The following is a 72,089-nucleotide window of genomic DNA, read 5'->3' as shown; positions in this document are numbered from 1 at the left end:
GTCAAATGTCCTATTGGTCATTAGCGAGCCGTCCGTCATTGCGACGAGCTGCGGACTAAATTTGAGCACTCGGCTGTGGTAAGGCCCTGCTCGATGCCATCTTGTGGATTGCTGACAAACCATCTGTTGGGACCACGTCATAGGTGCAGACCCGCTTGGAGGAGCGAATCCGGCACCAGTCGGTGGTGCAGCGTACGGTGACTCGACATCATCACCAGCTAACGTCGACCGTGGGCATCCGCTTACAGCACGTGCTGGATTGCCTGCGGTCACCGAACGAAATGTCGAGGGTTAGTAGTGTTTTTAGTTGTCATTTGTCTGAATGTGGGAACCCTGCTTGATTGATGACCTACTATGGACTGGAAAAATGACGCCATCTGACGTTCTCAGGTTCGCAGGATGGTGTTGATGTTGAAGCGCAGGTTTACTGCTGTCCACTCCAGGCAGGAGATGGAGCTCCGGTCATTGTTTGAGGAACAATAACCTAAAATCCGAACTGGCGCACACGGACCGAGGAGGAGGTATGTCATCGAGCGTTAGAATTCGAATCCACTGGCTTAGACCTTCATTTCAAATTCAAGTTGCGAAACCACTTCACAGCTCTGCATCAAACCAATGGAGCCTGGAGTGGAGTGGAGTGGAGTGGGGTGAGGTGGGGTGAGGTGGGGTGAGGTGGGGTGAGGTGGGGTGTTGTGTGGTGTTGTGTTGAAATAAACTACACATTTGTGAACCCTGGCTCTGCCGTCTATTGCTGTTAGGGTAATATTAACAGTTATATAAAGTGCAAAGTTATCACAAGCATGATATATAAACAAGAACGATAGTACAGACAGACGCTCCCCTACTTACGAACGCAATTGGTTCCGAGCGATTGTTCATAAGTTGAATTTGTTTGTAAGTTGATTCAGTGCTATATTTTGTATTATAATTTATGTTTAAGGCCTATAGAAGTATATTGAAGGTTTATATAAGTGCATTTGTATGTTTAAGGCTTGTATAAGTAACACCCATTGGTTTGTACTGAAAAAAACATTTAATAAAATGGAGAGAATATGTACAGTACGGTATATAGAGAGAGAGCGAGAGATTTATGTATTAGAAAGTGGCCGAAAGAAGCGATCTAACGACAATTGCACAGGTTTTTTCTTTTTTTTTTCATCATAAATGATGCGGTAGCACTGTATGGCATCATTCCATTGATTTGCAAACTTTGTGCAAGGTTCAATATTTGGGTCTTGCTGCTCCATCTTTCTGTTTATAAATGGTACTGACGGTCGAACGCTTCAATGCCCGTGAAACGCTCACCACTCTCACGCGCATCAAGCTTCGTTATTATTGCCACTCGTTTCAAATGAAATGGCTTGCCTCTTCCTTGCAACTCCCTCAATAGAAGCCTTTAGCTTTTCACCAGTCGGCCCATCTCCCCTCATATGAGACAAAAATTCAGGTTAAATGGACCAACCAGAACCACCCAAGACCAGTTCCAATGCAACCACTATTTTTAACGCAATTTACCCCAATTTGGACACTATTTATGGCTTAACATCCCCCCAGAACATCCCTGGAAGACTAATTTTACACAAAATGGTGAATTATACATCTACCCACAAATAAGACACCATTCCTGGGTAAATAGACCAGCCAGAACCACTCAGGACCAGTTCCAATACAAGCACTCGTTGTCATAAAAGTGCCCATATTAGGCACATTGTTTGTGGCATAACTTTACATCACAACTACCCTGGAAGATTATTTTATACAGAATGGTCAATATACATCTACCCTCATATGAGACAAAAATTCAGGGAAAATGGACCAACCAGAACCACCCAAGACCAGTTCCAATGCAACCACTATTTTTAACGAAAATTACCCCAATTTGGGCACTTATTCTTGCCTAACATCCACCCAGAACCTCCCTGGAAGATTATTTTATACAGAATTGTCAATATACATCTCCCCTCATATGAGACAAAAATTCAGGTTAAATGGACCAACCAGAACCGCTCAGGACCAGTTCCAACACAAGCACTCGTTGTCATAAAAGTGCCCATATTAGGCACATTGTTTGTGGCATAACTTTACTTCACAACTACCCTGGAAGATTATTTTATACAGAATGGTCAATATACATCTACCCTCATATGAGACAAAAATTCAGGGAAAATGGACCAACCAGAACCACCCAAGACCAGTTCCAATGCAACCACTATTTTTAACGAAAATTACCCCAATTTGGGCACTTATTCTTGCCTAACATCCACCCAGAACCTCCCTGGAAGATTATTTTATACAGAATTGTCAATATACATCTCCCCTCATATGAGACAAAAATTCAGGTTAAATGGACCAACCAGAACCGCTCAGGACCAGTTCCAACACAAGCACTCGTTGTCATAAAAGTGCCCATATTAGGCACATTGTTTGTGGCATAACTTTACTTCACAACTACCCTGGAAGATTGTTTTATACAGAATGGTCAATATACATCTACCCTCATATGAGACAAAAATTCAGGGAAAATTGACCAACCAGAACCACCCAAGACCAGTTCCAATGCAACCACTATTTTTAACGAAAATTACCCCAATTCGGACACTATTTCTTGCCTAACATCCCCCCAGAACCTCCCTGGAAGACTAATTTTATACAAAATGGTCAATAAACATCTACCCTCATATGAGACACAATTTCAGGCTAAATGGACCAACCAGAACCGCTCAGGACCAGTTCCAACACAAGCACTCGTTGTCATAAAAGTGCCCAAATTAGGCACACTCTTTGTGGCATAACTTTACTTCACAACTACCCTGGAAGATTATTTTATACAGAATGGTCAATATACATCTCCCCTCATATGAGACAAAAATTCAGGTTAAATGGACCAACCAGAACCACCCAAGACCAGTTCCAATGCAACCACTATTTTTAACGCAATTTACCCCAATTTGGACACTATTTATGGCTTAACATCCCCCCAGAACATCCCTGGAAGACTAATTTTACACAAAATGGTGAATTATACATCTACCCACAAATAAGACACCATTCCTGGGTAAATAGACCAGCCAGAACCACTCAGGACCAGTTCCAATACAAGCACTCGTTGTCATAAAAGTGCCCATATTAGGCACATTGTTTGTGGCATAACTTTACTTCACAACTACCCTGGAAGATTATTTTATACAGAATGGTCAATATACATCTACCCTCATATGAGACAAAAATTCAGGGAAAATGGACCAACCAGAACCACCCAAGACCAGTTCCAATGCAACCACTATTTTTAACGAAAATTACCCCAATTTGGGCACTTATTCTTGCCTAACATCCACCCAGAACCTCCCTGGAAGACTAATTTTACACAAAATGGTGAATTATACATCTACCCACAAATAGGACACCATTCCTGGGTAAATGGACCAACCAGAACCACTCAGGACCAGTTCCAATACAAGCACTCGTTGTCATAAAAGTGCCCATATTAGGCACATTGTTTGTGGCATAACTTTACTTCACAACTACCCTGGAAGATTATTTTATACAGAATGGTCAATATACATCTACCCTCATATGAGACAAAAATTCAGGGAAAATGGACCAACCAGAACCACCCAAGACCAGTTCCAATGCAACCACTATTTTTAACGAAAATTACCCCAATTTGGGCACTTATTCTTGCCTAACATCCACCCAGAACCTCCCTGGAAGACTAATTTTACACAAAATGGTGAATTATACATCTACCCACAAATAGGACACCTTTCCTGGGTAAATGGACCAACCAGAACCACTCAGGACCAGTTCCAATACAAGCACTCGTTGTCATAAAAGTGCCCATATTAGGCACATTGTTTGTGGCATAACTTTACTTCACAACTACCCTGGAAGATTATTTTATACAGAATGGTCAATATACATCTACCCTCATATGAGACAAAAATTCAGGGAAAATGGACCAACCAGAACCACCCAAGACCAGTTCCAATGCAACCACTATTTTTAACGAAAATTACCCCAATTTGGACACTATTTCTTGCCTAACATCCCCCCAGAACCTCCCTGGAAGACTAATTTTATACAAAATGGTCAATAAACATCTACCCTCATATGAGACAAAAATTCAGGCTAAATGGACCAACCAGAACCGCTCAGGACCAGTTCCAACACAAGCACTCGTTGTCATAAAAGTGCCCAAATTAGGCACACTCTTTGTGGCATAACTTTACTTCACAACTACCCTGGAAGATTATTTTATACAGAATGGTCAATATACATCTCCCCTCATATGAGACGAAAATTCAGGGAAAATGGACCAACCAGAACCACCCAAGACCAGTTCCAATGCAACCACTATTTTTAACGAAAATTACCCCAATTCGGACACTATTTCTTGCCTAACATCCCCCCAGAACCTCCCTGGAAGACTAATTTTATACAAAATGGTCAATAAACATCTACCCTCATATGAGACACAATTTCAGGCTAAATGGACCAACCAGAACCGCTCAGGACCAGTTCCAACACAAGCACTCGTTGTCATAAAAGTGCCCAAATTAGGCACACTCTTTGTGGCATAACTTTACTTCACAACTACCCTGGAAGATTATTTTATACAGAATGGTCAATATACATCTCCCCTCATATGAGACAAAAATTCAGGTTAAATGGACCAACCAGAACCACCCAAGACCAGTTCCAATGCAACCACTATTTTTAACGCAATTTACCCCAATTTGGACACTATTTATGGCTTAACATCCCCCCAGAACATCCCTGGAAGACTAATTTTACACAAAATGGTGAATTATACATCTACCCACAAATAAGACACCATTCCTGGGTAAATAGACCAGCCAGAACCACTCAGGACCAGTTCCAATACAAGCACTCGTTGTCATAAAAGTGCCCATATTAGGCACATTGTTTGTGGCATAACTTTACTTCACAACTACCCTGGAAGATTATTTTATACAGAATGGTCAATATACATCTACCCTCATATGAGACAAAAATTCAGGGAAAATGGACCAACCAGAACCACCCAAGACCAGTTCCAATGCAACCACTATTTTTAACGAAAATTACCCCAATTTGGGCACTTATTCTTGCCTAACATCCACCCAGAACCTCCCTGGAAGATTATTTTATACAGAATTGTCAATATACATCTCCCCTCATATGAGACAAAAATTCAGGTTAAATGGACCAACCAGAACCGCTCAGGACCAGTTCCAACACAAGCACTCGTTGTCATAAAAGTGCCCATATTAGGCACATTGTTTGTGGCATAACTTTACTTCACAACTACCCTGGAAGATTATTTTATACAGAATGGTCAATATACATCTACCCTCATATGAGACAAAAATTCAGGGAAAATGGACCAACCAGAACCACCCAAGACCAGTTCCAATGCAACCACTATTTTTAACGAAAATTACCCCAATTTGGGCACTTATTCTTGCCTAACATCCACCCAGAACCTCCCTGGAAGATTATTTTATACAGAATTGTCAATATACATCTCCCCTCATATGAGACAAAAATTCAGGTTAAATGGACCAACCAGAACCGCTCAGGACCAGTTCCAACACAAGCACTCGTTGTCATAAAAGTGCCCATATTAGGCACATTGTTTGTGGCATAACTTTACTTCACAACTACCCTGGAAGATTATTTTATACAGAATGGTCAATATACATCTACCCTCATATGAGACAAAAATTCAGGGAAAATGGACCAACCAGAACCACCCAAGACCAGTTCCAATGCAACCACTATTTTTAACGAAAATTAGCCCAATTTGGACACTATTTCTTGCCTAACATCCCCCCAGAACCTCCCTGGAAGACTAATTTTATACAAAATGGTCAATAAACATCTACCCTCATATGAGACAAAAATTCAGGCTAAATGGACCAACCAGAACCGCTCAGGACAGGTTCCAACACAAGCACTCGTTGTCATAAAAGTGCCCAAATTAGGCACACTGTTTGTGGCATAACTTTACTTCACAACTACCCTGGAAGATTATTTTATACAGAATGGTCAATATACATCTCCCCTCATATGAGACAAAAATTCAGGGAAAATGGACCAACCAGAACCACCCAAGACCAGTTCCAATGCAACCACTATTTTTAACGAAAATTACCCCAATTCAACACTATTTCTTGCCTAACATCCCCCCAGAACCTCCCTGGAAGACTAATTTTATACAAAATGGTCAATAAACATCTACCCTCATATGAGACACAATTTCAGGCTAAATGGACCAACCAGAACCGCTCAGGACCAGTTCCAACACAAGCACTCGTTGTCATAAAAGTGCCCAAATTAGGCACACTCTTTGTGGCATAACTTTACTTCACAACTACCCTGGAAGATTATTTTATACAGAATGGTCAATATACATCTCCCCTCATATGAGACAAAAATTCAGGTTAAATGGACCAACAAGAACCACCCAAGACCAGTTCCAATGCAACCACTATTTTTAACGCAATTTACCCCAATTTGGACACTATTTATGGCTTAACATCCCCCCAGAACATCCCTGGAAGACTAATTTTACACAAAATGGTGAATTATACATCTACCCACAAATAAGACACCATTCCTGGGTAAATAGACCAGCCAGAACCACTCAGGACCAGTTCCAATACAAGCACTCGTTGTCATAAAAGTGCCCATATTAGGCACATTGTTTGTGGCATAACTTTACTTCACAACTACCCTGGAAGATTATTGTATACAGAATGGTCAATATACATCTACCCTCATATGAGACAAAAATTCAGGGAAAATGGACCAACCAGAACCACCCAAGACCAGTTCCAATGCAACCACTATTTTTAACGAAAATTACCCCAATTTGGGCACTTATTCTTGCCTAACATCCACCCAGAACCTCCCTGGAAGATTATTTTATACAGATATTTCAATATACATCTCCCCTCATATGAGACAAAAATTCAGGTTAAATGGACCAACCAGAACCGCTCAGGACCAGTTCCAACACAAGCACTCGTTGTCATAAAAGTGCCCATATTAGGCACATTGTTTTTGGCATAACTTTACTTCACAACTACCCTGGAAGATTATTTTATAAAGAATGGTCAATATACATCTACCCTCATATGAGACAAAAATTCAGGGAAAATGGACCAACCAGAACCACCCAAGACCAGTTCCAATGCAACCACTATTTTTAACGAAAATTACCCCAATTTGGGCACTTATTCTTGCCTAACATCCACCCAGAACCTCCCTGGAAGACTAATTTTACACAAAATGGTGAATTATACATCTACCCACAAATAGGACACCATTCCTGGGTAAATGGACCAACCAGAACCACTCAGGACCAGTTCCAATACAAGCACTCGTTGTCATAAAAGTGCCCATATTAGGCACATTGTTTGTGGCATAACTTTACTTCACAACTACCCTGGAAGATTATTTTATACAGAATGGTCAATATACATCTACCCTCATATGAGACAAAAATTCAGGGAAAATGGACCAACCAGAACCACCCAAGACCAGTTCCAATGCAACCACTATTTTTAACGAAAATTACCCCAATTTGGACACTATTTCTTGCCTAACATCCCCCCAGAACCTCCCTGGAAGACTAATTTTATACAAAATGGTCAATAAACATCTACCCTCATATGAGACAAAAATTCAGGCTAAATGGACCAACCAGAACCGCTCAGGACAGGTTCCAACACAAGCACTCGTTGTCATAAAAGTGCCCAAATTAGGCACACTGTTTGTGGCATAACTTTACTTCACAACTACCCTGGAAGATTATTTTATACAGAATGGTCAATATACATCTCCCCTCATATGAGACTAAAATTCAGGGAAAATGGACAAACCAGAACCACCCAAGACCAGTTCCAATGCAACCACTATTTTTAACGAAAATTACCCCAATTCGGACACTATTTCTTGCCTAACATCCCCCCAGAACCTCCCTGGAAGACTAATTTTATACAAAATGGTCAATAAACATCTACCCTCATATGAGACACAATTTCAGGCTAAATGGACCAACCAGAACCGCTCAGGACCAGTTCCAACACAAGCACTCGTTGTCATAAAAGTGCCCAAATTAGGCACACTCTTTGTGGCATAACTTTACTTCACAACTACCCTGGAAGATTATTTTATACAGAATGGTCAATATACATCTCCCCTCATATGAGACAAAAATTCAGGTTAAATGGACCAACCAGAACCACCCAAGACCAGTTCCAATGCAACCACTATTTTTAACGCAATTTACCCCAATTTGGACACTATTTATGGCTTAACATCCCCCCAGAACATCCCTGGAAGACTAATTTTACACAAAATGGTGAATTATACATCTACCCACAAATAAGACACCATTCCTGGGTAAATAGACCAGCCAGAACCACTCAGGACCAGTTCCAATACAAGCACTCGTTGTCATAAAAGTGCCCATATTAGGTACATTGATTGTGGCATAACTTTACTTCACAATTACCCTGGAAGATTATTTTATACAGAATGGTCAATATACATCTACCCTCATATGAGACAAAAATTCAGGTTAAATGGACCAACCAGAACCACCCAAGACCAGTTCCAATGCAACCACTAATTTTTCACGAAAATTACCCCAATTTGGACACTATTTCTTGCCTAACATCCCCCCAGAACATCCCTGGAAGACTAATTTTATACAAAATTGTCAATTATACATGCACCCACATTTTAGGCACTTTTTCCGGGGAAAATACCCCCCCAGAACCGAACTGGGCTACTTTTTATACAAACCAGTACGCACTGGGACGCTATGGAATCCGCAGAACTCTGCCACACTGTGGACAACCTGTGGTACTGCGACCGTTCAAGCTCCCGTAAGCCTATGCACTTTTAGCGTTTAAAATTACCTTTCTGGCTGAAAAGAAAAGCTTTTTACACACCCACTCTACTCTAATAAAGGTCCCCTTATTTTAGAAACTATTCCCGAGTGAAAATAAGCCCCCAGAAAGAAGTCGACATGCTTTTTATACATGCACGTTGGTCTATTACAGTCAACCAGCATTTGGGACACTCTTCCTGGGTAAACTTTTGCACCAGAACCTCCCTGGAGCATTTATTTTGATACCAAATCGTCAATAATACATGCACCCAGAATTTATGTGTTACACCCTGCATTTGATCTTGAGACACAGGGGGAAATAATCAGAACAGTGAGATGTTGTTGTTAGTTCAATCCAACTTTTACTGTAATGATTCAGCACACCTCCCGTGCCTCAAGCTACTTGCTAAGACATCAATAATCGAATACCGATCTTCTTTAACATGCCCCACACTTGCCATGTGGATCCAAGGATCACCAATCGAACACCGATACACACATTCAATCCAAACTCGTTGTGCATTCTCAACATTCAATCATTAATAAATCAAACACTTTAGTATGTCACACTAATAAATCAAACACTCTAGTATGTCACACTAATAGATCAAACACTCTAGTATGTCACATATGCACTTTTTCCGGTGAAAATAACCCACCAGAACCGAAATATCCTCCTTTTTTTATACAGACTTTGACGCACTGGGCCTCTATGTAACCCGAAAAACTCTGCCACACTGTGGACAAACTTTATTACTGCGACCGTTCAAAATCCCGTAAGCTTATGCACTTTTCCCGGTTAAAAACACCTTTTGGTCTGAAAAGAAACGCTTTTTACACACCCACTCTACTCTAATAAAGGTCCCCTTATTTTAGAAACTATTCCTGAGTGAAAATAAGCCCCCAGAACGAAGTCGACATGCTTTTTATACATGCACGTTGGTCTATTACAGTCAACCCGCATTTGGGACACTCTTCCTGGGTAAACTGGAGCGTTTATTTTGACACCAAATCGTGTATAATACATGCACCCAGAATTTATGCACTTTTTTCCGGGGAAAATAACCCCCCAGAACCGAAATATCCTGCTTTTTATACAGAATTTGACGCACTGGGCCGCCGCTATGGAACCCGCAGAACTCTGCCACACTGTGGACAAATTTTTTTACTGCAATTAGGGTCAAATTGCCGGGTCAAAAGTGTCATTTCTTCGGGTAAATCACCCTCCTGGGCCCGGTTTTAATGTTTAAAAAGGTCAAGTATTTGTATTAAATATATAATATTTGTATTTGATCGATGAGTGCTGATTTAAAACCAAATTTAATGCATTTTTGGCACTTTTGAGAATGGTCGTATGTCGTCGTATTTGGTCGCGCCGACGTTTATGGCTGTCTTTTACCCAGGAAAATCACCCCCAGTGCCCGGTAGTCATGTCTGATCAGCTCCAGTAAGCTCCAGTAATTGTATTTCACCCATAAGTGCTGATTTTAACCCATTTTAGTGAAATTTTGGCCCTTTGGCGAATGGTCGTCGTCGTCGCGCCGACCTTTATAGCTGTCTCCCCCCCCGGGAAAATCACCCCCAGTGCCCGATATTAATGTGTGAAAAGCTCCAGTATTTGTATTTCATCGTTTAAAAACGATCACTCCGCTTTTGGAACACCATTTTCCACACCTTAAGAGAGTCAGATCTACTCCTCCCGACCTTTATAGCTGTCTCCCCCACCGGAGAAAATCACCCCCAGAGCCCGGTAGTCATGTCTGAAAAGCCCCAGTAACTTCCAGTAATTGTAATTAATCATTAAATGCTGTTTTAAAAAAATATTACTCCGCTTTTGGAACACTTTTTCTGGGCATTACCTTGCTCCTTTTCGCCGTCTTGCGGACAAACTTCGGTACTGCAATCGGGCTCAAATTGCCGGGTCAAAAGTGTCATTTCTTCGGGGAAATAACCCTCCTGGGCCCGGTTTTAATGTTTAAAAAGGTGTAGTATTTTTTATTAAAGATATAATATTTGTATTTGATCGATGAGTGCTGATTTAAAACCCATTTTAGTTCATTTGGGGCACTTTTGAGAATGGTCGTATGTCGTCGTATTTGGTCGTTCCGACGTTTATGGCTGTCTTTCCCCCAGGAAAATCACCCCCAGAGCCCGGTAGTCATGTCTGATAAGGTCCAGTAAGCTCCAGTATTTGTATTTCATCAATAAATGCTGATTTTAACCAATTTTAGTGAAATTTTGGCACTTTCGCGAATGGTCGTCGTCGTCGCGCCGACCTTTATAGCTGTCTCCCCCCGGGAAAATCACCCTCAGTGCCCGATATTAATATGTGGAAAAGCTCCAGTATTTGTATTTCATGGTTTAAAAACCATCACTACGCTTTTGGAAACACTTTTCTGCACATTTTAACCATTTTCCGTAAGAGAGTCATAGTTACTCCCGCCGTTTACCCGGCCTGGTTGATGGACCTTGCTCCTTTTCGCCGTCTGGCGGACAAACTTCGGTACTGCATTCGGGTCAGGTGCGGTCCTGAAAAGGGCACCTTTTTCCTGGGTAAAATTTAAACTTTTTCATCGGTCTTTTTCGACATTTCTTGCTGGCTTTTCAAGCACTTTCACTGGGTTGATTTTTTTTTTTTTAACATTTTGGCCTTTTTTTATTTTTAACAAGTTTACCCACGTTTTACAAAACTTTGTGCGGGCTTTAGATGCACTATTCCTGGGTTGATTTTAAACATGTTGCCCTTTATTTTTAACAAGTTTACCCACGTTTTACAAATCTTTTGCGGGCTTTAGATGCACTATTCCTGGGTTGATTTAAAACATTTTGCCCTTTTTATTTTAACAAGTTTACCCACGTTTTTCAAAACTTTGTGCAAGCTTTAGATGCACTATTCCTGGGTTGATTTAAAACATTTTGCCCTTTTTATTTTAACAAGTTTACCCACGTTTTACAAATCTTTTGCGGGTTTTAGATGCACTATTCCTGGGTTGATTTAAAACATTTTGCCCTTTTTATTTTAACAAGTTTACCCACGTTTTTCAAAACTTTGTGCGGGCTTTAGATGCACTATTCCTGGGTTGATTTTAAACATGTTGCCCTTTATTTTTAACAAGTTTACCCACGTTTTACAAATCTTTTGCGGGTTTTAGATGCACTATTCCTGGGTTGATTTAAAACATTTTGCCCCGGTTCGGGGGTCAATTTCACCCCGGAAAAGCTTCCCAAAAAACGGTCACTTGTATAACAAACGAGGATATAACTGATAAGTTACACTTTACCCTTTAGTTTGAGCTCAACTACCCGTGAAATGACTCTCTTGTGCTGGAACGGTATTTTGACGTAATACCTCCGTTTGTCCGCGAGACGGCAGAAATGAGTCCGGCCAACCGGGACTATTTTTTCAAAGTAATCAAGCGGGTACTAGGAGTTTCCCTCTCCGAGAAAAGCCACTCTCCATCGGGCAAGTTTCTAGTCGTAATACCAAAGTTCTACAAAAGTGGGTAAAACCTGTCACAATGCCCAGATAAGTGTTCCAAAAGCCGGGGAAAGATATTTAGAGTCATCGGGGGGTACAGTTGGGAAAAAAGTTGAACGTGGCTAAAAACGGTCTTCGTGCCCAGAATGGTGTTCCAAATGCTGGGTAATTGCATGGGGTGTCATCTGTGAAAAAGTTGGAAAAATGTTAAAAATGGTCGAAAATGGTTAAAATGTGCACAAAACTGTTCAAAATGATGTTTAAATTTACCAGGAGTCATTTGTTAAAAAGTTGAAAAAATGTCAAAAATGGTCGAAAATGCTTAAAATGTGCACAAAACTGTTCAAAATGATTTTTAAAACTACCAGGAGTCATTTGTTAAAAAGTTGGAAAAATGTCAAAAATGGTCGAAAATGGTTAAAATGTGCATAAAACTGTTAGAAATGAAGTTTAAAACTACCAGAAGTCATTTTTTAAAAAGTTGGAAAAATGTCAAAAATGGTCGAAAATTGTTAAAATGTGCATAAAACTGTTAGAAATGAAGTTTAAAAGTACCACGAGTCATTTTTTAAAAAGTTGGAAAAATGTCAAAAATGGTCGAAAATGTTTAAAATGCCCCCAAAACAGGTCCAAATCATGGGGGAAATTTCCAGGAATCATCGGTGGAAAAACCTGGAAGTCTGTCCAAAGGGGTTGAACATGGTTAAAATGCCCAGAGAAAGTGTCCAAATCTCGGATAAAAATTCCAGCAATCATCGGTGGAAAAACCTGGAAGTCTGTCCAAAGGGGTTGAACATGGTTAAAATGCCCAGAGAAAGTGTCCAAATCTCGGATAAAAATTCCAGCAATCATCGGTGGAAAAACCTGGAAGTCAGTCCAAAGGGGTTGAACATGGTTAAAATGCCCAGAGAAAGTGTCCAAATCTCGGATAAAAATTCCAGCAATCATCGGTGGAAAAACCACCGGAACCACCCCTCCCAACTGTCTTCTGTTTTGCTGAAAAAAATGACAAAGTCTTTATTTGAATGAAAAAAGGATTACCCATTTACTGAACGACTAGTGTAGTGATTAGTCAAACGAGAGCGGGATTCGAACCCCATCTCCCACATGGCAGTCACATCCACTAATTTGAGGTCTGTCTGACCCATTGTCTTTGCCACTGGACCACAGTGACTTCTGAAATGAGATGATTGGAAGTTATATTTATCATTTTCATCACCTCAATAAACAATTTGAGATTTGCAAAGAGTGGACTTGAACTCACTCCAGATTTGAACTTGTGTCCAACTTCAATTTCAACGCATTGTTCTTGCCACTGGACCACAGTGTCTTCTGAAATGATGTGATTGGAAGTTATACAGACGCTCCCCTACTTACGAACATTCAACTTACGAACAACGGTACATACGAACATGTCTGCAAATTGCGTTTAAGTCCAAAAATGTTCGCAAGTCCAATTTTGTATTTCGCGTCTTTTTCGGAGTAGTACTCCTTTCCGCCGCTAATACCGACGCCTGGCGCTGTGAGAGCTCAGCTCACCCAGCATCTACCTTCTTCGTTGCAATGCGGAAGTGCGTGAATGTATCTCCAGTGTGCAAAGAACCTTTTTCATTTGTATCATTAAATATCTCATGCATCCAATATTGAATATGGTTGGTAAAAAGCTAAAGGCTTCTATTGAGGGAGTTGCAAGGAAGAGGCAAGCCATTTCATTTGAAACGAGTGGCAATAATAACGAAGCTTGATGCGCGTCAGAAAGTGGTGAGCGTTGCACATTCAGTACCATTTCTAAACAGAAAGATCGAGCAGCAGGACCCAAATATTGAACGTTGCACAAAGTTTGCAAATCAATTGAATGATGCCATACAGTGCTACTGCATCATTTATGATGAAAAAAAGAAGAAAACTGTGCAATCGTCATTAGGTCGCTTCTTTTGGCCAGTTTCTAATACATATATCTATCTCTCTCTCTACAGTACTGTACATATTCTCTCCATTTTATTAATTTTTTTTTTTTTTCAGTACAAACCAATGCGTGTTACTTATACAAGCCTTAAACATACAAATGCACTTATATAAACCTTCAATATACTTATATAGGCCTTAAACATAAATTATAATACAAAATATAGCACTAAATCAACTTACAAACAAATTCAACTTATGAACAATCGCTCGGAACCAATTGCGTTCGTAAGTTGAGGAGTGTCTGTATTTATCCTTTTAATTACCTCAATAAACAATTTGAGAATTGCAAAGAGTGGAATCAAACTCACTTCTGATTTGAACTTGAGTCCACCTGAAGTTCTGACCCATTGTCTTTGCCACTGCACCACTGTAAAGTTGGAAGTTGTATTTATCCTTTTCATTACTGTAATAACTTTGCAGTTTATATAACTGTTAATATATCCATAACAGCAATAGACGGCGGAGCCAGGGTAAAACACGTGTAGCTCTTTATTGCCACTGTCCAACAACAACCACACACACACACAAACAAACCGGACACACAACACTACTACGTCCGGGTTACGCTGTGCTACCCCACGGCTCCAGGTGGCGTGGTTAAACACACTTCCATAACCCGAGGCAACTATCATTATCAATATATTACACTCCTCCCCCTTTAACTATGAAGTTCCTATTTAGACTTAGCACTCAAGTCCAACAATTATCTTTGCCTCATTAACTTTTTATAATTTTACTTCTCAACTTGTAACTAAATTATTACTGCTAACACAACCATTAGACTCAATATTCCAGTCTTTGACATTTCAATCTCAGGAACTCTTTTCACATTTTTGTATGAACAGGAACTCTTTTATTTTAGGAACGACGTTCCTCACAACTGACCGATCACAAATTCAGTTGCTTCGGAGGTGCTCTATCTCTCACTGGGTACCTGCGCCCACACACCTCTGGGGAACTGACTGCTCGGTTGTCAGGTGTAACTGTCTTGTCACAGGCCACTGAGCCTGGCGAAGATGTTACACGTGTCTCTTCAGGTGAGTACGGGCTACCACCTACTGCTCCAGGTGTGCCTTTCCCCCCCACATCTGCGTGAACCACCACAGGGTACTTGTTTGTGATGTCCAGCTGCTCATCCGGAAGCTCCAATGTCTCTGGTCTGGACGGTTGGTTGTACAGCAGATGATCAATGTGGATCGAGCGTCGGCTCACACCATTCCACACCAGGTAGGTGACTGGTCCGAGTCTCTTTTCCACTGTTCCTTTTGTCCACCTCTCCTTCCCTCCACGGAAATTCCGGATCAGAACTGAGTCACCCTCAGACAGATGTCTCAGCTTGGAGGTGGTTCTATCATGATAGTGTTTCTGCTTCTCTTGTTTTGCTTCCACCACTCGAGCGAGATCTGGTTTCAGTAAACTGAACCTGGTCCTGATTTGACGTTTTAAAAACAGTTCCGCTGGTGCACATCCTGTAACAGTGTGCGGTGTACTCCTGTATGCTATCAGGAAGTTAGCTAGCCTGTGCTGCATAGTTATTGTGACCTTTTGTTTCTTCTCCTCGAGTACTTGTTTCAGCAGTGATGCTTTCACTGTCTGAACTGCTCGCTCTGCCGCTCCATTGGAAGCGGGATGGTAAGCTGGTACCAAAGTTTGTTTTATTCCGTTGCTCAGCAGGAATGTCTTGTACTCCTGCGAAGTGAATTGAGGTCCGTTGTCAGAAACAATCTCCTCAGGAAGCCCGTAGGAAGCAAAAATATTCCGCAACGCCTCAATCATTTTGGTTGCTGTGGTTGTTGCCATGGCGATGACCTCCAGCCATTTTGAATGACTGTCCACTAGTACTAAAAAGTGGTGTTGGTCTTTCTCTGCAAAGTCAATATGTATTCTCTGCCAAACTCTAGTCGGCCATTTCCAGACGTGTAGAGGTGCGGTTGCAGGTAGTTTCCTCACACTCTGACAGGCGTCACATTGTTGTACTGTATGTTCTATGTCACTGTCCAACTGCGGCCACCACAAATAGCTCCTGGCCAAGGCCTTCATCCTGCACCCTCCCGGGTGTCCTAGGTGAAGATCATGCAGTAGTCGCTCTCGGTGTGCTGGTGGAATGATAACTCGAATTCCCCACAATATGCAACCTTGTTCCACCGACAGTTCATTTTTCCTGAAAAAGTATGGTTTCAGTCTCTCGTCCTTGTTTTGACTTGGCCATCCAGACCGAGTCAGCTCCAGTACTTTGCATAGGACTGGGTCCCTGAGAGTCCTCTGTGCAATCTCTGTAGCTTGCACGGGAAGCTCATCTACTACTGAGAAATAGAAGATGCCGTTTTCCTCCGCTGTGTTATCCTTTTCCTTCCCCGGCAGTCTAGATAACGCATCTGCATTGGCATTTTCTGCTGACGTTCTGTACTCTATACTGTAGTCATAAGCCATCAGTCTCAGCGCCCAGCGCTGCATTCGCAGAGCAGCTAAAGTGGGAATTTCAGACTTGGGTCCCAAAATAGCAAGAAGGGGCTTGTGGTCAGTTATTAAACTGAACTTTCGGCCATATAAATATTTATGAAATTTAGTCACGCCAAAAATTATGGCCAAAGCCTCTTTCTCTATCTGACTATATTTGTTTTCTGCCTCTGTCAATGTACGCGATGCAAATGCGATCGGTTTCTCATCTCCATTTTCCATTATGTGAGATATGACAGCCCCGATTCCATAAGGGGATGCATCGGAAGCTAATCTCAGGGGTTTCTTGGTGTCATAGTGCACTACTACTGAGCTTTTTACTAACTGTTCTTTTGCATCTTTGAATGCTGCTGCACATTTAGTAGTCCATTGCCAATCAACTTCCTTCTTCAGTAGTTGATGTAGCGGCTGCAGCACCGTCGACAGGTCTTTCATGAACCGACCATAATAGTTTAATAGTCCTAGAAAAGACCGTAGCTCTGTGACGTTTGTAGGCTGGGGTGCATTAACGATGGCTGCCACTTTTGTCGCAGTGGGGTGCAGTCCCTCCTTATCTATCAGATGCCCCAGGTATTCTACTTTCTCCTTCATGAAATCACATTTTGCTCTTTTCACTCTTACCCCGTAGCTCTCCAGGCGGCTCAGTACCTCCTCCAGATTCCTCAGGTGTTCAGCTCTTGTCTTTCCTGTGACCAAAATGTCGTCTAAAAAACAGGTGACATGCTCCAAGCCTTGGAGTATCTGGTCCATCACATTCTGAAATATGGAAGGAGCACTGGACACTCCGTATGAAAGTCTATGATACACATACAGTCCTTTGTGAGTATTTATTGTCAAATACTTTTCTGAGTCTTTTCCTAACTCCAGCTGTTGGTAAGCCTGTGACAAGTCTAACTTGCTGAAAAGAATGCCTCCAGCTAGGGTGGCAAAAAGGTCTTCAACGTTTGGTAGTGGATAGGTCTCCTCTTCCACACTTTGATTTACTGTGACCTTATAGTCTCCACAGATACGAATTGACTTGTCTGCTTTGGGTACCACTACTATGGGCGCGGCCCACTGACTATGTTCTTTCTTTGAGATAATGCCAGCTTTCTCTAGGCGATTTAACTCAGTCTCAACTGCATTCTTTAATGCATATGGCACTGGTCTGGCCTTCCTGAAGATCGGTTTGGTATTTGGCTTTACTGTAATGTTGGCCTTAAAATTTCGAATAGTGCCCAACTCCTCAGCAAACACTGCTTTGTGTCTCTGCAACACTGTATCCACATCTGCGTCGTTACCGCCCCTTGCTGGTATAACTGAGAAGATGCGTGCCCAGTCCAGTTTGAAGTTTTGGAGCCAGTTACGGCCAAGTAGGGCTGGTCTGTCACCTTTTACGATCACTAATGCTAACTCCCCACCCTGGGTCCCATATTTTACCTTGGCCGTCACTTGTCCCATCAAAGGAATGTTCTCTCCGGAAAAAGTTGACAGCTGCACTTTACTTACTTCCAAAGGCAGATGAGAGAGATGCTTCTTATACACAATTTCCGAAACAAGTGTTACCGCCGCCCCTGTGTCCAGTTGCATCTCTAGAGGAGTTCCTTCTACTATGACCTGTACTGTCATTTCCTTCTTCCAATTCCAGACAGCATTTGTGGGATACACGGCATTCAAGCGATATGACTCCCACAGTTCATCATCCGCACTTCCTGTTGTCTCATTTTGATTTCCGTTTACATACTGTGTGTCCTTGCCAACTTTTCGTTTTACACATCCTTGCTATGTGTCCTCCTTTTGAACACTTGTAACATGTCTCTCCTTTATACCTGCATTCCTGAGGGGCGTGGTTGCTCAGTCCACATCTGTAACAGGGTTGGTGATTCTCTTTTCTCTGTGGTCTGAATTTTCCAATTGTGGTTTTACTTTTCCAATCGCTGGTGGCTGGTTGGTATTTCCACGCACTTTTGCTTGTCTTTTCCTGGTCAATCTTATTTAATGTGGCAGGTTCTTCCATTTTGCTAGCGAACTCCAACGTACTCTTTGATGCCATCTCCATGGACAACGACAGTTCACATGTTTTTTTAAATGTTAGATCTTGCTCCGCGAGTAATCTTCTCTGAATAGCTTCCACTCTCAATCCACAAACAAATCTGTCTCTCATTGCTTCGTCCAAATGGAGACCAAATTCGCAGTGGCTGGATAGCTGCTTCAACGCCACAATATAATCCGACACAGACTCGTTTTCTCTCTCTGATTCCTCTTTTGAAACTTGAATCGCTCCGCGATCACCAGCGGTTTCGGGTTGTAATGAGATGCTAATCTTCCACTTAGCACCTCATATGAGAGGCTACTAGGCTTCTCTGGTATGCAAAGGCCCTTCAACAGTCCGTAGGCCTCTGCACCTATTATAGACAGGAACACGTTGGTTTTTTTACCTTCCTCCACTTCGTTGATGATCATCCATTGCTCAAAACGTTCCAAATAAGATTCAAAATCTTCTTTAAGTGCCTCGTATTCGCCGAGATTTCCCAGGAATCTGGCCATGATGCAGCGCCGCCGTTAGCTTAGCACTCGTGCTAATGCTAGTCTGCAAAGTCACGTTACCTCCTTGTAACGCCTTAATCTCCTCGTCCGAAACTTTTAATCCCTACCGCTGGAAAGGGATCCCATACGCGTCGCCACTGTAATAACTTTGCAGTTTATATAACTGTTAATATATCCATAACAGCAATAGACGGCGGAGCCAGGGTAAAACACGTGTAGCTCTTTATCGCCACTGTCCAACGACAACCACACACACACAAACAAACAAACCGGACACACAACACTACTACGTCCGGGTTACGCTGTGCTACCCCACGGCTCCAGGTGGCGTGGTTAAACACACTTCCATAACCCGAGGCAACTATCATTATCAATATATTACAATTACCTCAATAAACAATTTGAGAATTGCAACGAATGGAATTGAACTCACTCCTGATTCCCACCTCATGTTCTGACCCAATGATTTTGCCAGTGGACCACAGCAACAACTAGAAGGTGAAGAATCAGAAGTCAGATTTATTCTCCGACTCTCTTAGCCTTACTTGCTGTCATTTTTTAAAGAAAAAAAGCCTTACTATACTATGTCGTTTTTTAAGAAAAGAAGCCTTACTATACAATATCGTTTTTTAAGAAAAAAAGGCTTCCTCTACTATGTCGTTTTTCAAGAAAAAAAGCCATGCTATACTATGTCGTTTTTTTAGGAAAAAAAGCCTTACTATACTATGTCGTTTTTTAAAGGAAAAAAGCCATACTATACTATGTCGTTTTTTAGGGGGAAAAGCCATACTATACTATGTCGGTTTTCAGGGAAAAAGCCTTCCTCTACAATGTCGTTTTTCAAGAAAAAAAGCCATGCTATACTATGTCGTTTTTTTTAGGGGGAAAAAGCCATACTTTACTATGTCGTTTTTTTTTGGAAAAAAAGCCTTACTATTCTATGTCGTTTTTTAAGAAAAAAAGCCTTACAATACTATGTCGTTTTTTTTTAAGAAAAAAGCCTTACAATACTATGTCATTTTTTAAGAAAAAAAGCCTTACTATACTATGTCGTCTTTTAAGAAAAACGCTTTACTGTACATGGTCGTTTTTTTTAAATAAAAAAGCCTTACTATACATGGTCATTTTTTAATAAAAACCCTTAATATACATGGTCATTTTTAAAGAAAAAAGCCTGACTATATATACATAGTATTTATTTTTTAAACAAATAAAAGCTTTACTTTACATAGACCACTTTAAGTCGTTTTTAAAGACAAAAAAGCCTTTATGTCGTTTTTAAAGACAAAAAAGCCTTTATGTCGTTTTTAAAGACAAAAAAGCCTTACTATACTGTGTTGTTTTTAAAGAAAATAAGCCTTACTATACTATGTCGTCTTTAAAGAAAAAAGCCTTACTATACTATGTCGTTTTTTACGAAAAAAAGCCTTACAATACTATGTCGTTTTTTACGAAAAAAAGCCTTACAATACTATGTGTTTTTTTTTTAAGAAAAGAAGCCTTACTATACAATATCGTTTTTTAAGAAAAAAAGGCTTCCTCTACTATGTCGTTTTTCAAGAAAAAAAGCCATGCTATACTATGTCGTTTTTTAGGAAAAAAAGCCTTACTATACTATGTCGTTTTTTAAAGGAAAAAAGCCATACTATACTATGTCGTTTTTTTAGGGGGAAAAGCCATACTATACTATGTCGGTTTTCAGGGAAAAAGCCTTCCTCTACTATGTCGTTTTTCAAGAAAAAAAGCCATGCTATACTATGTCGTTTTTTTTAGGGGGAAAAAGCCATACTTTACTATGTCGTTTTTTTAGGAAAAAAAGCCTTACTATACTATGTCGTTTTTTAAGAAAAAAAGCCTTACTATACATGGTCTTTTTTAAACAAAAAAGCCTTACTATACATGGTCATTTTTTAAGAAAAAAGCCTTACTTTACATGGTCTTTTTTGTAAATAAAAAGCCTTACTATACTATGTCGTTTTTAAAGAAAATAAGCCTTACTATACTATGTCGTCTTTAAAGAAAAAAGCCTTACTATACTATGTCGTTTTTTACGAAAAAAAGCCTTACAATACTATGTCGTTTTTTACGAAAAAAAAGCCTTACAATACTATGTGTTTTTTTTTTAAGAAAAGAAGCCTTACTATACAATATCGTTTTTTAAGAAAAAAAGGCTTCCTCTACTATGTCGTTTTTCAAGAAAAAAAGCCATGCTATACTATGTCGTTTTTTAGGAAAAAAAGCCTTACTATACTATGTCGTTTTTTAAAGGAAAAAAGCCATACTATACTATGTCGTTTTTTTAGGGGGAAAAGCCATACTATACTATGTCGGTTTTCAGGGAAAAAGCCTTCCTCTACTATGTCGTTTTTCAAGAAAAAAAGCCATGCTATACTATGTCGTTTTTTTTAGGGGGAAAAAGCCATACTTTACTATGTCGTTTTTTTAGGAAAAAAAGCCTTACTATACTATGTCGTTTTTTAAGAAAAAAAGCCTTACTATACATGGTCTTTTTTAAACAAAAAAGCCTTACTATACATGGTCATTTTTTAAGAAAAAAGCCTTACTTTACATGGTCTTTTTTGTAAATAAAAAGCCTTACTATACTATGTCGTTTTTAAAGAAAATAAGCCTTACTATACTATGTCGTCTTTAAAGAAAAAAGCCTATACTATGTTGTTTTTTAAGAAAAAAGCCTTACTATACTATGTCGTTTTTTACAAAAAAAAAGCCTTACAATACTATGTCGTTTTTTTTTAAAGAAAAAAGCCTTACAATACTATGTCATTTTTTAAGAAAAAAAGCCTTACTATACTATGTCGTCTTTTAAGAAAAACGCTTTACTGTACATGGTCGTTTTTTTTTTTAAATAAAAAAGCCTTACTATACATGGTCATTTTTTAATAAAAACCCTGAATATACATGGTCATTTTTAAAGAAAAAAGCCTGACTATATATACATAGTATTTATTTTTTAAACAAATAAAAGCTTTACTTTACATAGACCACTTTTTTTTAAAAGAAAAAGCCTTACGATGTCCAGCCATTCAAGTCATTTTGCATGCCAGCTTTACGTTTGTACCAAATCTCGGGGTATTCTTTGCTCAGTTATGAAGCACGTCTAATAAGATGAATAAATATTTGACATTATCGTCGACAAGGAAAAAGAGTGTCGCCAAACTTTCGTCAAAACATATACAGACGCTCCCCTACTTACGAACGCAATTGGTTCCGAGCTGGTTCATAAGTTGAATTTGTTTGTAAGTTGATTCAGTGCTATATTTTGTATTATAATTTATGTTTAAGGCCGATATAAGTATATTGAAGGTTTATATAAGTGCATTTGTATGTTTAAGGCTTTTATAAGTAACACGCATTGGTTTGTACTGAAAAAAAAAAAAAACATTTAATAAAATGGAGAGAATATGTACAGTACTGTATATAGAGAGAGAGAGAGAGAGAGAGATTTATGTATTAGAAAGTGGCCGAAAGAAGCGATCTAACGACAATTGCACCGTTTTCTTCTTTTTTTCATCATAAATGATGCGGTAGCACTGTATGGCATCATTCAATTGATTTGCAAACTTTGTGCAAGGTTCAATATTTGGGTCCTGCTGCTCCATCTTTCTGTTTAGAAATGGTACCGACGGTCGGTGGAACGATTCAAGTTGTATTCCCGTGCAACGCTCACCACTTTCTCACGCGCATCAAGCTTCGTAATTATTGCCACTGGTTTCAAATGAAATGGCTTGCCTCTTCCTTGCATCTCCTTCACTAGAAGCCTTTCGCTTTTCACCAACCATATTGAATAATGGCTGCACGAGATATTTCATGATAAAAATGAAAAAGGTTCTTTGCGCACTGGAGATACGTCACGCACTTGCGCAACTTGCGCACTGCAACGAACTGGGCAGAGGAAGGTGGATGCTGGGTGAGCCGAGCGCTCTCAGCGCCAGGCGTCGTCGGTATTAGCGGCGGAAAGAAGCACTACTCGGAAAAAGGCCCGCAATACAAAATCGAAGTGACTCACATTTTTCGACATAAACGCAATTTGCAGACATGTTCGTATGTACCGTTGTTCGTAAGTCGAATGTTCGTAAGTAGGGGAGCGTCTGTACTGTATCATTATTATTTAATTTTTAATCATTACTCAAACATTTTGCAAATAAAATTAGAATTCTTCTTGGACATAAAATGTGTGTTGGCTTTCTGGGAGTGGTAAGCAATGTGTCTATTGATTGACCTTTTCTTTTTGCTTTAAGGATCTCGTTGTGACCTTAGTGGATGTGACGGATCATTCGTTCATGTTTTCCTGCTGTCTTTGCCAAGAGGACTTCCCGAGGTCTGTCTGGGAAGAATTGACCAGCATTGCATTCCATTCCATTCCATTCCATTCCATTCCATTCCATTCCATTCAGTGTGTCATTTTAAAACACCTTGATTTTATTTTTGTGTGCAGTTTGAAAGAGAGATATGGCTTTCATATGGAATTTGGGTCATTTCCTGAAGCGCTGATGAAGTGTTTTGGGAAATGTGGGAGCGAACAGAGTTCCAGCGAGTCCAGGTACCCTAGGTTCTCCTCCTTTTGTTTCATCTCCTAAGGAATGTGCACCCCAACAAGTCTTTTTCTCTTTTGTTTTGTTCCCCAGGTATGACTTGGTGCTCTCGTCCGACTCTCCCTCGCTGGACCGCTCAGCCGAATTGAGCATAGTGGCGAGCGACGAGTTTGCCACCGTCACCAGATTGTCTTTGCCGCTCACACGGGCCCCGGTCGAGCAAGTCAAAGAAGAATACGTGGGCGACCTTGTGACTTTGCTCCAGGTGATGCGTGATTCAACTGTCTCATCCTCTTTTGGCTCATGCGGGCGGGGGGCAACAGCACCTGCATTGGACCACATGTTCATGAACACATTGCTCGGGACACCCTAGCTGGCTTGGAGTGAAACTGCAGCACATTTTCAAAATAAGGGCTGGCGTTTTTTACAAATAACGGCCCATTTTTAAAAACCATTTTTTTCTCGTACAAAAGTTGCTATACGGCGTACACCATTTAAAATGATTACAAAAGGTATAAAACACTGGGAAAAAGTATCACTTGACATGTATGATGTTGTCTTTATGTCACAGGCGCAAAAAGAAAGGCAGCAGGTTCAATTGGCGAAGACACGGCAGGATTTAGAACAGGTGGGTTTTTATGTCCACTGTCAAGATACCAAATCGGAATGAACCTTTAACATTGCCCAGAGAGGATGAGGATGAGATTTTGTTTCTAGTCCATGTCCTAATGTGCCATTAGATGCTTTCTGAGAAGACCGAAGAAAGAGTGGCGCTTCTGCGCTGGGAATCGAGAAGTCAAACCAGTTGGCTATCGCTAGTCTTAGACGTGCAGTTTTAGCACCTATCCCTAATTCCTTAACTCCGTCTGGTCCCGTCGAACAAACTCAGACAGTAGACCTTTTGTTCATTGTCATCGAGTTAACAACCATAGTTTTACTCCTACAGTGGTAATACTATATCCAAATGAAACAGCTACAACAAAATGAATGAGTCAAATGTCCTATTGGTCATTAGCGAGCCGTCCGTCATTGCGACGAGCTGCGGACTAAATTTGAGCACTCGGCTGTGGTAAGGCCCTGCTCGATGCCATCTTGTGGATTGCTGACAAACCATCTGTTGGGACCACGTCATAGGTGCAGACCCGCTTGGCAAAAAAAATACAACACCAGTCGGTGCTGGAGCATAAGGTGATCCAACAACACAAGCAGGCAATGGACACCGTGGACCAGCGTCTCAGACAGACGCTGAAATGCCTGGGATTATCATTTCACGATCTGGGGAAGGTTAGTCGTGTTTTTAGTTGTCATTTGTCTGAATGTGGGAACCCTGCTTGATTGATGACCTACTATGTATGGACTGGAAAAATGACGCCATCTGACGTTCTCAGGCTCACAAGATGGTGACGATGTTCCAGCGCCAGTTTGCTACTCTGAACAACAGGCAGAAGACGGAACTCCGGTCATTGTTTGAGGAACAATAACCTAAAATCCAAACTGGCGCACACGGACGGAGGAGGAGGTATGTCGTCGAGCATTAGAATTCGAATCCACTGGCTTAGACCTTCATTTCAAATTCAAGTTGCCAAACCACTTCCGCTGGATCCAATTCATTTCAGAACCAGTGCTAGCTACTGATAGATCTGAAAATACAACTTCAGGAACAGGTTAAGAAAGAGCAAGATCAATTTAAAGGAAATAAGTTTATTACCGGACTGCAGAAATGGGGAGAGCTCAAATAGCGTGATCGCTCACAGTCTGTTGTCCTTGCAGCTTTCACTGAATGACCAGTGAGTGAGTCTTATATACAGGCAAAACTGACAGTTGTCAGCAGGACTTTGAACAGATACGTTTCAGTCATTTGCAGGGCAAAAAGTAATTGATCAGTGTCGGACAGTTGAGTGTTTGTGCTGACATGTCAACCCAATCACAAGACTAAGATTGATTATTCAGTCAGACTGTTGAGTTTTTATGCTGACATGTCAGCCATTCACAATTTGTATGAGAACGATGCTTTTATACTCACAAAAACTGATATAATCTTACAGCTACCTCTGTACTTTTTGTATACGACGACAATGCCCTTGTGGCAAATGAGATGAGAAATGATGAGCGCAAAAATAACCTCTTAACAATGTACGACATTTATAAAACATGACCCTATTTTCCAGGCTCATACTCCAGTGCGACTTATGTTTTTCTCTCTGACCACCAAAAGCCTGTGGTTTTTTTTTTAGGCTGTATTCTGGTTATCTGAAAAACTGTTAAGTTGACCCCGATGCCTAATTAACCTCTTGTTTGGATTTTGGGTTAGTTCTTGGTTTCTAATCCAATCAAATATTGCCCTCCCAAAAATGCGACTTAATACACCATTGCGATTTATACATTTTTCTTTTGTCTTCAGTGTGTTTTCTTTGGCCGGTCGGTGCGACTTATATTCAGGTGCCCTGGAAAAATACGGAAATGTTAGTTTAAGTGAATGCACTACTGTTGATTTATTGCAACCTATGTGCACAAAAATGACAGTGAGAGACCTCAAAGTGGTTATGCACAATCATTTGACGTGATGTTTGGCAGTACGACATAGCTATGTCAACTTCAAAAAACATTGCACTTTGGTTTGTGTGCAGGAGGAATGCGAGGAGCGGCCCCGTTTGTCCCTCCTGACGTGCCGTCAGAGAGAGCAGCTGCTGTGGTCAATCGGCGGATTGCCCCCTGTTTTGCCTGTGTATTTGTAGATCCCAGTAGTCAGTTAAAGATGTTGTTTGAAGCTAACTGCCTCGATTCCCCTCCTGCTTCCCGCACCTGGGTACTAACCCATTCCCGATGGCGCCACAACGACGCGGCGCCATTGTAACAGCGGGAATGCCAGCGCGGCGAGCGGGAGGAAACGTTGCTGAAGTGCAAGATTGCCTCTCTGAACACGGCTCTGCACCAAATGGAGCAGCAAACAAATCGAGCCAGGGAGGCCCAGAAGGTTAGCGGTTCCTTCCACCTGCGGCATTAGGGGAGGGACCGCTAAGTAGTCAACATAATAAGTTGTCAACAACATAAACAAGTACGACTCCCACAATGACCCCCCAGTACCCCTCAAAATTCATTCATCATTTCATAGTATCAGTCATTCCAAAAATTTGGCCTGTATATCATCAAATGTACGTTACGATATGGTTTCATTGGACAATGATGCAATGTTAGTCCATTTTCCACAATTTGATTCAAATCACGGGCCAGGCAGACCAAAAGTACATCTCCATTTGAACATTTATTTCGAATTTTACTACACTTCATTTCAAACAGAAAAACATGTGTTTCATTGTCCTCATTTTTTGACCCACTGTCTGTATACACATTTAACACAACCAGTGTCATTTCCCCTGTAAAAATATAATAAAAACAAAAAACAAACTATAAATACCATTTTGAAAAAATGAGGAACTTTGGTGCTGGATTTAGATGCTCTTGTGGAGCTCAAAATGAAGCTTTTTGTTTTTGAATCAGTTCGAGAATATTCTTCAATAAACTTTCTTCAGGTTTAGCGTTATCAAGGTAGTGTTTTAGTCGTGCCTTGTCTTTTGGATTCTTATTATTATCATTAATGTTGTAATAACAATAAAATCGGATTATTATCAATGCTTTTCTCAATTGTTGTCTTTTTTAATGGTACAAATAAATACATAGTATTATTGTGTATTACTTTTTCAATGTCATTTGACTAAATTGCAAGATCAATCATCCATTCTGGTTAGTCGTAGTGATACATTGTGAACTTGTTTGCAAACTGCAACCGCTAGGAGGAGACGAAGAAGAAGAAGAAGAAGAAGAAGAAGAAGAAGAAGAAGAAGAAGAAGAAGAAGAAGAAGAAGAAGAAGAAGAAGAAGAAGAAGAAGAAGAAGAAGAAGAAGAAGAAGAAGAAGAAGAAGAAGAAGAAGACGACGAAGAAGAAGAAGAAGACGAAGAAGAAGTGGAGCGTATAAATTTCCCTGGCAATCTTCGCGATAAATCACGCTATCTATCGCCATGGCTTTGAGACTGACTGAAGTTTTTGAAGTCACCGTTAAGTGTGAAGGCTCCAACGACAGGTAATCTGAGAAAAAGCCTACTTTTTGAGGTCCTTATTGTTGTTTTAGCAAAGATAGTCAAGTTTTGACCTGTCAATTTAGTCCCCGGGGCTATTTTAAAGTTAAGAATTCTGTGTCTAAGTAATGGCGGTGACTATTCCCCGCATACCTGTCAACTTATACGTTTTCCCCTTATTTTATACGTTTTTTGATCATTTCAAATTGTGTACGCCGTATAACAACTTTTGTACGGGATTTTTTTTAAGTACGTTTTTTGTAAAACGGATCTCGTTTGACGCATTTCGGCTCTAATCCGGATCGTCTCGGTCACTGGTAGCAGACGAAAACGCCATCGTCAACTGCTAATATTGTCATGCTTTAAGCATGATATGCGCACACGCATTCCCCTTTCACACGAAACAGGAAAGGATTAAATCATTTCCTGTTTCGTTATTTAAGCAGCTATGGGTCCGAATACATTCACGGTCGCGTCACGACAACGCGGCGCGACCATAACACTTGCACACGTGCACCCTATGTGAGTAAATATGTGCCGCGTTGCATTTGTACGGTTTTCTATTGCTTAATACGGGGGATTCCAATCATTAATACGGGGAGGAATTGGCCCAGGTTGACAGGTATGTACCCGGTAACCTTTCAATTTCTTGGACTATTTAACCGTTAAGAATTCTGTGTCTAGTTTAATTCTAGTCAAAGGTATTAGTAGACAACAAAATACTGACACATTTAACATTTGTGGCTGGTCAATTCGATGCCAATTTCAAAATACTACATGTCTGCAGAAGTTGCTTGTATCAACCCTGAAAACAGTCCTTTATACTTGCAGAAAAAAAAACCTCCGCATCACCGTGGGACTTCAGCCGAGCACAAGTGATCCTCAAAAACACGTGAGTACAGCATTTTTTTTTCAAATCTATCAAAAAATCCTGTGCTTTACTGTCTTCATGTTAAATAAAAGTGCCATGAGAAAAGTCTTCATTATTGAGAATGAGTGACATTGCAACCTCAATTTAAACCATCCATGTCTTGTGGCCAAATTTGTGTTACACATGGAAATAGCATGTACAGACGCTCCCCTACTTACAAACGAAGGAGTTAGGTTCCGAGCGGTTGTTCATAAGTTGAATTAGTTGGTAAGTTGATTCAGTGCTATATTTTGTATTATCATTTATCTTTAAGGCCGATATAAGTATATTGAAGGTAAATATAAGTGCATTTGTATGTTTAAGGCTTGTATAAGTAACACGCATTGGTTTGTACTGAAAAAAAAAACATTTAATAAAATGGAGAGAATATGTACAGTACTGTATAGAGAGAGAGAGAGAGAGAGATTTATGTATTAGAAACTGGCCGAAAGAAGCGATCTAACGACAATTGCACCGTTTTCTTCTTTTTTTCATCATAAATGATGCGGTAGCACTGAATGGCATCATTCAATTGATTTGCAAACTTTGTGCAACGTTCAATATTTGGGTCCTGCTGCTCCATCTTTCTGTTTATAAATGGTACTGACGGTCGGTGGAACGATTCAAGTTGTATTCCCGTGCAACGCTCACCACTTTCTCACGCGCATCAAGCTTCGTAATTATTGCCACTGGTTTCAAATGAAATGGCTTGCATCTCCTTCACTAGAAGCCTTTCGCTTTTCACCAACCATATTGAATAATGGCTGCACGAGATATTTCATGATAAAAATGAAAAAGGTTCTTTGCGCACTGGAGATACGTCACGCACTTGCGCAACTTACGCACTGCAACGAACTGGGCAGAGGAAGGTGGATGCTGGGTGAGCCGAGCGCTCTCAGCGCCAGGCGTCGTCGGTATTAGCGGCGGAAAGAAGCACTACTCGGAAAAAGGCGCGCAATACAAAATCGAACTTGCGAACATTTTTCAACATAAACGCAATTTGCAGACATGTTCGTATGTACCGTTGTTCGTAAGTCGAATGTTCGTAAGTAGGGGAGCGTCTGTACTGTATCATTATTATTTATTTTTAATCATTACTCAAACATTTTGCAAATAAAATTAGAATTCTTCTTGGACATAAAATGTGTGTTGGCTTTCTGGGAGTGGTAAGCAATGTGTCTATTGATTGACCTTTTCTTTTTGCTTTAAGGATCTCCTTGTTACATTAGCCGATGACACGGATCGTTCTTTCCTGTTTGCCTGCCGTCTTTGCCAAGAGGACTTCCCGAGGTCTGTCTGGGAAGAATTGACCAGCATTGCATTCCATTCCAATCCATTCAGTGTGTCATTTTAAAACACCTTGATTTGATTTTTGTGTGCAGTTTGAAAGAGAGGTATGGCCTTCTAGCTCAATTCGGCTCATTTCCTGAAGCGCTGATGAAGGCTTTTGGGAAATGTGGGAGCGCGCAGAGTTCCAGCGAGTCCAGGTACCCTAGGTTCTCCTCCTTTTGTTTCATCTCCTAAGGAATGTGCACCCCAACAAGTCTTTTTCTCTTTTGTTTTCTTCCACAGGTCTGACTTGGTGCTCTCGTCTGACTCTCCCTCGCTGGACGGCTCAGCCGAATTGAGCATAGTGGCGAGCAACGAGTTTTCCAGCGTCACCAGATTGTCTTTGCCGCTCACACGGGCCACGGTCGAGCAGGTCAATAAATACCTGAGGAACCGTGTGACTTTGCTCCAGGTGATGCGTGATTCAACTGTCTCATCCTCTTTTGGCTCATGCGGGCGGGGGGCAACAGCACCTGCATTGGACCACATGTTCATGAACACATTGCTCGGGACACCCTAGCTGGCTTGGAGTGAAACTGCAGCACATTTTCAAAATAAGGGCTGGCGTTTTTTACAAATAACGGCCCTTTTTTAAAAACATTTTTTTCTCGTACAAAAGTTGTTATACGGCGTACACCATTTAAAATGATTAGAAAAGGTATAAAACACTGGGAAAATGTATCACTTGACATGTATGATGTTGTCTTTATGTCACAGGCAGAAAAAAAAAGGCTGCAGGTTCAATTGGCGAAGACACAGGAGGATTTAGAACAGGTGGGTTTTTATGTCCACTGTCAAGATACCAAATTGGAATGAACCTTTAACATTGCCCAGAGAGGATGAGGATGAGATTTTGTTTCTAGTCCATGTCCTAATGTGCCATTAGAGGCTTTCTGAGAAGACCGAAGAGTTGGCGCGTCTGCGCTGGGAATCGAGAAGTCAAACCAGTTCGCTATCGCTAGTCTTAGACGTGCAGTTTTAGCACCTATCCCTAATTCCTTAACTCCGTCTGGTCCCGTCGAACAAACTCAGACAGTAGACCTTTTGTTCATTGTCATCGAGTTAACAACCATAGTTTTACTCCTACAGTGGTAATACTATATCCAAATGAAACAGCTCCAACAAAATGAATGAGTCAAATGTCCTATTGGTCATTAGCGAGCCGTCCGTCATTGCGACGAGCTGCGGACTAAATTTGAGCACTCGGCTGTGGTAAGGCCCTGCTCGATGCCATCTTGTGGATTGCTGACAAACCTTCTGTTGGGACCACGTCATAGGCGCAGAGCTGCTTGCAGCAGCAAACTCCGCACCGGTCGGAGGTGGAGCAGGCAATGGACACCGTGGACCAGCATCTCAGACAGGCGCTGCAATGCCTGGCATTACCATTTCCCGATCCCAACAAGGTTAGTCGTGTTTTTAGTTGTCATTTGTCTGAATGTGGGAACCCTGCTTGATTGATGACCTACTATGGACTGGAAAAGTGACGCCATCTGACCTTCTCAGGCTGCCGATATATTGAGGGAGTGTCAGCTCGAGATGGCTGCTCTGCAAGGCAGGCAGATGGCGGAACGCCTGAAGTTGGTTGAGGGACAACCATCTGACCAACAAGGCACAAAGAGGAGGCGACCATCACCAACGTAAAATCCGAACTGGCGCACACGGACCGAGGAGGAGGTATGTCGTCGAGCATTAGAATTCGAATCCACTGGCTTAGACCTTCATTTCAAATTCAAGTTGCCAAACCACTTCCGCCGGATCCAATTCATTTCATAACCAGTGCTAGCTACCTCTGTACTTTTTGTATACGACGACAATGCCCTTGTTTTATCGAGTCAAATACTCATGTGATTGGACACCGCTTGATTGGACGCCTGGCGCCCAAGTCAGTTCAGTTGAGTAGCGAGCGACTTACGACTTCATCTGAAGTCTTCCAACGGCCATGTTGGATGGGGCAACGTTCCCATTCATGAAATTGCATCAAAATCTGCTTCAGTCAAACTCAAACTCATTTCTCAACCGATGTTGGCGTGGGACGTCCAATTTGGAGTCAGATGCTTGCCCGTTTTGGATGATTTTAGTCTTTTTTTTTTTTTTTTTTCTCGCAGACGAATGGCATCTGATCTTCGGCGACCCCACCAAGTTCGGCTTGGGTCTCTTCTCGGTTTGCTTCGACGTGCTCTTTGTGGTTCAGCATTACTGCCTGTACCGCTCGCCTTACCAGGAGATCCGACAGTGCCGGTGAAGCCCCGCCCCCTGACCTCCTCGCATTTGAAGGCTCAAAAAAGACTTGATTTTTCTATTTCCTCCTGCACGTATGTAGCCACGCACATTCTGTAAATACACTGAAAAATGAATAAAAACGGTAATGGGCATGAACTTTTTTTGGGTGTGGATTCTGAAGAATTGCTCCCCTTTATGAAATAAATATGATTATGAGATAAATTGGCCATTCCTTGCCAAAAACATGTTTTTCCCCCTTCCCCGTTTTTCTTTCGAACACGAAAAATTTTTTCTCAAAGTGTCAACAACAAACCACCGTCGAGCCGTCAATCAAAACACGTCCACCTAATGCTGGCACTTCCGGTGCTCATCCGTTAGAGGGCGCTACAGGACCCGTTTGGCCTCTTCCTCCTCCTCCTCCACTGTGCCGATGATGATGATGATGATGATGATGATGATGATGATGATGAGAAGGAGGGGGCGGTGTCAAATGCTCTTCTTGCACTTAAAGCAGGACAAAGCCCGCTCGTCGTCAATCCCTCGACTGGTCGCTCACGTGGATCATCATGCTTGGTCTCGTCTGCGTCATTTTCTCAGGTGACTTTATTTTTTGTATTTTTTTGCCTTCTTGTTTCCATTTTTAAATGACACCGAATCAGGGCTTTTTCCTTCTTCCTTTTTATCCTTTCAAAAATGGACTTGACACAATTATTATTGGCAGAAGGATTCTTCTCAGAAAAAAAAACATTCTAAAGACTCATTTGACAGCCAGAGACGTCCAAGCCATCGGGCGTGGGCGGGCGGCGGGGAATAAATGACATGTTTATAAAACCAGCCACCCTACCCCGTTCGATATGAAGAAACATTTCTTGCCCCCTACCTAGTAAATGCCCTCCGGTCGGCCATCTTGGTAGGGGCGACGTTCCCATGCATTGTCATTCAAATCAAGTCATAACAAGCTTCTTTGATGCGGTTAGAGGGTGCTAGACTCCCGATCCAATTGACGTGGGAGGGCAAAAACAATGTTCGTTTGCTGCCGACCTCCCACTTCAAATGAATTTGGACGTCTACCAATGATAAACACACTGGTGGGAAGGTCCACCTTGGCCAGAGGGTGGAAAAAATGGATTTTTTAAATCTCATTGTCTACAAGAGGTCCAATCCATTTCAAATGGGAGGCATTGGTGGGCGCTGACAGACATTTCGCTGTGGTGTTTGCATGTTCTCCCCGGCCCTCTCTCTGTGGCTTTTCTCTGGGTATCCTGCAGATATTCAGCGCGGCTAGGCTAACTCGCTAACATCTGTCTGTGGCCAAGAGGACGAAGAGGGTGACGAGACCCGCCCGCCGTCTGCTCCGCCCTTCAGCCCCGCCCACCAACACCACGCTGTCGCTCCTACCGGCTCAGGAGGTCGTGGAGGACCGGCACGGCCATGGAGCATGTCAAGAACAATAACGGCGTGCTATGGACGTTTTTTTTATGGCAAAAAAGGGGAAACCTGTCTACGTTAGCAGAAGTAAGATTAATATTAATATCTATCGCCACTAATGGCAGGCACTGAAATGTGGTTTTTCCATTCCATTGAATTGAACGCTTTTATTGTCATGATACAAGTATAATGAAGTCCACAAAAAAACAACAACAAACGAATAAAAAAATCAATCAATTATATCAAATAATAATCAATAAATAAGTAGTCAACATAATAAGTAGTCAACATAATAAGTTGTCAACAACATAAACAAGTACGACTCCCACAATGACCCCCCAATACCCCTCAAAATGCATTCATCATTTCATAGTACCAGTCATTCCAAAATTTCGGCCTGTATATCATCAAATGTACGTTACGATATGGTTTCATTGGACAATGATGCAATGTTAGTCCATTTTCCACAATTTGATTCAAATCACGGGCCAGGCAGACCAAAAGTACATCTCCATTTGAACATTTATTTCGAATATGACTACACTTCATTTCAAACAGAAAAACATGTGTGTCATTGTCCTCATTTTTTGACCCATTCTGTCTGTATACACATTTAACACAACCAGTGTCATTTCCCCTGTAAAAATATAATAAAAACAAAAAACAAACTATAAATACCATTTTGAAAAAATGAGGAACTTTGGTGCTGGATTTAGATGCTCTTGTGGAGCTCAAAATGAAGGTTTTTGTTTTTGAATCAGTTTGAGAATATTTTTCAGGTTTAGCGTTATCAAGGTAGTGTTTTAGTCGTGCCTTGTCTTTGTTATCATTTGGATTCTTATTATCATTAATGTTGTAATAATAATAAAATCGGATTATTATCAATGTTTTTCTCAATTGTTGTCTTTTTTAATGGTACAAATACATAGTATTATATTATGTATTACTTTTTAAATGTCATTTGACTAAATTGCAAGATCAATCATCCATCCTGGTTAGTCGTAGTGATACATTGTGAAGAATGTTGCTTTATTAATAATAAAAATAAATAAATAAATGAAACATGACACATATCACATAACTTCACACAGTCGAGGACACTGTATGCGTTGCGCGGCACACTGCTAGAGAGATGCGCTGTAACAGCCATTGACACTCGCGTGGCTCATTTGAAACAGCCACGAAGTTGTTTGCAAACTGCCAACAAAACCGCTAGGAGAAGACGAAGAAGAAGTGGAAGCGTTTAAATTTCAACCGGCAATCCTCGCAACGAGTCACGCTATCTCCCGCCATGGATGTTAAGCATAATGAAGTTTATGAAGTCATCGTTAGCTCTCAAGGCTGCAACGAAAGGTAATTAAAAAAAAAAGCCTACTTGTTGAGGTCCTTATTGTTGTTTTAGCAAAGATAGTCAAGTTTTGACCTGTCAATTTAGGTAACCGTTCAGAGAGAAGGTCAGCCAGTTTTACACAGTCACTCAAGTTTCTTTGAGGCTCACAAGGGCCTCCGGCGAGCAAGTCAAGGAATACCTGGGGTACCGTGTGACTTTGCTCCAGGTGATGCGTGATTCAACCGTCTCATCCTCTTTTGGCTCATGCGGGCGGGGGGCAACAGCACCTGCATTGTACCACATGTTCATTAACATTGTTCTTTTTGGTTAAAAGGATCTCGTTGTGACATTAGTGGATGTGACGGATCATTCGTTCATGTTTTCCTGCTGTCTTTGCCAAGAGGACTTCCCGAGGTCTGGCTGGGAAGAATTGACCAGCATTGCATTCCATTCCATTCAGTGTGTGTCATTTTAAAAACACCTTGATTTGATTTTTGTGTGCAGTTTGAAAGCGAGGTATGGCCTTCAAGCTCAATTCGAGTCATTTCCTGAAGCCCTGATGGAGGTTTTTGGGAAATGTGGGAGCGAGCAGAGTTCCAGCGAGTCCAGGTACCCTAGGTTCTCCTCCTTTTGTTTCATCTCCTAAGGAATGTGCACCCCAACAAGTCTTTTTCTCTTTTGTTTTGTTCCCCAGGTATGACTTGGTGCTCTCGTCCGACTCTCCCTCGCTGGACAGCTCTGCCGAATTGAGCATGGTGGCGACCGACGAGTTGTCCGTCGTCACCAAATTGTCTTTGCCGCTCACACGGGCCCCGGTGGAGCAGGTCAATTCCTACTTGAGCAACAGTCTGTCTTTTCTGTCTGCAGAAGTTGCCTGAAAACAGTCCTTTATACTTACAGAACAAAATACCTCCGCATCACCATTGCAGTTCAGCCGAGCACGAGTGATCCTGGAAAACACAAGTTGTTCTGCACCACCAAATTGTCTTTGCCGCTCACACGGGCCCCGGTCGAGCAAGTCAACGAAGAATACGTGGGGGACCTCGTGACTTTGCTCCAGGTGATGCGTGATTCAACTGTCTCATCCTCTTTTGGCTCATGCGGGCGGGCGGGCAACAGCACCTGCATTGTACCACATTGTTATGATCGGGGGTCGCGTTCCTCCTCGGACGCTCCAGCGCGACCAATTTGCATGGGTTCTGACGTCACCACAGGAGGGGGAGGCGCAGCCGCTGCGGGGGAACCCGGAAGCAGGCGCCGAAGTCCAAGCATGGCGCCCACCTGCGAACCTGCGAGTCACCTCGCCGCTGCCCTCGTTGTCTCTCTAGTTGGCTGGCTGTCGATCCGGATGGCCAATTCCACGAGCGCGTCGAGGGACCCTGGTTCCTCTCGGATCGCCAGCTCCTCCCGCATCTCCACATTCAGCCGTCGTGGAGGGAGGGCGGAGTCATTAAAGGCACTCTCGGCGGCTAAGATGCGGAATTCGACCGAGTCTTTTGCCACGCTCCGGACGCCTTGTCTGAGAGCTCTTAAGCGCCCACCGGCGAAGATCTTTCGCATCTCTGCGGTCAATAAGTCGTAGGAGGTACAAATGCGGGAGCCCCGCTCCCATTCGGTGCTCGCCCAGGCTAGGGCCTCATCACGAAGGCAGCCGATCAGGTAAGCGATCTTGGCTCGGTCCGAGGTGTGGGTGAGGCTCGGTTGTTCAAACACCAACTGCCATTGAACCAGGAAGCGCCGGCATGCGCCGAGATCTCCACCGTAGGGGGGCCTTAGGTCCCTGTTGCGGCGATATCGGTGTTACCAGGGGAGCGGCTGGGGTTAGCTGTGCACTTGGTGAATGAGGCAAAGAATTGAGTAGTGCTCGTATGTCATCCAGGGGTCTCAGCCATGCTCGATACCTTAGAACAGAGGTACGCAATAGCTTGGGTATGCTGTTCCAAAGGGACTGCTCTGAAAGCGGTCACTCCAAACTTCCAAAAACTCCACAACGCCCATTTTGACAAGCTGGAGTCCATCGACGACTACCTGCAGAGGAAGAAGGGCAAGAAGACGGCACCTGCACCCGCCCAAGAGACCAAAGTGGCGAAGACCGCTCGCGTGTCCTTGTTCAGCCCGGCGCCCCACAGGAAGAAGAACGACGCCCAGTCCAAAAACAAGATGGCCGACAAAGGCAAAGATGTTGCCAAATTGGGTCGGAGGGGGCCTGGCCTGCGCCCGCGGGATCGTGCTGTTATGATCGGGGGTGGAAGAGCCCAAAGCAGGCGAGGGTGGGAGTCTGCTTCTCCAATCTTGATTAGAATGATCCAAGTGAAAGGCCAGGCACCAGAGGGGATGGCGTCGGGATGGCGTCGGGATGGCGTCGGGATGGCGTCGGCGTGTCGTTAGGCGTATCCGTGGTCGTGGAGGCCGAGCGTAGTCGGAATCCTGGGAGCAAAACAAGAGGTCTTAAATCAACGAAGGAAGGCGAGAAAATACAAGCAGGTACGTCCCTCACTGTGAGCAGATCAGACGATCCCGCAGTGTGGTCCTGTTCTTGGTGGCCTTAAATACTCCTCACTGGCTAATGACTCACACCTGGCAGCCCTCGAGTCATTAGAGGCAGGGGTGTCAAACATACGGCCCGCGGGCCGGAACCGGCCCCCAAGGAGGTTCGATCAGGCCCGCAGGATCATTTGAAAGTGGAAAAAAATGCATCAAAGACATGGAATTCATATTCTTAATTCCCTGCAATTCACGGATTATCCGCTAAGGGGCGCACTCTTTCCATCAGAGTAGAAGACAAGCTGCATCACTGAGACAGAAACTTTCTTCATTACACATTTCAAATCACTCTCCTTAGTTTGTAAGGTGCACGCAAAGATTACATTTTGATTTTATATGCGTATGTGTAAGTGGTTTAAAAATTCCTTTCATTAAAAGTCTCTTTTAATCTTAAAGTGCATGACTATATTTTTCAGTACCAATTCAAGTTTTGTGCCTTTGTACAATCAGTGGGATCCGTTGCAATGCCTATTTGTGAATGATAAAAGTCAATTGCACATTTATCTAAGGAAATATGAGGTGTTTCATGAAAGGATAGTTCATTCCATTTCAATATTTTCCTAATGTTCTTGTGCTTCTTTACACCAAAACAAAGGAAAGACATGATATTTGGGTTATTTATAGCAGAGCATGGTATCATTTTAATGGTCCGGCCCACTTGACATCTCCCTAGGCCGCCGTATGTGGCCCACCATGCCAAATGACTTTGACAGCCCTGCATTAGAGGCAGGACCTGTGGTTGGGTGGCGGGCGCAACCAGCCACCAATCTCGTCTGGGGCCTGACACACATGTTTATGAACACATTGCTCGGGACATCCTAGCTGGCTTGGAGTGAAACTGCAGCACATTTTCAAAATAAGGGCTGGCGGAAAAGTTAGACACGGAGCAAAAATGTTCCACTGTGAGAGTGAAAGATCCACACCACAACAGACCGACACACACAAAAAACACACAAATAAAACCACATTATTCACCTTGACTACTGTCTATGTACATTGCTTACTGACACTGTCTATATTTCTATAGTGAAAAGGGCAGTAGTGACTGACGCGCGGGTGCATGTCAGGCTCAAAGCCTGACACCATTAGCAATCGACGATCATGTTTTTGTCTGCTACCAGTGACCGACCGAGACTATCCGGATCAGAGCCAAACTTTCTTCAGGTTTAGCGTTATCAAGGTAGTGTTTTAGTCGTGCCTTGTCTTTCTTGTCATTTGGATTCTTATGATTATTATTATCATTAATGTTGTAATAACAATAAAATCGGATTATCATCAATGCTTTTCTCAATTGTTGTCTTTTTTATGGTACAAATAAATACATAGTATTATTGTGTATTACTTTTTCAATGTCATTTGACTAAATTGCAAGATCAATCATCCATTCTGGTTAGTCGTAGTGATACATTGTGAAGTTGTTTGCAAACTCCCAACAAAACCGCTAGGAGGAGACGAAGAAGAGAAACACGAAGAAGAAGAAGAAGAAGAAGAAGAAGAAGAAGAAGAAGAAGAAGACGAAGAAGAAGAAGAAGAAGACGAAGAAGAAGTGGAAGCGTATAAATTTCCCTGGCAATCTTCGCGATAAGTCACGCTATCTATCGCCATGGCTTTGAGACTGACTGAAGTTTTTGAAGTCACCGTTAAGTGTGAAGGCTCCAACGACAGGTAATCTGAGAAAAAGCCTACTTTTTGAGGTCCTTATTGTTGTTTTAGCAAAGATAGTCAAGTTTTGACCTGTCAATTTAGTCCCCGGGGCTATTTTAAAGTTAAGAATTCTGTGTCTAAGTAATGGCGGTGACTATTCCCCGCATACCTGTCAACTTATACGTTTTCCCCTTATTTTATACGTTTTTTGATCATTTCAAATTGTGTACGCCGTATAACAACTTTTGTACGGGATTTTTTTTAAGTACGTTTTTTGTAAAACGGATCTCGTTTGACGCATTTCGGCTCTAATCCGGATCGTCTCGGTCACTGGTAGCAGACGAAAACGCCATCGTCAACTGCTAATATTGTCATGCTTTAAGCATGATATGCGCACACGCATTCCCCTTTCACACGAAACAGGAAAGGATTAAATCATTTCCTGTTTCGTTATTTAAGCAGCTATGGGTCCGAATACATTCACGGTCGCGTCACGACAACGCGGCGCGACCATAACACTTGCACACGTGCACCCTATGTGAGTAAATATGTGCCGCGTTGCATTTGTACGGTTTTCTATTGCTTAATACGGGGGATTCCAATCATTAATACGGGGAGGAATTGGCCCAGGTTGACAGGTATGTACCCGGTAACCTTTCAATTTCTTGGACTATTTAACCGTTAAGAATTCTGTGTCTAGTTTAATTCTAGTCAAAGGTATTAGTAGACAACAAAATACTGACACATTTAACATTTGTGGCTGGTCAATTCGATGCCAATTTCAAAATACTACATGTCTGCAGAAGTTGCTTGTATCAACCCTGAAAACAGTCCTTTATACTTGCAGAAAAAAAAACCTCCGCATCACCATGGGACTTCAGCCGAGCACAAGTGATCCTCAAAAACACGTGAGTACAGCATTTTTTTTTCAAATCTATCAAAAATCCTGTGCTTTACTGTCTTCATGTTAAATAAAAGTGCCATGAGAAAAGTCTTCATTATTGAGAATGAGTGACATTGCAACCTCAATTTAAACCATCCATGTCTTGTGGCCAAATTTGTGTTACACATGGAAATAGCATGTACAGACGCTCCCCTACTTACGAACGAAGGAGTTAGGTTCCGAGCGGTTGTTCATAAGTTGAATTAGTTGGTAAGTTGATTCAGTGCTATATTTTGTATTATCATTTATCTTTAAGGCCGATATAAGTATATTGAAGGTAAATATAAGTGCATTTGTATGTTTAAGGCTTGTATAAGTAACACGCATTGGTTTGTACTGAAAAAAAAAACATTTAATAAAATGGAGAGAATATGTACAGTACTGTATAGAGAGAGAGAGAGAGAGAGAGATTTATGTATTAGAAACTGGCCGAAAGAAGCGATCTAACGACAATTGCACCGTTTTCTTCTTTTTTTCATCATAAATGATGCGGTAGCACTGTATGGCATCATTCAATTGATTTGCAAACTTTGTGCAACGTTCAATATTTGGGTCCTGCTGCTCCATCTTTCTGTTTATAAATGGTACTGACGGTCGGTGGAACGATTCAAGTTGTATTCCCGTGCAACGCTCACCACTTTCTCACGCGCATCAAGCTTCGTAATTATTGCCACTGGTTTCAAATGAAATGGCTTGCATCTCCTTCACTAGAAGCCTTTCGCTTTTCACCAACCATATTGACTAATGGCTGCACGAGATATTTCATGATAAAAATGAAAAAGGTTCTTTGCGCACTGGAGATACGTCACGCACTTGCGCAACTTACGCACTGCAACGAACTGGGCAGAGGAAGGTGGATGCTGGGTGAGCCGAGCGCTCTCAGCGCCAGGCGTCGTCGGTATTAGCGGCGGAAAGAAGCACTACTCGGAAAAAGGCGCGCAATACAAAATCGAAGTGACTCACATTTTTCGACATAAACGCAATTTGCAGACATGTTCGTATGTACCGTTGTTCGTAAGTCGAATGTTCGTAAGTAGGGGAGCGTCTGTACTGTATCATTATTATTTATTTTTCATCATTACTCAAACATTTTGCAAATAAAATTAGAATTCTTCTTGGACATAAAATGTGTGTTGGCTTTCTGGGAGTGGTAAGCAATGTGTCTATTGATTGACCTTTTCTTTTTGGTTTAAGGATCTCGTTGTGAAATTGGTGGATGTGCCGGATCATTCTTTCATGTTTTCCTGCCGTCTATGCCAAGAGGACTTCCTGAGGTCTGTCTGGGAAGAATTGACCAGCATTGCATTCCATTCCATTCAGTGTGTCATTTTAAAACACCTTTATTTTATTTTTGTGTGCAGTTTAAAAGTGAGGTATAACCTTCAAATGCAATTCGAGTCATTTCCTGAAGCGCTGATGAAGTGTTTTGGGAAATGTGGGAGCGAACAGAGTTCCAGCGAGTTCAGGTACCCTAGGTTCTCCTCCTTTTGTTTCATCTCCTAAGGAATGTGCACCCCAACAAGTCTTTTTCTCTTTTGTTTTCTTCCGCAGGCATGACTTGCTGCTCTCCTCCGACTCTCCCTCGCTGGACGGCTCAGCCCAATTGAGCATAGTGGCGAGCGACGAGTTTTCCAGCGTCACCAGATTGTCTTTGACACTCACACGGGCCACGGTCGAGCAAGTCAATGAATACGTGGGTGACCTCGTGACTTTGCTCCAGGTGATGCGTGATTCAACTGTCTCATCCTCTTTTGGCTCATGCGGGCGGGGGGCAACAGCACCTGCATTGGACCACATGTTCATGAACACATTGCTCGGGACACCCTAGCTGGCTTGGAGTGAAACTGCAGCACATTTTCAAAATAAGGGCTGGCGTTTTTTACAAATAACGGCCCTTTTTTAAAAACCATTTTTTTCTCGCACAAAAGTTGTTATACGGCGTACACCATTTAAAATGATTACAAAAGGTATAAAACACTGGGAAAATGTATCACTTGACATGTATGATGTTGTCTTTATGTCACAGGCAGAAAAAGAAAGGCTGCAGGTTCAATTGGCGAAGACACAGGAGGATTTAGAACAGGTGGGTTTTTATGTCCACTGTCAAGATACCAAATTGGAATGAACCTTTAACATTGCCCAGAGAAGATGAGGATGAGATTTTGTTTCTAGTCCATGTCCTAATGTGCCATTAGATGCTTTCTGAGAAGACCGAAGAAAGAGTGGCGCTTCTGCGCTGGGAATCGAGAAGTCAAACCAGTTGGCTATCGCTAGTCTTAGACGTGCAGTTTTAGCACCTATCCCTAATTCCTTAACTCCGTCTGGTCCCGTCGAACAAACTCAGACAGTAGACCTTTTGTTCATTGTCATCGAGTTAACAACCATAGTTTTACTCCTACAGTGGTAATACTATATCCAAATGAAACAGCTACAACAAAATGAATGAGTCAAATGTCCTATTGGTCATTAGCGAGCCGTCCGTCATTGCGACGAGCTGCGGACTAAATTTGAGCACTCGGCTGTGGTAAGGCCCTGCTCGATGCCATCTTGTGGATTGCTGACAAACCATCTGTTGGGACCACGTCATAGGTGCAGACCCGCTTGGAGGAGCGAATCCGGCACCAGTCGGTGGTGCAGCGTACGGTGACTCGACATCATCACCAGCTAACGTCGACCGTGGGCATCCGCTTACAGCACGTGCTGGATTGCCTGCGGTCACCGAACGAAATGTCGAGGGTTAGTAGTGTTTTTAGTTGTCATTTGTCTGAATGTGGGAACCCTGCTTGATTGATGACCTACTATGGACTGGAAAAATGACGCCATCTGACGTTCTCAGGTTCGCAGGATGGTGTTGATGTTGAAGCGCAGGTTTACTGCTGTCCACTCCAGGCAGGAGATGGAGCTCCGGTCATTGTTTGAGGAACAATAACCTAAAATCCGAACTGGCGCACACGGACCGAGGAGGAGGTATGTCATCGAGCGTTAGAATTCGAATCCACTGGCTTAGACCTTCATTTCAAATTCAAGTTGCGAAACCACTTCACAGCTCTGCATCAAACCAATGGAGCCTGGAGTGGAGTGGAGTGGGGTGAGGTGGGGTGTTGTGTGGTGTTGTGTTGAAATAAACTACACATTTGTGAACCCTGGCTCTGCCGTCTATTGCTGTTAGGGTAATATTAACAGTTATATAAAGTGCAAAGTTATCACAAGCATGATATATAAACAAGAACGATAGTACAGACAGACGCTCCCCTACTTACGAACGAAGGAGTTAGGTTCTGAGCGATTGTTCATAAGTTGAATTTGTTTGTAAGTTGATTCAGTGCTATATTTTGTATTATAATTTATGTTTAAGGCCTATAGAACTATATTGAAGGTTTATATAAGTGCATTTGTATGTTTAAGGCTTGTATAAGTAACACCCATTGGTTTGTACTGAAAAAAACATTTAATAAAATGGAGAGAATATGTACAGTACGGTATATAGAGAGAGAGAGAGCGAGAGATTTATGTATTAGAAAGTGGCCGAAAGAAGCGATCTAACGACAATTGCACAGGTTTTTTCTTTTTTTTTTCATCATAAATGATGCGGTAGCACTGTATGGCATCATTCCATTGATTTGCAAACTTTGTGCAAGGTTCAATATTTGGGTCTTGCTGCTCCATCTTTCTGTTTATAAATGGTACTGACGGTCGAACGCTTCAATGCCCGTGAAACGCTCACCACTCTCACGCGCATCAAGCTTCGTTATTATTGCCACTCGTTTCAAATGAAATGGCTTGCCTCTTCCTTGCAACTCCCTCAATAGAAGCCTTTAGCTTTTCACCAACCATATTGAATAATGGCTGCACGAGATATTTCATGATAAAAATGAAAAAGGTTCTTTGCACACTGGAGATACATTCACGCACTTCCGCACTGCAACGAAGAAGAAGGTAGATGCTGGGTGAGCTGAGCTCTCACAGCGCCAGGCGTCGGTATTAGCGGCGGAAAGAAGTACTACTCCGAAAAAGGCGCGAAATACAAAATTGAACTTGCGAACATTTTTGGACCGACTGTCGAACACCACAAGGAACCACCCCTCCCAACTGTCTTCTGTTTTGCTGAAAAAAATGACAAAGTCTTTATTTGAATGAAAAAAGGATTACCCATTTACTGAACTACTAGTGTAGTGATTAGTCAAACGAGAGCGGGATTCGAACCCCATCTCCCACATGGCAGTCACATCCACTAATTTGAGGTCTGTCTGACCCATTGTCTTTGCCACTGGACCACAGTGACTTCTGAAATGAGATGATTGGAAGTTATATTTATCATTTTCATCACCTCAATAAACAATTTGAGATTTGCAAAGAGTGGACTTGAACTCACTCCAGATTTGAACTTGTGTCCAACTTCAATTTCAACCCATTGTTCTTGCCACTGGACCACAGTGTCTTCTGAAATGATGTGATTGGAAGTTATACAGACGCTCCCCTACTTACGAACATTCAACTTACGAACAACGGTACATACGAACATGTCTGCAAATTGCGTTTAAGTCCAAAAATGTTCGCAAGTCCAATTTTGTATTTCGCGTCTTTTTCGGAGTAGTACTCCTTTCCGCCGCTAATACCGACGCCTGGCGCTGTGAGAGCTCAGCTCACCCAGCATCTACCTTCTTCGTTGCAATGCGGAAGTGCGTGAATGTATCTCCAGTGTGCAAAGAACCTTTTTCATTTGTATCATTAAATATCTCATGCATCCAATATTGAATATGGTTGGTAAAAAGCTAAAGGCTTCTATTGAGGGAGTTGCAAGGAAGAGGCAAGCCATTTCATTTGAAACGAGTGGCAATAATAACGAAGCTTGATGCGCGTCAGAAAGTGGTGAGCGTTGCACATTCAGTACCATTTCTAAACAGAAAGATCGAGCAGCAGGACCCAAATATTGAACGTTGCACAAAGTTTGCAAATCAATTGAATGATGCCATACAGTGCTACTGCATCATTTATGATGAAAAAAAGAAGAAAACTGTGCAATCGTCATTAGGTCGCTTCTTTTGGCCAGTTTCTAATACATAAATCTATCTCTCTCTCTACAGTACTGTACATATTCTCTCCATTTTATTAATTTTTTTTTTTTTTCAGTACAAACCAATGCGTGTTACTTATACAAGCCTTAAACATACAAATGCACTTATATAAACCTTCAATATACTTATATAGGCCTTAAACATAAATTATAATACAAAATATAGCACTAAATCAACTTACAAACAAATTCAACTTATGAACAATCGCTCGGAACCAATTGCGTTCGTAAGTTGAGGAGTGTCTGTATTTATCCTTTTAATTACCTCAATAAACAATTTGAGAATTGCAAAGAGTGGAATCAAACTCACTTCTGATTTGAACTTGAGTCCACCTGAAGTTCTGACCCATTGTCTTTGCCACTGCACCACTGTAAAGTTGGAAGTTGTATTTATCCTTTTCATTACTGTAATAACTTTGCAGTTTATATAACTGTTAATATATCCATAACAGCAATAGACGGCGGAGCCAGGGTAAAACACGTGTAGCTCTTTATTGCCACTGTCCAACAACAACCACACACACACACAAACAAACCGGACACACAACACTACTACGTCCGGGTTACGCTGTGCTACCCCACGGCTCCAGGTGGCGTGGTTAAACACACTTCCATAACCCGAGGCAACTATCATTATCAATATATTACACTCCTCCCCCTTTAACTATGAAGTTCCTATTTAGACTTAGCACTCAACTCCAACAATTATCTTTGCCTCATTAACTTTTTATAATTTTACTTCTCAACTTGTAACTAAATTATTACTGCTAACACAACCATTAGACTCAATATTCCAGTCTTTGACATTTCAATCTCAGGAACTCTTTTCACATTTTTGTATGAACAGGAACTCTTTTATTTTAGGAACGACGTTCCTCACAACTGACCGATCACAAATTCAGTTGCTTCGGAGGTGCTCTATCTCTCACTGGGTACCTGCGCCCACACACCTCTGGGGAACTGACTGCTCGGTTGTCAGGTGTAACTGTCTTGTCACAGGCCACTGAGCCTGGCGAAGATGTTACACGTGTCTCTTCAGGTGAGTACGGGCTACCACCTACTGCTCCAGGTGTGCCTTTCCCCCCCACATCTGCGTGAACCACCACAGGGTACTTGTTTGTGATGTCCAGCTGCTCATCCGGAAGCTCCAATGTCTCTGGTCTGGACGGTTGGTTGTACAGCAGATGATCAATGTGGATCGAGCGTCGGCTCACACCATTCCACACCAGGTAGGTGACTGGTCCGAGTCTCTTTTCCACTGTTCCTTTTGTCCACCTCTCCTTCCCTCCACGGAAATTCCGGATCAGAACTGAGTCACCCTCAGACAGATGTCTCAGCTTGGAGGTGGTTCTATCATGATAGTGTTTCTGCTTCTCTTGTTTTGCTTCCACCACTCGAGCGAGATCTGGTTTCAGTAAACTGAACCTGGTCCTGATTTGACGTTTTAAAAACAGTTCCGCTGGTGCACATCCTGTAACAGTGTGCGGTGTACTCCTGTATGCTATCAGGAAGTTAGCTAGCCTGTGCTGCATAGTTATTGTGACCTTTTGTTTCTTCTCCTCGAGTACTTGTTTCAGCAGTGATGCTTTCACTGTCTGAACTGCTCGCTCTGCCGCTCCATTGGAAGCGGGATGGTAAGCTGGTACCAAAGTTTGTTTTATTCCGTTGCTCAGCAGGAATGTCTTGTACTCCTGCGAAGTGAATTGAGGTCCGTTGTCAGAAACAATCTCCTCAGGAAGCCCGTAGGAAGCAAAAATATTCCGCAACGCCTCAATCATTTTGGTTGCTGTGGTTGTTGCCATGGCGATGACCTCCAGCCATTTTGAATGACTGTCCACTAGTACTAAAAAGTGGTGTTGGTCTTTCTCTGCAAAGTCAATATGTATTCTCTGCCAAACTCTAGTCGGCCATTTCCAGACGTGTAGAGGTGCGGTTGCAGGTAGTTTCCTCACACTCTGACAGGCGTCACATTGTTGTACTGTATGTTCTATGTCACTGTCCAACTGCGGCCACCACAAATAGCTCCTGGCCAAGGCCTTCATCCTGCACCCTCCCGGGTGTCCTAGGTGAAGATCATGCAGTAGTCGCTCTCGGTGTGCTGGTGGAATGATAACTCGAATTCCCCACAATATGCAACCTTGTTCCACCGACAGTTCATTTTTCCTGAAAAAGTATGGTTTCAGTCTCTCGTCCTTGTTTTGACTTGGCCATCCAGACCGAGTCAGCTCCAGTACTTTGCATAGGACTGGGTCCCTGAGAGTCCTCTGTGCAATCTCTGTAGCTTGCACGGGAAGCTCATCTACTACTGAGAAATAGAAGATGCTGTTTTCCTCCGCTGTGTTATCCTTTTCCTTCCCCGGCAGTCTAGATAACGCATCTGCATTGGCATTTTCTGCTGACGTTCTGTACTCTATACTGTAGTCATAAGCCATCAGTCTCAGCGCCCAGCGCTGCATTCGCAGAGCAGCTAAAGTGGGAATTTCAGACTTGGGTCCCAAAATAGCAAGAAGGGGCTTGTGGTCAGTTATTAAACTGAACTTTCGGCCATATAAATATTTATGAAATTTAGTCACGCCAAAAATTATGGCCAAAGCCTCTTTCTCTATCTGACTATATTTGTTTTCTGCCTCTGTCAATGTACGCGATGCAAATGCGATCGGTTTCTCATCTCCATTTTCCATTATGTGAGATATGACAGCCCCGATTCCATAAGGGGATGCATCGGAAGCTAATCTCAGGGGTTTCTTGGTGTCATAGTGCACTACTACTGAGCTTTTTACTAACTGTTCTTTTGCATCTTTGAATGCTGCTGCACATTTAGTAGTCCATTGCCAATCAACTTCCTTCTTCAGTAGTTGATGTAGCGGCTGCAGCACCGTCGACAGGTCTTTCATGAACCGACCATAATAGTTTAATAGTCCTAGAAAAGACCGTAGCTCTGTGACGTTTGTAGGCTGGGGTGCATTAACGATGGCTGCCACTTTTGTCGCAGTGGGGTGCAGTCCCTCCTTATCTATCAGATGCCCCAGGTATTCTACTTTCTCCTTCATGAAATCACATTTTGCTCTTTTCACTCTTACCCCGTAGCTCTCCAGGCGGCTCAGTACCTCCTCCAGATTCCTCAGGTGTTCAGCTCTTGTCTTTCCTGTGACCAAAATGTCGTCTAAAAAACAGGTGACATGCTCCAAGCCTTGGAGTATCTGGTCCATCACATTCTGAAATATGGAAGGAGCACTGGACACTCCGTATGAAAGTCTATGATACACATACAGTCCTTTGTGAGTATTTATTGTCAAATACTTTTCTGAGTCTTTTCCTAACTCCAGCTGTTGGTAAGCCTGTGACAAGTCTAACTTGCTGAAAAGAATGCCTCCAGCTAGGGTGGCAAAAAGGTCTTCAACGTTTGGTAGTGGATAGGTCTCCTCTTCCACACTTTGATTTACTGTGACCTTATAGTCTCCACAGATACGAATTGACTTGTCTGCTTTGGGTACCACTACTATGGGCGCGGCCCACTGACTATGTTCTTTCTTTGAGATAATGCCAGCTTTCTCTAGGCGATTTAACTCAGTCTCAACTGCATTCTTTAATGCATATGGCACTGGTCTGGCCTTCCTGAAGATCGGTTTGGTATTTGGCTTTACTGTAATGTTGGCCTTAAAATTTCGAATAGTGCCCAACTCCTCAGCAAACACTGCTTTGTGTCTCTGCAACACTGTATCCACATCTGCGTCGTTACCGCCCCTTGCTGGTATAACTGAGAAGATGCGTGCCCAGTCCAGTTTGAAGTTTTGGAGCCAGTTACGGCCAAGTAGGGCTGGTCTGTCACCTTTTACGATCACTAATGCTAACTCCCCACCCTGGGTCCCATATTTTACCTTGGCCGTCACTTGTCCCATCAAAGGAATGTTCTCTCCGGAAAAAGTTGACAGCTGCACTTTACTTACTTCCAAAGGCAGATGAGAGAGATGCTTCTTATACACAATTTCCGAAACAAGTGTTACCGCCGCCCCTGTGTCCAGTTGCATCTCTAGAGGAGTTCCTTCTACTATGACCTGTACTGTCATTTCCTTCTTCCAATTCCAGACAGCATTTGTGGGATACACGGCATTCAAGCGATATGACTCCCACAGTTCATCATCCGCACTTCCTGTTGTCTCATTTTGATTTCCGTTTACATACTGTGTGTCCTTGCCAACTTTTCGTTTTACACATCCTTGCTATGTGTCCTCCTTTTGAACACTTGTAACATGTCTCTCCTTTATACCTGCATTCCTGAGGGGCGTGGTTGCTCAGTCCACATCTGTAACAGGGTTGGTGATTCTCTTTTCTCTGTGGTCTGAATTTTCCAATTGTGGTTTTACTTTTCCAATCGCTGGTGGCTGGTTGGTATTTCCACGCACTTTTGCTTGTCTTTTCCTGGTCAATCTTATTTAATGTGGCAGGTTCTTCCATTTTGCTAGCGAACTCCAACGTACTCTTTGATGCCATCTCCATGGACAACGACAGTTCACATGTTTTTTTAAATGTTAGATCTTGCTCCGCGAGTAATCTTCTCTGAATAGCTTCCACTCTCAATCCACAAACAAATCTGTCTCTCATTGCTTCGTCCAAATGGAGACCAAATTCGCAGTGGCTGGATAGCTGCTTCAACGCCACAATATAATCCGACACAGACTCGTTTTCTCTCTCTGATTCCTCTTTTGAAACTTGAATCGCTCCGCGATCACCAGCGGTTTCGGGTTGTAATGAGATGCTAATCTTCCACTTAGCACCTCATATGAGAGGCTACTAGGCTTCTCTGGTATGCAAAGGCCCTTCAACAGTCCGTAGGCCTCTGCACCTATTATAGACAGGAACACGTTGGTTTTTTTACCTTCCTCCACTTCGTTGATGATCATCCATTGCTCAAAACGTTCCAAATAAGATTCAAAATCTTCTTTAAGTGCCTCGTATTCGCCGAGATTTCCCAGGAATCTGGCCATGATGCAGCGCCGCCGTTAGCTTAGCACTCGTGCTAATGCTAGTCTGCAAAGTCACGTTACCTCCTTGTAACGCCTTAATCTCCTCGTCCGAAACTTTTAATCCCTACCGCTGGAAAGGGATCCCATACGCGTCGCCACTGTAATAACTTTGCAGTTTATATAACTGTTAATATATCCATAACAGCAATAGACGGCGGAGCCAGGGTAAAACACGTGTAGCTCTTTATCGCCACTGTCCAACGACAACCACACACACACAAACAAACAAACCGGACACACAACACTACTACGTCCGGGTTACGCTGTGCTACCCCACGGCTCCAGGTGGCGTGGTTAAACACACTTCCATAACCCGAGGCAACTATCATTATCAATATATTACAATTACCTCAATAAACAATTTGAGAATTGCAACGAATGGAATTGAACTCACTCCTGATTCCCACCTCATGTTCTGACCCAATGATTTTGCCAGTGGACCACAGCAACAACTAGAAGGTGAAGAATCAGAAGTCAGATTTATTCTCCGACTCTCTTAGCCTTACTTGCTGTCATTTTTTAAAGAAAAAAAGCCTTACTATACTATGTCGTTTTTTAAGAAAAGAAGCCTTACTATACAATATCGTTTTTTAAGAAAAAAAGGCTTCCTCTACTATGTCGTTTTTCAAGAAAAAAAGCCATGCTATACTATGTCGTTTTTTTAGGAAAAAAAGCCTTACTATACTATGTCGTTTTTTAAAGGAAAAAAGCCATACTATACTATGTCGTTTTTTAGGGGGAAAAGCCATACTATACTATGTCGGTTTTCAGGGAAAAAGCCTTCCTCTACAATGTCGTTTTTCAAGAAAAAAAGCCATGCTATACTATGTCGTTTTTTTTAGGGGGAAAAAGCCATACTTTACTATGTCGTTTTTTTTTGGAAAAAAAGCCTTACTATACTATGTCGTTTTTTACGAAAAAAAGCCTTACAATACTATGTCGTTTTTTTTTAAGAAAAAAGCCTTACAATACTATGTCATTTTTTAAGAAAAAAAGCCTTACTATACTATGTCGTCTTTTAAGAAAAACGCTTTACTGTACATGGTCGTTTTTTTTAAATAAAAAAGCCTTACTATACATGGTCATTTTTTAATAAAAACCCTTAATATACATGGTCATTTTTAAAGAAAAAAGCCTATACTATGTTGTTTTTTAAGAAAAAAGCCTTACTATACTATGTCGTTTTTTACAAAAAAAAGCCATACTATACTATGTCGTTTTTTAGGGAAAAAGCCTTCCTCGACTATGTCGTTTTTCAAGAAAAAAAGCCATGCTATATTATGTCGTTTTTTAGGGGGGAAAAGCCATACTATACTATGTCGTTTTTTAAGAAAAAAAGCCTTACTATACTATGTCGTTTTTTAGGAAAAAAAGCCTTACTATACTATGTCGTTTTTTAAAGGAAAAAAGCCATACTATACTATGTCGTTTTTTAGGGGGGAAAGCCATACTATACTATGTCGTTTTTTAGGGAAAAAGCCTTCCTCGACTATGTCGTTTTTCAAGAAAAAAAGCCATGCTATATTATGTCGTTTTTTAGGGGGGAAAAGCCATACTATACTATGTCGTTTTTAAGAAAAAAAGCCTTACTATACTATGTCGTTTTTTAAGAAAAAAAGCCATACTATACTATGTCGTTTTTTAAAGGAAAAAAGCCATACTATACTATGTCGTTTTTTAGGGGGAAAAGCCATACTATACTATGTCGTTTTTTAGGGAAAAAGCCTTCCTCTACTATGTCGTTTTTCAAGAAAAAAGTCATGCTATACTATGTCGTTTTTTTTAGGGGAAAAAAGCCATACTATACGATGTCGTTTTTTTAGGGAAAAAAGCCTTACTATACTATGTCGTCTTTAAAGAAAAAAGCCTATACTATGTTGTTTTTTAAGAAAAAAGCCTTACTATACTATGTCGTTTTTTACGAAAAAAAGCCTTACAATACTATGTCGTTTTTTTTTAAGAAAAAAGCCTTACAATACTATGTCATTTTTTAAGAAAAAAAGCCTTACTATACTATGTCGTCTTTTAAGAAAAACGCTTTACTGTACATGGTCGTTTTTTTTAAATAAAAAAGCCTTACTATACATGGTCATTTTTTAATAAAAACCCTTAATATACATGGTCATTTTTAAAGAAAAAAGCCTGACTATATATACATAGTATTTATTTTTTAAACAAATAAAAGCTTTACTTTACATAGACCACTTTAAGTCGTTTTTAAAGACAAAAAAGCCTTTATGTCGTTTTTAAAGACAAAAAAGCCTTTATGTCGTTTTTAAAGACAAAAAAGCCTTACTATACTGTGTTGTTTTTAAAGAAAATAAGCCTTACTATACTATGTCTTCTTTAAAGAAAAAAGCCTTACTATACTATGTCGTTTTTTAGGAAAAAAAAGCCTTACTATACTATGTCGTTTTTTAAAGGAAAAAAGCCATACTATACTATGTCGGTTTTCAGGGAAAAAGCCTTCCTCTACTATGTCGTTTTTCAAGAAAAAAAGCCATGCTATACTATGTCGTTTTTTTTAGGGGGAAAAAGCCATACTTTACTATGTCGTTTTTTTAGGAAAAAAAGCCTTACTATACTATGTCGTTTTTTAAGAAAAAAAGCCTTACTATACATGGTCTTTTTTAAACAAAAAAGCCTTACTATACATGGTCATTTTTTAAGAAAAAAGCCTTACTTTACATGGTCTTTTTTGTAAATAAAAAGCCTTACTATACTATGTCGTTTTTAAAGAAAATAAGCCTTACTATACTATGTCGTCTTTAAAGAAAAAAGCCTATACTATGTTGTTTTTTAAGAAAAAAGCCTTACTATACTATGTCGTTTTTTACAAAAAAAAGCCTTACAATACTATGTCGTTTTTTTTTAAAGAAAAAAGCCTTACAATACTATGTCATTTTTTAAGAAAAAAAGCCTTACTATACTATGTCGTCTTTTAAGAAAAACGCTTTACTGTACATGGTCGGTTTTTTTTTTTAAATAAAAAAGCCTTACTATACATGGTCATTTTTTAATAAAAACCCTGAATATACATGGTCATTTTTAAAGAAAAAAGCCTGACTATATATACATAGTATTTATTTTTTAAACAAATAAAAGCTTTACTTTACATAGACCACTTTTTTTTAAAAGAAAAAGCCTTACGATGTCCAGCCATTCAAGTCATTTTGCATGCCAGCTTTACGTTTGTACCAAATCTCGGGGTATTCTTTGCTCAGTTATGAAGCACGTCTAATAAGATGAATAAATATTTGACATTATCGTCGACAAGGAAAAAGAGTGTCGCCAAACTTTCGTCAAAACATATACAGACGCTCCCCTACTTACGAACGCAATTGGTTCCGAGCTGGTTCATAAGTTGAATTTGTTTGTAAGTTGATTCAGTGCTATATTTTGTATTATAATTTATGTTTAAGGCCGATATAAGTATATTGAAGGTTTATATAAGTGCATTTGTATGTTTAAGGCTTTTATAAGTAACACGCATTGGTTTGTACTGAAAAAAAAAAAAAAACATTTAATAAAATGGAGAGAATATGTACAGTACTGTATATAGAGAGAGAGAGAGAGAGAGATTTATGTATTAGAAAGTGGCCGAAAGAAGCGATCTAACGACAATTGCACCGTTTTCTTCTTTTTTTCATCATAAATGATGCGGTAGCACTGTATGGCATCATTCAATTGATTTGCAAACTTTGTGCAAGGTTCAATATTTGGGTCCTGCTGCTCCATCTTTCTGTTTAGAAATGGTACCGACGGTCGGTGGAACGATTCAAGTTGTATTCCCGTGCAACGCTCACCACTTTCTCACGCGCATCAAGCTTCGTAATTATTGCCACTGGTTTCAAATGAAATGGCTTGCCTCTTCCTTGCATCTCCTTCACTAGAAGCCTTTCGCTTTTCACCAACCATATTGAATAATGGCTGCACGAGATATTTCATGATAAAAATGAAAAAGGTTCTTTGCGCACTGGAGATACGTCACGCACTTGCGCAACTTGCGCACTGCAACGAACTGGGCAGAGGAAGGTGGATGCTGGGTGAGCCGAGCGCTCTCAGCGCCAGGCGTCGTCGGTATTAGCGGCGGAAAGAAGCACTACTCGGAAAAAGGCCCGCAATACAAAATCGAAGTGACTCACATTTTTCGACATAAACGCAATTTGCAGACATGTTCGTATGTACCGTTGTTCGTAAGTCGAATGTTCGTAAGTAGGGGAGCGTCTGTACTGTATCATTATTATTTAATTTTTAATCATTACTCAAACATTTTGCAAATAAAATTAGAATTCTTCTTGGACATAAAATGTGTGTTGGCTTTCTGGGAGTGGTAAGCAATGTGTCTATTGATTGACCTTTTCTTTTTGCTTTAAGGATCTCGTTGTGACCTTAGTGGATGTGACGGATCATTCGTTCATGTTTTCCTGCTGTCTTTGCCAAGAGGACTTCCCGAGGTCTGTCTGGGAAGAATTGACCAGCATTGCATTCCATTCCATTCCATTCCATTCCATTCCATTCCATTCCATTCCATTCCATTCAGTGTGTCATTTTAAAACACCTTGATTTTATTTTTGTGTGCAGTTTGAAAGAGAGATATGGCTTTCATATGGAATTTGGGTCATTTCCTGAAGCGCTGATGAAGTGTTTTGGGAAATGTGGGAGCGAACAGAGTTCCAGCGAGTCCAGGTACCCTAGGTTCTCCTCCTTTTGTTTCATCTCCTAAGGAATGTGCACCCCAACAAGTCTTTTTCTCTTTTGTTTTGTTCCCCAGGTATGACTTGGTGCTCTCGTCCGACTCTCCCTCGCTGGACCGCTCAGCCGAATTGAGCATAGTGGCGAGCGACGAGTTTGCCACCGTCACCAGATTGTCTTTGCCGCTCACACGGGCCCCGGTCGAGCAAGTCAAAGAAGAATACGTGGGCGACCTTGTGACTTTGCTCCAGGTGATGCGTGATTCAACTGTCTCATCCTCTTTTGGCTCATGCGGGCGGGGGGCAACAGCACCTGCATTGGACCACATGTTCATGAACACATTGCTCGGGACACCCTAGCTGGCTTGGAGTGAAACTGCAGCACATTTTCAAAATAAGGGCTGGCGTTTTTTACAAATAACGGCCCATTTTTAAAAACCATTTTTTTCTCGTACAAAAGTTGCTATACGGCGTACACCATTTAAAATGATTACAAAAGGTATAAAACACTGGGAAAAAGTATCACTTGACATGTATGATGTTGTCTTTATGTCACAGGCGCAAAAAGAAAGGCAGCAGGTTCAATTGGCGAAGACACGGCAGGATTTAGAACAGGTGGGTTTTTATGTCCACTGTCAAGATACCAAATCGGAATGAACCTTTAACATTGCCCAGAGAGGATGAGGATGAGATTTTGTTTCTAGTCCATGTCCTAATGTGCCATTAGATGCTTTCTGAGAAGACCGAAGAAAGAGTGGCGCTTCTGCGCTGGGAATCGAGAAGTCAAACCAGTTGGCTATCGCTAGTCTTAGACGTGCAGTTTTAGCACCTATCCCTAATTCCTTAACTCCGTCTGGTCCCGTCGAACAAACTCAGACAGTAGACCTTTTGTTCATTGTCATCGAGTTAACAACCATAGTTTTACTCCTACAGTGGTAATACTATATCCAAATGAAACAGCTACAACAAAATGAATGAGTCAAATGTCCTATTGGTCATTAGCGAGCCGTCCGTCATTGCGACGAGCTGCGGACTAAATTTGAGCACTCGGCTGTGGTAAGGCCCTGCTCGATGCCATCTTGTGGATTGCTGACAAACCATCTGTTGGGACCACGTCATAGGTGCAGACCCGCTTGGCAAAAAAAATACAACACCAGTCGGTGCTGGAGCATAAGGTGATCCAACAACACAAGCAGGCAATGGACACCGTGGACCAGCGTCTCAGACAGACGCTGAAATGCCTGGGATTATCATTTCACGATCTGGGGAAGGTTAGTCGTGTTTTTAGTTGTCATTTGTCTGAATGTGGGAACCCTGCTTGATTGATGACCTACTATGTATGGACTGGAAAAATGACGCCATCTGACGTTCTCAGGCTCACAAGATGGTGACGATGTTCCAGCGCCAGTTTGCTACTCTGAACAACAGGCAGAAGACGGAACTCCGGTCATTGTTTGAGGAACAATAACCTAAAATCCAAACTGGCGCACACGGACGGAGGAGGAGGTATGTCGTCGAGCATTAGAATTCGAATCCACTGGCTTAGACCTTCATTTCAAATTCAAGTTGCCAAACCACTTCCGCTGGATCCAATTCATTTCAGAACCAGTGCTAGCTACTGATAGATCTGAAAATACAACTTCAGGAACAGGTTAAGAAAGAGCAAGATCAATTTAAAGGAAATAAGTTTATTACCGGACTGCAGAAATGGGGAGAGCTCAAATAGCGTGATCGCTCACAGTCTGTTGTCCTTGCAGCTTTCACTGAATGACCAGTGAGTGAGTCTTATATACAGGCAAAACTGACAGTTGTCAGCAGGACTTTGAACAGATACGTTTCAGTCATTTGCAGGGCAAAAAGTAATTGATCAGTGTCGGACAGTTGAGTGTTTGTGCTGACATGTCAACCCAATCACAAGACTAAGATTGATTATTCAGTCAGACTGTTGAGTTTTTATGCTGACATGTCAGCCATTCACAATTTGTATGAGAACGATGCTTTTATACTCACAAAAACTGATATAATCTTACAGCTACCTCTGTACTTTTTGTATACGACGACAATGCCCTTGTGGCAAATGAGATGAGAAATGATGAGCGCAAAAATAACCTCTTAACAATGTACGACATTTATAAAACATGACCCTATTTTCCAGGCTCATACTCCAGTGCGACTTATGTTTTTCTCTCTGACCACCAAAAGCCTGTGGTTTTTTTTTTAGGCTGTATTCTGGTTATCTGAAAAACTGTTAAGTTGACCCCGATGCCTAATTAACCTCTTGTTTGGATTTTGGGTTAGTTCTTGGTTTCTAATCCAATCAAATATTGCCCTCCCAAAAATGCGACTTAATACACCATTGCGATTTATACATTTTTCTTTTGTCTTCAGTGTGTTTTCTTTGGCCGGTCGGTGCGACTTATATTCAGGTGCCCTGGAAAAATACGGAAATGTTAGTTTAAGTGAATGCACTACTGTTGATTTATTGCAACCTATGTGCACAAAAATGACAGTGAGAGACCTCAAAGTGGTTATGCACAATCATTTGACGTGATGTTTGGCAGTACGACATAGCTATGTCAACTTCAAAAAACATTGCACTTTGGTTTGTGTGCAGGAGGAATGCGAGGAGCGGCCCCGTTTGTCCCTCCTGACGTGCCGTCAGAGAGAGCAGCTGCTGTGGTCAATCGGCGGATTGCCCCCTGTTTTGCCTGTGTATTTGTAGATCCCAGTAGTCAGTTAAAGATGTTGTTTGAAGCTAACTGCCTCGATTCCCCTCCTGCTTCCCGCACCTGGGTACTAACCCATTCCCGATGGCGCCACAACGACGCGGCGCCATTGTAACAGCGGGAATGCCAGCGCGGCGAGCGGGAGGAAACGTTGCTGAAGTGCAAGATTGCCTCTCTGAACACGGCTCTGCACCAAATGGAGCAGCAAACAAATCGAGCCAGGGAGGCCCAGAAGGTTAGCGGTTCCTTCCACCTGCGGCATTAGGGGAGGGACCGCTAAGTAGTCAACATAATAAGTTGTCAACAACATAAACAAGTACGACTCCCACAATGACCCCCCAGTACCCCTCAAAATTCATTCATCATTTCATAGTATCAGTCATTCCAAAAATTTGGCCTGTATATCATCAAATGTACGTTACGATATGGTTTCATTGGACAATGATGCAATGTTAGTCCATTTTCCACAATTTGATTCAAATCACGGGCCAGGCAGACCAAAAGTACATCTCCATTTGAACATTTATTTCGAATTTTACTACACTTCATTTCAAACAGAAAAACATGTGTTTCATTGTCCTCATTTTTTGACCCACTGTCTGTATACACATTTAACACAACCAGTGTCATTTCCCCTGTAAAAATATAATAAAAACAAAAAACAAACTATAAATACCATTTTGAAAAAATGAGGAACTTTGGTGCTGGATTTAGATGCTCTTGTGGAGCTCAAAATGAAGCTTTTTGTTTTTGAATCAGTTCGAGAATATTCTTCAATAAACTTTCTTCAGGTTTAGCGTTATCAAGGTAGTGTTTTAGTCGTGCCTTGTCTTTTGGATTCTTATTATTATCATTAATGTTGTAATAACAATAAAATCGGATTATTATCAATGCTTTTCTCAATTGTTGTCTTTTTTAATGGTACAAATAAATACATAGTATTATTGTGTATTACTTTTTCAATGTCATTTGACTAAATTGCAAGATCAATCATCCATTCTGGTTAGTCGTAGTGATACATTGTGAACTTGTTTGCAAACTGCAACCGCTAGGAGGAGACGAAGAAGAAGAAGAAGAAGAAGAAGAAGAAGAAGAAGAAGAAGAAGAAGAAGAAGAAGAAGAAGAAGAAGAAGAAGAAGAAGAAGAAGAAGAAGACGAAGAAGAAGAAGAAGAAGACGAAGAAGAAGTGGAAGCGTATAAATTTCCCTGGCAATCTTCGCGATAAGTCACGCTATCTATCGCCATGGCTTTGAGACTGACTGAAGTTTTTGAAGTCACCGTTAAGTGTGAAGGCTCCAACGACAGGTAATCTGAGAAAAAGCCTACTTTTTGAGGTCCTTATTGTTGTTTTAGCAAAGATAGTCAAGTTTTGACCTGTCAATTTAGTCCCCGGGGCTATTTTAAAGTTAAGAATTCTGTGTCTAAGTAATGGCGGTGACTATTCCCCGCATACCTGTCAACTTATACGTTTTCCCCTTATTTTATACGTTTTTTGATCATTTCAAATTGTGTACGCCGTATAACAACTTTTGTACGGGATTTTTTTTAAGTACGTTTTTTGTAAAACGGATCTCGTTTGACGCATTTCGGCTCTAATCCGGATCGTCTCGGTCACTGGTAGCAGACGAAAACGCCATCGTCAACTGCTAATATTGTCATGCTTTAAGCATGATATGCGCACACGCATTCCCCTTTCACACGAAACAGGAAAGGATTAAATCATTTCCTGTTTCGTTATTTAAGCAGCTATGGGTCCGAATACATTCACGGTCGCGTCACGACAACGCGGCGCGACCATAACACTTGCACACGTGCACCCTATGTGAGTAAATATGTGCCGCGTTGCATTTGTACGGTTTTCTATTGCTTAATACGGGGGATTCCAATCATTAATACGGGGAGGAATTGGCCCAGGTTGACAGGTATGTACCCGGTAACCTTTCAATTTCTTGGACTATTTAACCGTTAAGAATTCTGTGTCTAGTTTAATTCTAGTCAAAGGTATTAGTAGACAACAAAATACTGACACATTTAACATTTGTGGCTGGTCAATTCGATGCCAATTTCAAAATACTACATGTCTGCAGAAGTTGCTTGTATCAACCCTGAAAACAGTCCTTTATACTTGCAGAAAAAAAAACCTCCGCATCACCGTGGGACTTCAGCCGAGCACAAGTGATCCTCAAAAACACGTGAGTACAGCATTTTTTTTTCAAATCTATCAAAAAATCCTGTGCTTTACTGTCTTCATGTTAAATAAAAGTGCCATGAGAAAAGTCTTCATTATTGAGAATGAGTGACATTGCAACCTCAATTTAAACCATCCATGTCTTGTGGCCAAATTTGTGTTACACATGGAAATAGCATGTACAGACGCTCCCCTACTTACAAACGAAGGAGTTAGGTTCCGAGCGGTTGTTCATAAGTTGAATTAGTTGGTAAGTTGATTCAGTGCTATATTTTGTATTATCATTTATCTTTAAGGCCGATATAAGTATATTGAAGGTAAATATAAGTGCATTTGTATGTTTAAGGCTTGTATAAGTAACACGCATTGGTTTGTACTGAAAAAAAAAAACATTTAATAAAATGGAGAGAATATGTACAGTACTGTATAGAGAGAGAGAGAGAGAGAGAGATTTATGTATTAGAAACTGGCCGAAAGAAGCGATCTAACGACAATTGCACCGTTTTCTTCTTTTTTTCATCATAAATGATGCGGTAGCACTGTATGGCATCATTCAATTGATTTGCAAACTTTGTGCAACGTTCAATATTTGGGTCCTGCTGCTCCATCTTTCTGTTTATAAATGGTACTGACGGTCGGTGGAACGATTCAAGTTGTATTCCCGTGCAACGCTCACCACTTTCTCACGCGCATCAAGCTTCGTAATTATTGCCACTGGTTTCAAATGAAATGGCTTGCATCTCCTTCACTAGAAGCCTTTCGCTTTTCACCAACCATATTGAATAATGGCTGCACGAGATATTTCATGATAAAAATGAAAAAGGTTCTTTGCGCACTGGAGATACGTCACGCACTTGCGCAACTTACGCACTGCAACGAACTGGGCAGAGGAAGGTGGATGCTGGGTGAGCCGAGCGCTCTCAGCGCCAGGCGTCGTCGGTATTAGCGGCGGAAAGAAGCACTACTCGGAAAAAGGCGCGCAATACAAAATCGAACTTGCGAACATTTTTCAACATAAACGCAATTTGCAGACATGTTCGTATGTACCGTTGTTCGTAAGTCGAATGTTCGTAAGTAGGGGAGCGTCTGTACTGTATCATTATTATTTATTTTTCATCATTACTCAAACATTTTGCAAATAAAATTAGAATTCTTCTTGGACATAAAATGTGTGTTGGCTTTCTGGGAGTGGTAAGCAATGTGTCTATTGATTGACCTTTTCTTTTTGGTTTAAGGATCTCGTTGTGAAATTGGTGGATGTGCCGGATCATTCTTTCATGTTTTCCTGCCGTCTATGCCAAGAGGACTTGCTGAGGTCTGTCTGGGAAGAATTGACCAGCATTGCATTCCATTCCATTCAGTGTGTCATTTTAAAACACCTTGATTTTATTTTTGTGTGCAGTTTAAAAGTGAGGTATAACCTTCAAATGCAATTCGAGTCGTTTCCTGAAGCGCTGATGAAGTGTTTTGGGAAATGTGGGAGCGAACAGAGTTCCAGCGAGTTCAGGTACCCTAGGTTCTCCTCCTTTTGTTTCATCTCCTAAGGAATGTGCACCCCAACAAGTCTTTTTCTCTTTTGTTTTCTTCCGCAGGCATGACTTGCTGCTCTCCTCCGACTCTCCCTCGCTGGACGGCTCAGCCCAATTGAGCATAGTGGCGAGCGACGAGTTTTCCAGCGTCACCAGATTGTCTTTGACACTCACACGGGCCACGGTCGAGCAAGTCAATGAATACGTGGGTGACCTCGTGACTTTGCTCCAGGTGATGCGTGATTCAACTGTCTCATCCTCTTTTGGCTCATGCGGGCGGGGGGCAACAGCACCTGCATTGGACCACATGTTCATGAACACATTGCTCGGGACACCCTAGCTGGCTTGGAGTGAAACTGCAGCACATTTTCAAAATAAGGGCTGGCGTTTTTTACAAATAACGGCCCTTTTTTAAAAACCATTTTTTTCTCGCACAAAAGTTGTTATACGGCGTACACCATTTAAAATGATTACAAAAGGTATAAAACACTGGGAAAATGTATCACTTGACATGTATGATGTTGTCTTTATGTCACAGGCAGAAAAAGAAAGGCTGCAGGTTCAATTGGCGAAGACACAGGAGGATTTAGAACAGGTGGGTTTTTATGTCCACTGTCAAGATACCAAATTGGAATGAACCTTTAACATTGCCCAGAGAAGATGAGGATGAGATTTTGTTTCTAGTCCATGTCCTAATGTGCCATTAGATGCTTTCTGAGAAGACCGAAGAAAGAGTGGCGCTTCTGCGCTGGGAATCGAGAAGTCAAACCAGTTGGCTATCGCTAGTCTTAGACGTGCAGTTTTAGCACCTATCCCTAATTCCTTAACTCCGTCTGGTCCCGTCGAACAAACTCAGACAGTAGACCTTTTGTTCATTGTCATCGAGTTAACAACCATAGTTTTACTCCTACAGTGGTAATACTATATCCAAATGAAACAGCTACAACAAAATGAATGAGTCAAATGTCCTATTGGTCATTAGCGAGCCGTCCGTCATTGCGACGAGCTGCGGACTAAATTTGAGCACTCGGCTGTGGTAAGGCCCTGCTCGATGCCATCTTGTGGATTGCTGACAAACCATCTGTTGGGACCACGTCATAGGTGCAGACCCGCTTGGAGGAGCGAATCCGGCACCAGTCGGTGGTGCAGCGTACGGTGACTCGACATCATCACCAGCTAACGTCGACCGTGGGCATCCGCTTACAGCACGTGCTGGATTGCCTGCGGTCACCGAACGAAATGTCGAGGGTTAGTAGTGTTTTTAGTTGTCATTTGTCTGAATGTGGGAACCCTGCTTGATTGATGACCTACTATGGACTGGAAAAATGACGCCATCTGACGTTCTCAGGTTCGCAGGATGGTGTTGATGTTGAAGCGCAGGTTTACTGCTGTCCACTCCAGGCAGGAGATGGAGCTCCGGTCATTGTTTGAGGAACAATAACCTAAAATCCGAACTGGCGCACACGGACCGAGGAGGAGGTATGTCATCGAGCGTTAGAATTCGAATCCACTGGCTTAGACCTTCATTTCAAATTCAAGTTGCGAAACCACTTCACAGCTCTGCATCAAACCAATGGAGCCTGGAGTGGAGTGGAGTGGGGTGAGGTGGGGTGAGGTGGGGTGTTGTGTGGTGTTGTGTTGAAATAAACTACACATTTGTGAACCCTGGCTCTGCCGTCTATTGCTGTTAGGGTAATATTAACAGTTATATAAAGTGCAAAGTTATCACAAGCATGATATATAAACAAGAACGATAGTACAGACAGACGCTCCCCTACTTACGAACGAAGGAGTTAGGTTCCGAGCGATTGTTCATAAGTTGAATTTGTTTGTAAGTTGATTCAGTGCTATATTTTGTATTATAATTTATGTTTAAGGCCTATAGAAGTATATTGAAGGTTTATATAAGTGCATTTGTATGTTTAAGGCTTGTATAAGTAACACCCATTGGTTTGTACTGAAAAAAACATTTAATAAAATGGAGAGAATATGTACAGTACGGTATATAGAGAGAGAGCGAGAGATTTATGTATTAGAAAGTGGCCGAAAGAAGCGATCTAACGACAATTGCACAGGTTTTTTCTTTTTTTTTTCATCATAAATGATGCGGTAGCACTGTATGGCATCATTCCATTGATTTGCAAACTTTGTGCAAGGTTCAATATTTGGGTCTTGCTGCTCCATCTTTCTGTTTATAAATGGTACTGACGGTCGAACGCTTCAATGCCCGTGAAACGCTCACCACTCTCACGCGCATCAAGCTTCGTTATTATTGCCACTCGTTTCAAATGAAATGGCTTGCCTCTTCCTTGCAACTCCCTCAATAGAAGCCTTTAGCTTTTCACCAGTCGGCCCATCTCCCCTCATATGAGACAAAAATTCAGGTTAAATGGACCAACCAGAACCACCCAAGACCAGTTCCAATGCAACCACTATTTTTAACGCAATTTACCCCAATTTGGACACTATTTATGGCTTAACATCCCCCCAGAACATCCCTGGAAGACTAATTTTACACAAAATGGTGAATTATACATCTACCCACAAATAAGACACCATTCCTGGGTAAATAGACCAGCCAGAACCACTCAGGACCAGTTCCAATACAAGCACTCGTTGTCATAAAAGTGCCCATATTAGGCACATTGTTTGTGGCATAACTTTACATCACAACTACCCTGGAAGATTATTTTATACAGAATGGTCAATATACATCTACCCTCATATGAGACAAAAATTCAGGGAAAATGGACCAACCAGAACCACCCAAGACCAGTTCCAATGCAACCACTATTTTTAACGAAAATTACCCCAATTTGGGCACTTATTCTTGCCTAACATCCACCCAGAACCTCCCTGGAAGATTATTTTATACAGAATTGTCAATATACATCTCCCCTCATATGAGACAAAAATTCAGGTTAAATGGACCAACCAGAACCGCTCAGGACCAGTTCCAACACAAGCACTCGTTGTCATAAAAGTGCCCATATTAGGCACATTGTTTGTGGCATAACTTTACTTCACAACTACCCTGGAAGATTATTTTATACAGAATGGTCAATATACATCTACCCTCATATGAGACAAAAATTCAGGGAAAATGGACCAACCAGAACCACCCAAGACCAGTTCCAATGCAACCACTATTTTTAACGAAAATTACCCCAATTTGGGCACTTATTCTTGCCTAACATCCACCCAGAACCTCCCTGGAAGATTATTTTATACAGAATTGTCAATATACATCTCCCCTCATATGAGACAAAAATTCAGGTTAAATGGACCAACCAGAACCGCTCAGGACCAGTTCCAACACAAGCACTCGTTGTCATAAAAGTGCCCATATTAGGCACATTGTTTGTGGCATAACTTTACTTCACAACTACCCTGGAAGATTGTTTTATACAGAATGGTCAATATACATCTACCCTCATATGAGACAAAAATTCAGGGAAAATTGACCAACCAGAACCACCCAAGACCAGTTCCAATGCAACCACTATTTTTAACGAAAATTACCCCAATTCGGACACTATTTCTTGCCTAACATCCCCCCAGAACCTCCCTGGAAGACTAATTTTATACAAAATGGTCAATAAACATCTACCCTCATATGAGACACAATTTCAGGCTAAATGGACCAACCAGAACCGCTCAGGACCAGTTCCAACACAAGCACTCGTTGTCATAAAAGTGCCCAAATTAGGCACACTCTTTGTGGCATAACTTTACTTCACAACTACCCTGGAAGATTATTTTATACAGAATGGTCAATATACATCTCCCCTCATATGAGACAAAAATTCAGGTTAAATGGACCAACCAGAACCACCCAAGACCAGTTCCAATGCAACCACTATTTTTAACGCAATTTACCCCAATTTGGACACTATTTATGGCTTAACATCCCCCCAGAACATCCCTGGAAGACTAATTTTACACAAAATGGTGAATTATACATCTACCCACAAATAAGACACCATTCCTGGGTAAATAGACCAGCCAGAACCACTCAGGACCAGTTCCAATACAAGCACTCGTCATAAAAGTGCCCATATTAGGCACATTGTTTGTGGCATAACTTTACTTCACAACTACCCTGGAAGATTATTTTATACAGAATGGTCAATATACATCTACCCTCATATGAGACAAAAATTCAGGGAAAATGGACCAACCAGAACCACCCAAGACCAGTTCCAATGCAACCACTATTTTTAACGAAAATTACCCCAATTTGGGCACTTATTCTTGCCTAACATCCACCCAGAACCTCCCTGGAAGACTAATTTTACACAAAATGGTGAATTATACATCTACCCACAAATAGGACACCATTCCTGGGTAAATGGACCAACCAGAACCACTCAGGACCAGTTCCAATACAAGCACTCGTTGTCATAAAAGTGCCCATATTAGGCACATTGTTTGTGGCATAACTTTACTTCACAACTACCCTGGAAGATTATTTTATACAGAATGGTCAATATACATCTACCCTCATATGAGACAAAAATTCAGGGAAAATGGACCAACCAGAACCACCCAAGACCAGTTCCAATGCAACCACTATTTTTAACGAAAATTACCCCAATTTGGGCACTTATTCTTGCCTAACATCCACCCAGAACCTCCCTGGAAGACTAATTTTACACAAAATGGTGAATTATACATCTACCCACAAATAGGACACCTTTCCTGGGTAAATGGACCAACCAGAACCACTCAGGACCAGTTCCAATACAAGCACTCGTTGTCATAAAAGTGCCCATATTAGGCACATTGTTTGTGGCATAACTTTACTTCACAACTACCCTGGAAGATTATTTTATACAGAATGGTCAATATACATCTACCCTCATATGAGACAAAAATTCAGGGAAAATGGACCAACCAGAACCACCCAAGACCAGTTCCAATGCAACCACTATTTTTAACGAAAATTACCCCAATTTGGACACTATTTCTTGCCTAACATCCCCCCAGAACCTCCCTGGAAGACTAATTTTATACAAAATGGTCAATAAACATCTACCCTCATATGAGACAAAAATTCAGGCTAAATGGACCAACCAGAACCGCTCAGGACCAGTTCCAACACAAGCACTCGTTGTCATAAAAGTGCCCAAATTAGGCACACTGTTTGTGGCATAACTTTACTTCACAACTACCCTGGAAGATTATTTTATACAGAATGGTCAATATACATCTCCCCTCATATGAGACAAAAATTCAGGGAAAATGGACCAACCAGAACCACCCAAGACCAGTTCCAATGCAACCACTATTTTTAACGAAAATTACCCCAATTCAACACTATTTCTTGCCTAACATCCCCCCAGAACCTCCCTGGAAGACTAATTTTATACAAAATGGTCAATAAACATCTACCCTCATATGAGACACAATTTCAGGCTAAATGGACCAACCAGAACCGCTCAGGACCAGTTCCAACACAAGCACTCGTTGTCATAAAAGTGCCCAAATTAGGCACACTCTTTGTGGCATAACTTTACTTCACAACTACCCTGGAAGATTATTTTATACAGAATGGTCAATATACATCTCCCCTCATATGAGACAAAAATTCAGGTTAAATGGACCAACAAGAACCACCCAAGACCAGTTCCAATGCAACCACTATTTTTAACGCAATTTACCCCAATTTGGACACTATTTATGGCTTAACATCCCCCCAGAACATCCCTGGAAGACTAATTTTACACAAAATGGTGAATTATACATCTACCCACAAATAAGACACCATTCCTGGGTAAATAGACCAGCCAGAACCACTCAGGACCAGTTCCAATACAAGCACTCGTTGTCATAAAAGTGCCCATATTAGGCACATTGTTTGTGGCATAACTTTACTTCACAACTACCCTGGAAGATTATTGTATACAGAATGGTCAATATACATCTACCCTCATATGAGACAAAAATTCAGGGAAAATGGACCAACCAGAACCACCCAAGACCAGTTCCAATGCAACCACTATTTTTAACGAAAATTACCCCAATTTGGGCACTTATTCTTGCCTAACATCCACCCAGAACCTCCCTGGAAGATTATTTTATACAGATATTTCAATATACATCTCCCCTCATATGAGACAAAAATTCAGGTTAAATGGACCAACCAGAACCGCTCAGGACCAGTTCCAACACAAGCACTCGTTGTCATAAAAGTGCCCATATTAGGCACATTGTTTTTGGCATAACTTTACTTCACAACTACCCTGGAAGATTATTTTATAAAGAATGGTCAATATACATCTACCCTCATATGAGACAAAAATTCAGGGAAAATGGACCAACCAGAACCACCCAAGACCAGTTCCAATGCAACCACTATTTTTAACGAAAATTACCCCAATTTGGGCACTTATTCTTGCCTAACATCCACCCAGAACCTCCCTGGAAGACTAATTTTACACAAAATGGTGAATTATACATCTACCCACAAATAGGACACCATTCCTGGGTAAATGGACCAACCAGAACCACTCAGGACCAGTTCCAATACAAGCACTCGTTGTCATAAAAGTGCCCATATTAGGCACATTGTTTGTGGCATAACTTTACTTCACAACTACCCTGGAAGATTATTTTATACAGAATGGTCAATATACATCTACCCTCATATGAGACAAAAATTCAGGGAAAATGGACCAACCAGAACCACCCAAGACCAGTTCCAATGCAACCACTATTTTTAACGAAAATTACCCCAATTTGGACACTATTTCTTGCCTAACATCCCCCCAGAACCTCCCTGGAAGACTAATTTTATACAAAATGGTCAATAAACATCTACCCTCATATGAGACAAAAATTCAGGCTAAATGGACCAACCAGAACCGCTCAGGACAGGTTCCAACACAAGCACTCGTTGTCATAAAAGTGCCCAAATTAGGCACACTGTTTGTGGCATAACTTTACTTCACAACTACCCTGGAAGATTATTTTATACAGAATGGTCAATATACATCTCCCCTCATATGAGACTAAAATTCAGGGAAAATGGACAAACCAGAACCACCCAAGACCAGTTCCAATGCAACCACTATTTTTAACGAAAATTACCCCAATTCGGACACTATTTCTTGCCTAACATCCCCCCAGAACCTCCCTGGAAGACTAATTTTATACAAAATGGTCAATAAACATCTACCCTCATATGAGACACAATTTCAGGCTAAATGGACCAACCAGAACCGCTCAGGACCAGTTCCAACACAAGCACTCGTTGTCATAAAAGTGCCCAAATTAGGCACACTCTTTGTGGCATAACTTTACTTCACAACTACCCTGGAAGATTATTTTATACAGAATGGTCAATATACATCTCCCCTCATATGAGACAAAAATTCAGGTTAAATGGACCAACCAGAACCACCCAAGACCAGTTCCAATGCAACCACTATTTTTAACGCAATTTACCCCAATTTGGACACTATTTATGGCTTAACATCCCCCCAGAACATCCCTGGAAGACTAATTTTACACAAAATGGTGAATTATACATCTACCCACAAATAAGACACCATTCCTGGGTAAATAGACCAGCCAGAACCACTCAGGACCAGTTCCAATACAAGCACTCGTTGTCATAAAAGTGCCCATATTAGGCACATTGTTTGTGGCATAACTTTACTTCACAACTACCCTGGAAGATTATTTTATACAGAATGGTCAATATACATCTACCCTCATATGAGACAAAAATTCAGGGAAAATGGACCAACCAGAACCACCCAAGACCAGTTCCAATGCAACCACTATTTTTAACGAAAATTACCCCAATTTGGGCACTTATTCTTGCCTAACATCCACCCAGAACCTCCCTGGAAGACTAATTTTACACAAAATGGTGAATTATACATCTACCCACAAATAGGACACCATTCCTGGGTAAATGGACCAACCAGAACTACTCAGGACCAGTTCCAATACAAGCACTCGTTGTCATAAAAGTGCCCATATTAGGCACATTGTTTGTGGCATAACTTTACTTCACAACTACCCTGGAAGATTATTTTATACAGAATGGTCAATATACATCTACCCTCATATGAGACAAAAATTCAGGGAAAATGGACCAACCAGAACCACCCAAGACCAGTTCCAATGCAACCACTATTTTTAACGCAATTTACCCCAATTTGGACACTATTTATGGCTTAACATCCCCCCAGAACATCCCTGGAAGACTAATTTTACACAAAATGGTGAATTATACATCTACCCACAAATAAGACACCATTCCTGGGTAAATAGACCAGCCAGAACCACTCAGGACCAGTTCCAATACAAGCACTCGTTGTCATAAAAGTGCCCATATTAGGCACATTGTTTGTGGCATAACTTTACTTCACAACTACCCTGGAAGATTATTTTATACAGAATGGTCAATATACATCTACCCTCATATGAGACAAAAATTCAGGGAAAATGGACCAACCAGAACCACCCAAGACCAGTTCCAATGCAACCACTATTTTTAACGAAAATTACCCCAATTTGGGCACTTATTCTTGCCTAACATCCACCCAGAACCTCCCTGGAAGACTAATTTTACACAAAATGGTGAATTATACATCTACCCACAAATAGGACACCATTCCTGGGTAAATGGACCAACCAGAACTACTCAGGACCAGTTCCAATACAAGCACTCGTTGTCATAAAAGTGCCCATATTAGGCACATTGTTTGTGGCATAACTTTACTTCACAACTACCCTGGAAGATTATTTTATACAGAATGGTCAATATACATCTACCCTCATATGAGACAAAAATTCAGGGAAAATGGACCAACCAGAACCACCCAAGACCAGTTCCAATGCAACCACTATTTTTAACGAAAATTACCCCAATTTGGGCACTTATTCTTGCCTAACATCCACCCAGAACCTCCCTGGAAGACTAATTTTACACAAAATGGTGAATTATACATCTACCCACAAATAGGACACCATTCCTGGGTAAATGGACCAACCAGAACCACTCAGGACCAGTTCCAATACAAGCACTCGTTGTCATAAAAGTGCCCATATTAGGCACATTGTTTGTGGCATAACTTTACTTCACAACTACCCTGGAAGATTATTTTATACAGAATGGTCAATATACATCTCCCCTCATATGAGACAAAAATTCAGGGAAAATGGACCAACCAGAACCACCCAAGACCAGTTCCAATGCAACCACTATTTTTAACGAAAATTACCCCAATTTGGACACTATTTCTTGCCTAACATCCCCCCAGAACCTCCCTGGAAGACTAATTTTATACAAAATGGTCAATAAACATCTACCCTCATATGAGACAAAAATTCAGGCTAAATGGACCAACCAGAACCGCTCAGGACCGGTTCCAACACAAGCACTCGTTGTCATAAAAGTGCCCAAATTAGGCACACTCTTTGTGGCATAACTTTACTTCACAACTACCCTGGAAGATTATTTTATACAGAATGGTCAATATAGATCTCCCCTCATATGAGACAAAAATTCAGGTTAAATGGACCAACCAGAACCACCCAAGACCAGTTCCAATGCAACCACTATTTTTAACGCAATTTACCCCAATTTGGACACTATTTATGGCTTAACATCCCCCCAGAACATCCCTGGAAGACTAATTTTACACAAAATGGTGAATTATACATCTACCCACAAATAAGACACCATTCCTGGGTAAATAGACCAGCCAGAACCACTCAGGACCAGTTCCAATACAAGCACTCGTTGTCATAAAAGTGCCCATATTAGGTACATTGATTGTGGCATAACTTTACTTCACAATTACCCTGGAAGATTATTTTATACAGAATGGTCAATATACATCTACCCTCATATGAGACAAAAATTCAGGTTAAATGGACCAACCAGAACCACCCAAGACCAGTTCCAATGCAACCACTAATTTTTCACGAAAATTACCCCAATTTGGACACTATTTCTTGCCTAACATCCCCCCAGAACATCCCTGGAAGACTAATTTTATACAAAATTGTCAATTATACATGCACCCACATTTTAGGCACTTTTTCCGGGGAAAATACCCCCCCAGAACCGAACTGGGCTACTTTTTATACAAACCAGTACGCACTGGGACGCTATGGAATCCGCAGAACTCTGCCACACTGTGGACAACCTGTGGTACTGCGACCGTTCAAGCTCCCGTAAGCCTATGCACTTTTAGCGTTTAAAATTACCTTTCTGGCTGAAAAGAAAAGCTTTTTACACACCCACTCTACTCTAATAAAGGTCCCCTTATTTTAGAAACTATTCCCGAGTGAAAATAAGCCCCCAGAAAGAAGTCGACATGCTTTTTATACATGCACGTTGGTCTATTACAGTCAACCAGCATTTGGGACACTCTTCCTGGGTAAACTTTTGCACCAGAACCTCCCTGGAGCATTTATTTTGATACCAAATCGTCAATAATACATGCACCCAGAATTTATGTGTTACACCCTGCATTTGATCTTGAGACACAGGGGGAAATAATCAGAACAGTGAGATGTTGT

The sequence above is a fragment of the Stigmatopora argus genome, unplaced genomic scaffold (assembly GCF_051989625.1).
Source record: "Stigmatopora argus isolate UIUO_Sarg unplaced genomic scaffold, RoL_Sarg_1.0 HiC_scaffold_40, whole genome shotgun sequence".
In the NCBI taxonomy this organism is placed as follows: domain Eukaryota; kingdom Metazoa; phylum Chordata; class Actinopteri; order Syngnathiformes; family Syngnathidae; genus Stigmatopora; species Stigmatopora argus.
This window is presented reverse-complemented; position numbering follows the sequence as displayed.